General features: G+C 51.1%; 8 protein-coding genes and 2 long non-coding RNA genes across 15 annotated transcripts in view; 7 read left to right on the forward strand and 3 right to left on the reverse strand.

The window, feature by feature from the left end:
• XKR5 (XK related 5) overlaps nt 1–1079 on the reverse strand; it is a 6196-nt gene extending 5117 nt beyond the window's left edge. The window contains exons 1-3 of the mRNA XM_048079399.2: nt 930–1079; nt 354–537; nt 87–268 (exon numbers count right to left, since the gene is read on the reverse strand). Of these exons, the coding sequence (XP_047935356.2) occupies nt 87–268; nt 354–537; nt 930–987 (424 nt within the window). The 5' untranslated portion in view covers nt 988–1079. The remainder of the gene's footprint in view (nt 1–86; nt 269–353; nt 538–929) is intronic.
• A 189-nt stretch (nt 1080–1268) lies between these two features.
• On the forward strand, nt 1269–3827 carry DEFB1 (defensin beta 1). 4 transcript variants are annotated; one of them, XM_066995087.1, is made up of 4 exons: nt 1724–1862; nt 1989–2439; nt 2722–2832; nt 2974–3827. In XM_066995087.1, the coding sequence occupies exons 2-4, from the start codon at nt 2304–2306 to the stop codon at nt 3093–3095; spliced, it is 369 nt and encodes a 122-aa protein (XP_066851188.1). In that variant the 5' UTR covers nt 1724–1862; nt 1989–2303; the 3' UTR covers nt 3096–3827. The 4 variants fall into 4 exon arrangements, with proteins under 4 accessions (XP_066851186.1, XP_066851187.1, XP_066851189.1 ...); XM_066995085.1 differs by lacking the exon at nt 1989–2439 and having other exon boundaries at nt 1269–1862; XM_066995086.1 differs by having other exon boundaries at nt 1721–2439.
• Nucleotides 3828–15082: 11255 nt separating this feature from the next.
• Nucleotides 15083–18223, forward strand: LOC136790554 (gallinacin-4-like). Its single transcript, XM_066995091.1, has 4 exons — nt 15083–15312; nt 15711–15869; nt 16606–16692; nt 18093–18223. Exons 3-4 carry the CDS (start codon nt 16635–16637, stop codon nt 18221–18223), a joined length of 189 nt encoding a protein of 62 aa, XP_066851192.1. The 5' UTR covers nt 15083–15312; nt 15711–15869; nt 16606–16634.
• A 1806-nt stretch (nt 18224–20029) lies between these two features.
• On the forward strand, nt 20030–21833 carry LOC136790555 (gallinacin-5-like). The gene is made up of 4 exons (XM_066995094.1): nt 20030–20047; nt 20471–20951; nt 21035–21185; nt 21703–21833. The coding sequence occupies exons 3-4, from the start codon at nt 21128–21130 to the stop codon at nt 21831–21833; spliced, it is 189 nt and encodes a 62-aa protein (XP_066851195.1). The 5' UTR covers nt 20030–20047; nt 20471–20951; nt 21035–21127.
• Nucleotides 21834–23482: 1649 nt separating this feature from the next.
• LOC136790556 (uncharacterized) lies at nt 23483–24510 on the forward strand. Its single transcript, XR_010830695.1, has 3 exons — nt 23483–23605; nt 23778–23865; nt 24455–24510. It is a non-coding gene; the product is annotated as an uncharacterized lncRNA (long non-coding RNA).
• A 3276-nt stretch (nt 24511–27786) lies between these two features.
• Nucleotides 27787–32339, forward strand: LOC136790557 (uncharacterized). Of its 3 annotated transcripts, none has more exons than XR_010830697.1 (4): nt 27787–27808; nt 30894–30981; nt 31552–31660; nt 32185–32339. It is a non-coding gene; the product is annotated as an uncharacterized lncRNA (long non-coding RNA). The 3 variants fall into 3 exon arrangements; XR_010830696.1 differs by lacking the exon at nt 27787–27808 and adding an exon at nt 30003–30724; XR_010830698.1 differs by lacking the exon at nt 27787–27808 and adding an exon at nt 30709–30724 and having other exon boundaries at nt 30862–30981.
• A 13071-nt stretch (nt 32340–45410) lies between these two features.
• LOC136790552 (gallinacin-3-like) lies at nt 45411–47192 on the forward strand. Its single transcript, XM_066995084.1, has 4 exons — nt 45411–45589; nt 45759–45846; nt 46345–46452; nt 46977–47192. Exons 1-4 carry the CDS (start codon nt 45491–45493, stop codon nt 47048–47050), a joined length of 369 nt encoding a protein of 122 aa, XP_066851185.1. The 5' UTR covers nt 45411–45490; the 3' UTR covers nt 47051–47192.
• A 3986-nt stretch (nt 47193–51178) lies between these two features.
• On the forward strand, nt 51179–53018 carry LOC125184749 (ostricacin-2). Its single transcript, XM_048079372.2, has 3 exons — nt 51179–51216; nt 52552–52639; nt 52888–53018. Exons 2-3 carry the CDS (start codon nt 52582–52584, stop codon nt 53016–53018), a joined length of 189 nt encoding a protein of 62 aa, XP_047935329.2. The 5' UTR covers nt 51179–51216; nt 52552–52581.
• A 3711-nt stretch (nt 53019–56729) lies between these two features.
• Nucleotides 56730–60541, reverse strand: LOC106038139 (antimicrobial peptide THP2). The gene is made up of 4 exons (XM_048079282.2): nt 60487–60541; nt 59202–59280; nt 57667–57787; nt 56730–56958 (listed from the first exon to the last, which is right to left on the reverse strand). Exons 2-4 carry the CDS (start codon nt 59257–59259, stop codon nt 56943–56945), a joined length of 195 nt encoding a protein of 64 aa, XP_047935239.1. The 5' UTR covers nt 59260–59280; nt 60487–60541; the 3' UTR covers nt 56730–56942.
• Nucleotides 60542–64659: 4118 nt separating this feature from the next.
• The window catches only part of LOC125184756 (gallinacin-7), a 1630-nt gene continuing 785 nt past the window's right edge, over nt 64660–65504 (reverse strand). The window contains exons 2-4 of the mRNA XM_066995093.1: nt 65388–65473; nt 64897–65023; nt 64660–64782 (exon numbers count right to left, since the gene is read on the reverse strand). Coding sequence (XP_066851194.1) covers nt 64704–64782; nt 64897–65023; nt 65388–65445 — 264 coding nt within the window. The 5' untranslated portion in view covers nt 65446–65473 and the 3' untranslated portion in view covers nt 64660–64703. The remainder of the gene's footprint in view (nt 64783–64896; nt 65024–65387; nt 65474–65504) is intronic.

Below are 65504 nucleotides of genomic sequence, written 5' to 3' on the forward strand. Positions count from 1 at the left end.
CCCTGCCGGGTGGGAACACGTCACCCACCCAAACTCATCCCCCCCCTCCGCAACACGAAGCGTCCTCCGGGGAGGTCCCCGCTCACCGGGGACGACGCTGGTGGGCTCGACGGCCACGACGACGTACGCCTGCAGCAGGAGGTGAGGCAGGGTCTGCAGCAGGGCCTCCAGCAGCCGCAGCGCGCACACGTCCCCGAGCTGCAGCAGCACCTCCCCGGCACCGGCGCTGCCGCCCGCCTTCGCCTCCAGCCACAAAACATCCCAGTACCTGCAAGAGGCAGCCCAATGGGACGTCCACCACGGTTTTTGGCAGGCGCAGGGAGGCTGGGTGGGTCGTGGGGTGAGGATCTCACCGCTTCCAGAGGCCCAGCTGCAGGACGTGGAGGGCCAGGAGCCCGCGGCCGGGCGGCTGGCCGTCTGCCCTGAACCAGAGGATGCTGAGGAGCTGAGGCACGTAGCCGGGTGCCAGGCAGGCGACGGTGAGCCAAAAGCAGCCCAGCTGCCCCCGCGCCAGGTAGTGGATGATGGTGCTGAGCCCTGGAAAACAGCGGAGAGGGTGCTGGGGGATGCCAACCTAAAGATGCTACCCACAGCCTCCCCCAGGATCTGCAGCTTATCTCGGGCTTCCAGCTCCTGGGCTGCTTGTCAGCAGCAGCGCAGCCATCGCCGCCGAGGGGCTTGGCCGAAGGCGGGCTCAGATAAAGGGCGCCGGAATTCGAATTTAAAAAGAAACAAAACATCCAAAAAACTCCATTTAAAAAGAAAAAAAAAAAAAAAAAGGGAGAAAGCGGTGTCCGGATACAAAAAGCTTTTGTTTGGGGAACGGAGGGGGCGCAGCGCTCTCTCCCCTTTTTCTCCCCTTACTCCCACTTTATCCCCCCCGCGCATCCCCTGCGCGCCCCCTGCGCGCCCCCTGCGCGCCCACTCACTCGCAGCGCGCTCCGCAGCCAGCAGCGCCAGGGAGAGCCCCGGGAAGCCCCCGTGCATCCTGCGAGGAGGAGGAGGAGGAAGAGGAGGAGGAGGAAGAGGAGGAGGAAGGAGCCTCCGGGGCGCCTCCCCCCAGTGCCCCCCTCGCCCCCCCGGGGATGTGACGTCACGCTGCTGACGTCACGCGGGCTCTTTGGGGTGCAGCGCGGAGCATTGGGGGGTGTTTTGGGGCGATGGGGGGGGTTGAAGCATCCCGGTGTCCCCAAATCTCTGCGCCCTCGCGCAAAGCCCCCCCCGATATCCCCCGGCTGTCCCCGCGGGGCTGGGCGCTAGGTGGCGGCCGGGAGGTGCGAGGGGGAGCCGCAAATTAATTAGGATGTGTCCATGGGACGGTCGGCTGCTTAATTAAGTCCAAATATCACCGACGGCTTTGTTGGTGCCTCCGGGAAATCAAGCAGGAGGCTCCCGAAGCTCTGAGATCCCCTGGGCTGCCGGGGCGGTGAGGGCGTTTCGGGGCTTTCATCCATTTCCCAGTGCTTTGGGTTATTTTATTTTGTTTTTGGAAGCCGTACTGAGTTGCTTTGCCACCCTGGGAATTAAACCTGGACTCTGCTGTATTAAAAGGAGCAAAGTTTGTCACCCAGCTCCATTTCCAGGGTTCTCTGCAGGTCCCCAGCACTGCCCGTACCCTATAAGCTCCCCCCTTGACACGTGCGGGTGAGCGACGAACCAAAGCCCCTGCGTGTGCTCAGGGATGTGCCAGGGAGCCAAATCCCACTCCCGAGGGATCTGGGACCTTCCCAGGTCTCTGTTCTCTGATTTTTCCAGACGAACAAAATCTCCGCTCGCAAATCCAGCAGCGAGGGAGCTGCGGGGGCTCCCACGGGAGCGAGGAAGGCGAAAGGCACGAAGACGAGGCTTCTCCTGGAGAGCAGGTGGGGATTTCACGGTGAGAAACCGGCCAGAGAACATCACTTGGTGGCCTGCGAGCGCTGATCTTTGCTCGGCCCTGCAGAAAGCCGAGATGCTCCCAGGGCTGAGCGCCCTCCCTCGTTTCGCAGCCTACTCCCAGTTGCGCTGGCTGCCTTCCAGCCACTGGTTTGGCCGCGCTTTTCTCTGCCGGATTTCAGCGCCCGGGAGCCCGTACTGCTACAAAGCCCCGCGGGCCTCCAGCAGAGCTAAGAGCAGAGGACGGTGAAGCCCTCTCTCCACATTTTCTCCAGCGAGCCTAGCAAGAGAAGGTTCTCCAGCTCCTCTATGCAAAGCTGTTTCTCCAACCTTCAAATTATATATGTATTTTTTGATGGCTTGCTGCACTTTCTCATATTTTGACCCCTTTTGGAAATGGGAGCACGAGATGTGCCGAGACCTGCTGGATGTGCTGCTGGAGCTGCACCGAGAGGCAGAACAGCTTGGTGGGGCTGATTCTGGATTTGGTCTCCACGTGGCGTTGGGATTTTTTTTGGAACAAACGCTCCCTTCTGTTCAGAATCAGAACTTCTGGAGGCAAAGGTGCGTCTGATTGAGATTTGAGTACAAAGACCTCCAAGTGAGCCCGCCTGTGTGTGGTGTTGGCAGAGGAGATGGGGCTTTGGGTCAGGGCACGGGAGCCAGACGTCAGTGCTAAGAGGATAATTCCTCTCGGGGTGGGGGCCTCTAGTGCCATCCACACGGGAATTTGTAATTAGAGATTACAGCGGGCATCCTTTAAGTACTTTATTTATTCGATTGCTAAATCCCCGCAGATTGCATTAACCAAGGCCTTATAAACAGGTCCTTTCCTTCCTCTCGCAGTCTCTCTTGCTCTCAGCGGCTTTGGGGTGACACCCCCAATGCCAGCCCAAGCCATGAAGGTGATGCTCCTCCTGCTGCTTGTTCTCCTTGTGGCGTGCCAGGCTGCCACAGGTAAGTGCAAACGCAACCACCGGGCACTTTTTAGGTTGACTCGTGCTATCTGCACAAAGACCTGTTAACGTGGGGGCAATCTTTCTTCACGTGCGAATATTTAAAGAAAGGTGCTTACAGGCTCTTTTTTTGCAATTACAGTGCCAGACACTGTCATGTGTAGGAAGATCAAAGGCGAGTGCTCCTTCTTGCTGTGTTCCTTGTTCAAGACATCCATCGGTACCTGCTACAATGGCCTGGCGAAGTGCTGCATACCCTTGTGATGACCATCCGTGGTCCATGTCGGGGCTGGTGGCTTTGGTAGGGTCAGCAGCGGTGACACCCGCAGTGTAATGTTGTCCGGCTTTACCTGGCTGCTGTTTATGGTGCTGTCTGTCCCTGGAGCTGGTGGAAGTCACTTTTGCCACCTGGGTGTCCCGAAGGGAGAGCACAAGGTGGAGTTCTCACCTCTAAGAGGTTTATTTGGGAAGGGGGCCCCAGTTATGGCCCCGCTCCTTCACCTCGGTCAAGCCTGTGGAGGGGTGAGGTGCAGAGGGCTCGTGCCAGTCAAGCCTCAGAGGTCACAGTACAGCCCTGGGGAGCCTTCTCCAGCTCATGGACTTCCACCCTGCCCTTTTTACCAACCGATGTCGAAGAGCTGCAGGACGGGGACGCCTTTGGAGTCTCACTGCTCTCCTCCCACCTTGTCCCTGCCTGTGATTTGTCTCTCTGCCTTTGTCCTCACCAGCTGGCTCCTGCGTGGTGAGGTCTGATCCAGGCCCAGGTCCTCCTCTCCAGGTCTGGCCAACTCTCATTCGGTCTCTGTTGTGATACAGCAAGGGCTGGGCACTGAAGTCTTCTGCTGTCTTGCAGACACTTAAAAATATCACAGCCTTACAGCACGGGAGTGATTTGTGCTCCTTTTCTCTCCTCTAACATGTATTCACCACGTCCAAAGAGTCCGGTCTGCAAATTATCTGAGTTGTGTAAATATCTAATAAAGTGTGGGTATTAAGGCCAAGCTTCTTAAGCCATTAATTGGTGAGGAGTGTTTTGATCGCTCTGGTTCCTGAGGCCAAGGACCACACATTCTGTGGGCCTCGTGTCCAGCCACAGTTTATGGGCAGGCACCTACAAACCTGGGCAAGGTTTTCTAGGCCATCTAGACCTGGGTCTGAATCCAGAGGAGGTTTGGTCAACTCCACATTTGGGGAGCTCAGATTCATTCAGCCCAGAAAGACGGCTTAAACATCTCATGAGACATCTGTGCTGGTTTTGGAGTAGCAGCTTCTGCAGGCACAGCTAGTCCTGCCTCCATGCTGCAGTTGACGTTATTGCTTAGCACGTTGCCACCACCAAAGGAGTAATCATTAATAACAACCAAGCTCTCCAAGCCCAAAGGTGGTATTTGAACCTTAATCGCTCCTTCCATCTAGGGATTTGAAAGTCCTTTGTACTCGTGAACTGGGGCTTGCACCAGCCGTAGGAGGTAGCTGAGCAAACACAAGGTACCTGCTGTTCTGATTAAGCCGTGCTCTTCCACCTGGGTTAATTTTAGCTACTGCAGTTCAGGAAGAAGAAATAACAATAGCAAAAAAGCAGGTATTTGGTGGAATGCCAAAAAGTTGCAGTGACTCTCTCACGGGGCTGGCTTTCGGGAATAATGATAATTGAGACACCGTAGTGGTTGTATAATCATTGAAGTCAAGTGCTTTAAAGAGAATGCAAAAATCTCCACTCGTCTTGCACGGATGAAGAAACTGGGGCATGAACTGGGGAAGTGTCAGCAAGGCCTTTGTCTCCTGGTCTCCTGCCAGGAGGAGGAGGAAGATCTTGAGATGTCCTAAATTGTTCATTCCCTTCCAAAATAAGTGCAGGAACCACTGAGGAGCATACAAAATCATTCTTAATTGTGACCAACAAATGGAGACAACAAATCCTTTTGTGTAGAGCACAATCGCTGACCACATCCCAGAAATCTGAATTCCTTTGTCGTGGCTATGATAGGGCAGGTATGGAAAACCTCTTTTCCAGGAAGCTTCCCTCCACTGGAAAGAAGGATAAGGTAAGATTTGGGATTGTACAGAACTGGAAATGCCTTTATTGTTTGAAGGGGGTAATAATCTGAAGCTCAACAAGCTCAACAAGACGGGAGGGTTGAAGGCACCACTCAGCCAGTGAATGAGGGCAATGGGGAGCATCAAAGCCACCTGTGCAACCCCATACCCCATTTAGCACTGTCCCCATGCATAAGAAATTGGGAGGCAAAGGCAAAAGGAGTCTTGGCTTGCCTACAGATGAGATGTCACATGGACCTGGACGGCCCTCACGTGTTGAACCCTGTCTGTGTACTTGTTTCAACCAGTGTTTTGCTACACACCCGAGCTGCAAGTGTCTGTCAACACCTTGGAGATGGGTTTAAGCAATAGTCCCTCCCTGATGGGCCCGAAGAGCAGGTCACATCTTCCGCACGTAGTGCCCCTCCTCCAGATGATGCAGCTGAGCTGTCGTGAGGGGTGATTATATATATATATATATATTAGGAAAAGGCTCATTCTTAGAAAAATTGGTCCTGGCACCCACAAGAAAAGTTTCTTCTGGATTTGGTTGTGAGTGGTGCAAAGGGCCTAATTCAAAAGTTACTTGGAGGAGAGCTGCTCTGTAAAAATTTACCACAGTACAATTAGGTTTAACTGTGTTTTGGGACCAAATATATTTAACGTGCAAATATTCAATCTCAAAAAAGCAAAAATGAGTAGAGAAAAGCACCAAAAGGAGCAGCCCGGAGGAGCAAGAAGCCTGCAGGCAGCCTGTAAGCTGTTAAAAAGGCTGTGCTGGAAACCTCAGTAAAATATTTGCTTTGACTCAAAAAGAAAACAAAGAGGTCTAAGAAAAATCCCTGCAAGGCATGAAAGGCAGGTCAGGGGAGGCTCTCACAGGGTAGAGCTGTGGTGAACAGACGGCTGACAGAGAACAGCAGCTCCCATACAGCGTGGCCGGTCAGGTTCTGATAGGAGTCAAAGAGGGCTACAAAAGAAAGCAAAGATCCCTTTACAACAGATACCCGAAGGAATAGTAGAAATTTCTGTAAATGGCAGAAAGAAGGCGAAAAGAAACCAACATTCATATTTAACCCATGCTGACTCTGTGCCCTGGAGCAGGGCCTACTCCACGAGGCGTTGAGGCCTGGGAAGTCCAAGGGGTGGACTGGGAGAGTCAGGCACGGCCTCTGTGACCCTCACACCCCTTTTTAGTTGGGCAGGACGAAAGCTGAAAGGAGTTTCTCTGTCTCTTTGGGGGTTGTGCACTTAAGGGTTAGCAGAAGGCCGGGCTCGGCCTTGCACTGCAGGACTTTTGCCCCAGCAGGACGCGCCCGGCCCGGTGTGAGAGCTGAGTGTTACCACAAGGACTCGTCACTCTCACAGCCTGAACTACGGCTAAAAGAGCAAATGCGACCAGATTTTCCTACAGGATTTCCTACAGGAAAATCTGCCGCAGGTGTTTCTGTTAGCGTAGCAACCACATAACCACCAAGTGATTATATGAAGGTGCTTTATTCAGCGCTGGAAGCCGGGGCAGGTGCCCAAATCTGGCTTCAAGTCCCGTTACTTCCCAGCCGTTATTTATACATACAATATTGCGTCAGGTATACATATTCATTACAGGTTGCAACATCAGCCTCGCTTTTCATTCTAATTAGCTCCCCTCCCCTTTGCACATGCGTGGCGCACTCTGGTGGTCGTCCAGGTGGTCGTCCAGATGAAGTAAGGAGTCTTCCTCTCCGCTGAACTCTTTCACCTTTCTCACTCGACGTATGCTCCCTCCGCTCCTTGGTTCTGCTTCAACTCATTTCATCATCTCCAGGCCCTTATCCAAGGTCAGGTTGTACCTATTCCCTCCCAGGGTTCCCCTTCAACGATTCCTTTAAATGTTCAGTGTACTCCCTAGGTTTCCAGTATACATAGATTACTTGATAATGTAAGTACATTTAATAATATTTAATTATACCGTATGATCCATCACCTGAGAAACATTAATAGAACATCCATTCGATTCTCCCCAACACTAACATTTCCCCCCTTTGAAAATACTTCACTCATACCAAGAGCAAGTATTTTCATTACTATTAGGTTGAATCAGGTTAGTAGAAGTTAGTGAGTATAACTTGATATAGAGATTAGTAAGTATAATCTTAACGCATCTTCGTTAGTCTACTATCTTATTGATTCCTCTATGCCTGCTTGTTAACGCTAGTACTATAGGATGGGGGTGGAGTAAGTGGGATAGGGTGTTCTGGGTGATTCCCAGTAACCTACTAACCTCCTTAACCACATTGGCAATGAAATGTGGTCCCCTGTCTGAAGAAATACCCAATGGTACACCAAATCTAGGGATTATTTCCTGTAGTAACCATTTTACCGTTTCCTTTGCTTGGTTGGTGCGACAGGGAAGGGCCTCCGGCCATCCTGAAAAAGTATCAACCCCTACCAATAGGTATTTATAACCTCTTGCTTTAGGCAGTTCTACGAAGTCTATTTGCCAGTAATCTCCAGGCTCTATCCCAGCTCTAGTTCTTCCCATCTCAGCATGTTTCCTTGCTACCGGGTTATTCTTTAAGCAAAGCTCACATTTTGACATTACTGACTTTGCCATTGTTAACATGTGTACCGAGATGACACCTCGTTTCAAATAGGTCACCATTGCTCCTGCACCCCAGTGACATTCATTATGTTTTATTTGTAAGATTTCTCGCATTACTATAGGAGGCACTATAAGTTGTCCTGTCGCAGTCACATACCAGCCGTCAGGATTCTTCTGGGCCTTCATCAAATTTGCAAGTCTCTCATCTTCTGCTGAATACTTTGGGTCTTTAGGTAATTTAAAACAAGAGAGGCCTACCTTCGATGGAATTAGAGCCATTACTTTCCGTACTTCACGCGCGACCTTCCGGGCCGTCAAATCTGCCAATCTGTTACCTTCTGCAATCTCTGACATCCCTCCTTGATGAGCTTTACAATGCATTATGGCCACCTGTTGGGGTTTCTGTACAGCTGTTATTAATTTCAATATTTCTTCCTGATATTTTATATTAGTCCCTTATGAGGATAGCATTCCCCTTTCTTTCCATAATGCCCCATGTACGTGGACTACCCCGAATGCATATTTTGAATCTGTCCAAATATTCACATTCTTACCCTCGCTTAGTTCCAGGGCCCGCGTCAGGGCGACTATTTCTGCTCGTTGGGCTGAAGTCCCCGGAGGTAGGGAATTTGCCTCGATCACTACCTTTGATGTAGTTACTGCGTATCCTGCATAACGAGTCCCATTTTCCACGAAGCTGCTTCCATCTGTGAAAAGTTCCCAATCTGGTCTCTCCAGAGGCTGATCTTTTAAGTCTGTTCTGCTGGCATAGGTATGTTCGATGATCTCCACGCAATCATGACTGAGGTCTCCTTCCTCCGCAGTTGTTCCTAGAAACACTGCTGGGTTCAATAGGTTAGTAGTTCTTAAGATTCATTCGGCTGGGCGATAGCCAATGGCCCCCCTTTTGCCTGTATTAAAAGGACTGTGGCTGCCACGGCCCTTAAACACGAGGGCCATCCGGCGCTTACCGCATCCAATTGTTTAGAAAAATACCCCACAGGTCTTTTCCAGCTCCCAAGTCGCTGGGTCAGTACTCCTAATGCCAATCGTTGTCTCTCATGCACAAACAGCTGAAAGTCCTTTGATAAGTCCGGCAAGCCCAAGGCAGGCGCCTTTATCAGGGCTTCTTTTAATTTCTTAAAGGCCTCTTGTTGTGGCTTTCCCCAGGTAAATGTACAGGCCTTTTGGGTTTCATAGAGGGGCTTTGCTATGAGTCCATAGTCCATTACCCACAGTCTACACCACCCGGCCATACCTAGGAAAGCCCGTAGTTCGTGCAGATTTCGCGGCTCGGGGATTTCACAAATAGCTTGTATTCGGTTAACTCCCAATTTTCTTTGTCCTTGAGAAATTTCACATCCCAAATAAATTACTGTTGCGCACGCGATTTGTGCCTTTTGTTTAGAAACCTTGTACCCATTTAGTCCCAATTGATTCAAAATATCAATAGTTACCTGAATACATTCTGACTCTCCTTCGGTAGCTATTAATATATCGTCCACATATTGTAACAGCAGGTATCGATCCTTTGGTACCTGAATTTGTCCTTGGTTAATCCAGTCTTCTATTTCTTTAGCTAGTTGACTGCCGAAGAGGGTCGGGCTATTCTTGAATCCTTGAGGCAACCTTGTCCAGGTTAGTTGCATCTTTCGTCCGTTCCGTGGATTTTCCCATTCAAAAGCAAAAAGTTTTCTACTATCCTTGTCAATGGGTATGCAGAAGAAGGCATCTTTTAAATCAATTACAGTAAACCACTTATATTTCTCTTTTACAGATGTTAACAATGTATAAGGATTAGCCACCACTGGGTGAATATCTTTTGTTATTTCGTTTATTGCCCTAAGGTCCTGCACTAGCCTGTATTCCCCATTAGGTTTCTTTACCGGGAAAATTGGGGTATTATATTCAGATTTGCATTCCTCCAGAATGTGGTAGCTAAGAAATTTATCTATAATCTTTACTATCCCTAGCCTAGCTTCTAGCTTCAACGGGTACTGTTTAATCCGTACCGGTCGGGCCCCTTCCTTAAGTTCAATTTTTACTGGCTGGGCTAGTTTTGATTTTCCAGGCACGTCTGTTTCCCAGACAGCAGGCATTACTGCATTTTCTACCTCTTTTGGTATATGAGGAACAGCCTTCTCTTTAATCATTAATATTTGTCCCACTTTTGATTCCGGGATTTTCATAATCAATTCTCCATCTTCAAACATTATGGTAGCGTTTAGTTTAGTTAGCAAATCCCGTCCCAAAAGAGGAATAGGGCACTCAGGTACATATAAAAATTCATGCGTAATTTCTTTGCCTCCAAACCGTAAATCAAGGGGTTGTAAGAACGGCCGTATTTCCTCCTTCCCGGTGACACCTACAATAGTAGTCTTCTTTTCCCCTATTTTACCACTTAATCTATTGAGCACTGAATATGTGGCCCCTGTATCAATTAGAAATTTTACTTCCTTATTTCCTATTTGAATTTTTACCAAGGGCTCTTTAGTTTCTACTACCGGATCTCCTAGTCAGCTGCTATACTCCCCCAGAACCATCGCCCTAGCTGCCTCTTGGTTTCGGAACAAATTTCCCCCACCAATAGTTAGCTGTCCACGGAGAGGGCACTCGTTTTTCCAATGACCCTCCTCCTTACAATGGGCACATTGGTTAAAACCCAGCCGGTTTCCCCCTGAGCTCGGGTAGCCTCTCCTTGTTCCTCTACCTCGACCGTTAATATTTCCTCTTCCCCTATCCCTTAGATGTTCTCTCCCTTGAATTACTGCTAATAAATTCTGTTGTTGCCTATTTATTGTTTCCTTTTCTCTGTTATTATACACTTTCCAGGCTATTTCCAACAGCCTATCCAAATTTCTCAAATCTGCACCTTCTAACTTTTGCAATTTCTTCCTAATATCCTCTTGGGCTTGTCCCAAGAAAATGAGTGCTAATTGAGCTTTAGCTTGCTCAGTCTCTACGTCTAAATCTGTATATTTCTTAGCAGTTTCTTTCAATCTCTCTAGGAAGGCGGAAGGTGATTCCGCTTTTTCTTGCCTGACATTATACAATTTTGACCAATTTATGGTCCGGGGCATGGCATTCTGTACCCCGATTTGTACCCAATCTTGATATCTCTTCAGCCTCCTTATTCCATCCCCTGTGTTATAATCCCATTGGGGATCCTCGGTGGGGAAGTTTTGATCTAGATTTCCAAGCACTAATCCATTTCATATATCTTCTCGGGCTCTCTCTCTGGCTGCCCGCAATACCATGTCTTTTTCTGTCGAGTCCATCAAAGTATCCAGGATCACCTGGAGATCATCCCAATCGGGATTTTGGGTTTTAATTATCATTTTCATTACCCTGGCTACTTTATCTGGGTTTTCCCTGTAGGTGCCGGCTGCTTGTTTCCATATCATTAAGTCCCCAGCTGAAAAAGGCACCTTGACATATACCGGTCCTTCTGTCCCCACTCCTTGCCTGAGGAGAGCGATTATTTTCCCTCCCTGTTCGTTTATAGTTTCTCCTGCCCTTCGCTGTTGCCGGGTCCTATGTGACACGGGGAGACTAAAATCGGGGATTCTCCATCACTACTGCTATCTTCCTTTTCTCTTTTCCCTCCCTGTCCTGGCTCTTCCGGCGGAGCCGACGGCGCAACTTCCAGATCAATATTTCCATTATTATATTATTATATTGTATTATTATATTATTATATACATTATTATATTATTATATACATTATTATATTATTATATTATATTATTTCCCATAATACTTATTATTCTCTATTGCCTGATGCTGTATACAGCGTCCCTCCTTAGTACATGCACAACAACGTTCCTCAGTTTAAACTTCAAGCACCATTATTCCACAAGCATGCTGCCATTCAGGCTTTCGGCGCAAATAAAATAATAATTCCACATACGGCAGTTCATCATATTTTCCTTCCCACTTACAAAATAGCATTATTGTAAAATTGTATTATATTGCAATGTTCCATTCTCAGGCCAAGTTTCTTGGTCCTCTAGTTTATACTGTGGCCACCAAATATTACAATAATCAATCAGCTTTCCTTTCCGCATTTCTTGACCAAAACCTCCCTCTTTCCAGTGTGCTAGCAAACACCCCAGCGGGGATGTCCGCGGGATAGGTACATCTTTTCCCAGAATTTCTTTAATCTTTTTCATTTTGTGCTTATGATACGGACCCAAAAGCTGCCGGAGCAGCAACACACTCTCCCGAAAGCTGCCGGAGCAGCAACACACTCTCCCGAAAGCTGCCGGAGCAGCCACACACTCTCCCAAAAGCTGCCGGAGCAGCAACACACTCTCCCAAAAGCTGCCGGAGCAGCAACACACTCTCCCGAAAGCTGCCGGAGCAGCAACACACTCTCCCGAAAGCTGCCGGAGCAGCAACACACTCTCCCGAAAGCTGCCGGAGCAGCAACACGCTCTCTCGAAAGCTGCCGGAGCAGCAACACGCTCTCTCGAAAGCTGCCGGAGCAGCAACACACTCTCCCAAAAGCTGCCGGAGCAGCAACACACTCTCTCGAAAGCTGCCGGAGCAGCAACACGCTCTCCCAAAAGCTGCCGGAGCAGCAACACACTCTCTCGAAAGCTGCCGGAGCAGCAACACACTCTCTCGAAAGCTGCCGGAGCAGCAACACGCTCTCCCAAAAGCTGCCGGAGCAGCAACACACTCTCTCGAAAGCTGCCGGAGCAGCAACACGCTCTCCCAAAAGCTGCCGGAGCAGCAACACACTCTCTCGAAAGCTGCCGGAGCAGCAACACACTCTCTCGAAAGCTGCCGGAGCAGCAACACGCTCTCCCAAAAGCTGCCAGAGCAGCAACACACTCTCTCGAAAGCTGCCGGAGCAGCAACACGCTCTCCCAAAAGCTGCCGGAGCAGCAACACACTCTCCCGAAAGCTGCCGGAGCAGCAACACGCTCTCCCAAAAGCTGCCGGAGCAGCAACACACTCTCTCGAAAGCTGCCGGAGCAGCAACACACTCTCCCGAAAGCTGCCAGAGCAGCAACACACTCTCTCGAAAGCTGCTGCAACACACTCTCCCGAAAGCTGCCGGAGCAACAACACACTCTCCCGAAAGCTGCTGGAGCAACAACACACTCTCCTGAAAGCTGCAGCAACACACTCTCCCGAAAGCTGCCGGAGCAGCAACACACTCTCCCGAAAGCTGCCGGAGCAGCAACAGCACACTTTCCAGAAGCTGCCGGAGCAGCAGTGTGCTTTCCCAAAAGCTGCCGGAGCAGCAGCGTGCTTTTCGCAAAAAGCTGCCGGAGCAGCAGCAGCACGCTTTCTACATACCAATAATACCTGGTGCTGACCCTTCAGCACAAACCAATACAGTTACCAATGCCGAACCTGCAGAGCTTTCGCTCTGTCTAACGGACGGCGCCTAGGCTTACCCCGGGAGCTCCCTGCCCAACCGAGCGTGGCTTTCGCCGCGTCTGACCGGCAGGCTTTCCCAACCAAATCGGTACCGAATACCCAAAGTTGAAAGCACCTTTGCTTACCACTCCAGTGGTACGTCGTGAGCAGCGGAGGTCGGTCGTGGTCGACTGCTCCCCGAGAATCCCTCGGTGCCGGCTGGAGCGAAACCGAGACACGATCCGCCTCAGCAGTGCCCACGCTGTCCCATCTGGGTCGCCAAAATGTTAGCGTAGCAACCACATAACCACCAAGTGATTATATGAAGGTGCTTTATTCAGCGCTGGAAGCCGGGGCAGGTGCCCAAATCTGGCTTCAAGTCCCGTTACTTCCCAGCCGTTATTTATACATACAATATTGCGTCAGGTATACATATTCATTACAGGTTGCAACATCAGCCTCGCTTTTCATTCTAATTAGCTCCCCTCCCCTTTGCACATGCGTGGCGCACTCTGGTGGTCGTCCAGGTGGTCGTCCAGATGAAGTAAGGAGTCTTCCTCTCCGCTGAACTCTTTCACCTTTCTCACTCGACGTATGCTCCCTCCGCTCCTTGGTTCTGCTTCAACTCATTTCATCATCTCCAGGCCCTTATCCAAGGTCAGGTTGTACCTATTCCCTCCCAGGGTTCCCCTTCAACGATTCCTTTAAATGTTCAGTGTACTCCCTAGGTTTCCAGTATACATAGATTACTTGATAATGTAAGTACATTTAATAATATTTAATTATACCGTATGATCCATCACCTGAGAAACATTAATAGAACATCCATTCGATTCTCCCCAACACTAACATTTCGAGGCAGACCGTTTTCTCCTCAGCCCTGGCGATATCGCAGAGGCCCAGGAGGCTGTGCTGTAACAGCAGGGATGGATTTTTCCTGTCCTCCAGCAGAGGGTTGCACGACCTCTGTGTCTGCCTCTGAGCTGGCCTCCAAGGTCTCCCAGCGCAGAGGTCACTTGCACCACCACATCGGGCACAGATTTGGGGTTGCAGGAGGACCCGAAGCCACCTTTTGGCCCTCTGTGGTGACGCCACCCTGCTCGAGCACAGAAAATGGGCAGTGTTGCCTGGTCTCCCAAATTAATTGAGGAAAGCTGCCGTAGCCTTGCAGACGCTTCCAGGCGTATGGTATTGGGAGCATCCCAGCACGTGACAGTCCTTACTTCTAGTCTTTCAAACACAGAAGACAGCAGCTCCTGCTCAAGTATCTCCTTGAGAAGGCAGACCAAGAGAAGCTGCTGAAGGGTAAATGCAAACTTCTGCCCCTCTCTGACAACTTCACCCAGGGCTGGCTTCTTCTTCAAGCTGACCTGGGCTCATACCAAAGAGGAAGGTCCTAGAAAACCAGCATGAGGGGAAAACAACAACAGTAAAGATGTAAAACATCATGTTGGGGTGGTTCACGTAATGTTTTCCACAAATCAGTGGCTTAAAATACCTTGCGTACAGTGGAGGTAATACGTACTGAAAATATTTTAGTGCAGAAGTTATATAAACAAAAAAGTAAAATAAAAACAACCAGAGCTTTCCCTTTTTTCTTTTTATTACTCATAACTATTAGATTTCTGTTTTACTTCCTCACTCCCCCCCACCTTTTCCTATTGCAGATCTTTTTAATTTCTGTTAATCAAGGTAGTGTTAATCAAACCTGTCAAAATTTTCCCTTCTGACAGCAGAAATGATGTAATATTAACAACAGCTCATTAATCCTGTTTCTGGATTTTCACAGAAGTGCTAACTTCCCATTTAACACAGCTATTTTTAACCTAATTCCGGCTGATTATTATTTTTCTTTCTGCGGTGACCTATTTTTTACCTTTGTAAAGAATTCATAGGGAAGCACTGAAAATAAATGGAGTCCATGGTTCCTCATTAATGAGTTGTGGGTATTTAGGGAGAAATTCTTGCCGGGATTTATTTGGTAGATGAATTAACTGCCCAGATCATTGATAGCACTCCGATGCACATGACTGCCCCCATCAAAACCCAAAGCACAATGCTGCAGAAGGCAAAATTAATACTTAGAGCTGGAAATCTTCGCATATCCCTCAAACAGCTGGATGACAATATATTAAGAACTACTTTTTTTTTTTTTTTTTTGAAGCTACAAGAGCAAAGGCAAGCTTAGGCCCAACACCTTACCATTATTTAGCCATCGGCTCCTAACGTACCTACCATATAGCTCTGGCGGTGAATCAAAAAGGGCAGGACCTGGGCGTTGGAGCACAAACATTTTTACTGTGTAATCCTCAGAGCTCCCCGGGCACAAGTCTGGCTCTTGCATTCTTCCAGCGATTTCCAGATACGGTCTCAAAGCTGGCAGAGACCGGGGACCATTCCCAGCAGGAAATTAAATGCAGTCACTCCATGGCGGAGGCTGAGATTAGAAGTGCTCTGCGTTTTCACCTGGGGACAAATCTGATGCAGGTAAGCAAAGATATGATCATCAAGTAGAATATACTTCTGTGCTCATCGAGCAGTTAAATTGAGTAACGCTAAATGGCGTTGCTCACACTAACCACAAAGCCTACCTAAACAGCAGCTTTAAGATAGCTTCAGGATTATGATTTCCTTCCATGTCATGGGGATGTGAATGAAAGGCATGCCTTTGAAAGACATCTGGTCTGTGGCCACCTGAGTGGACACGTGCTGGTTAAATCCCACCAGATATTTGATCTGGAGGTGGCCCAACGTGGCTTGCAAGAAGCTCAGTGTATTTCTCAAGGCAATACTGCAATATTTTGAAAGCAATACCTCCGTTCCTCACAGGAGGACGCTAACGGAGAGGGTTTGTTGGACTGCCTTGATTCTCCCCAAAACTGCAGGGATCTTCTGATTGGCCCCTGGATGGTTGTGAACAGCAAGCATCCTTCACCAGCCTCCAGAAACCGCATAAAGCCAAGCTCTGCTACTTCATCTTAACGTGTCTGGGTGGCTGACACTGATCCACGGGACTGTTCCAACCTAGAGCCTCCTCTTACCTGGTAACAACCAAAATCTTCTCGTTATTCAGCCTCTCTTCTAACCTTCTATCCTTCTGAAAATTGGTAGAGATTTCACATCTTTCATGTGTTACATGCGTTACACTGTTATAACCTTACCTGTGCAGTAACTCTGGTCTATCAAGTGCTAGTTCAAGCAGTTCTAGAAATTTAAAGTATCGATAAGAAATAAGAGTTTTTGTTGGCTGCAGATAGAGATTTAAGAGGAAATTTTGCTGGAAATCAAGTAGCTCTTGAGTTGAATGAAAAGCAACAGCCTCTAAGCAAGAAAGTGGAGAATTTTAAACTAACCTTGAAGAAGCTTTCTCCACTTTTTTTTTAGAAAAGCTTGAGAACATGCTTTGTGTTGCTTTGTATAAATACATAAAAATTGTCTTAGTTTGCTTTCTGAATGAACAACTTTAACTTCTGTAAAGCAAATTGAACTTATTGCAATGCGTTGCAAAGAATCAAGTGACCTAGGATAAACACTGGTTAATTAATACAATAATTAAAAGGAGGATTTTAAATTGTATTTTTTTCTGCACAGAAGCTTCTTCCTGTGCCATGGTCCTGTGTATGCTCCAGGGAACACTTAAGGCCATGGACATTGTTATAGAGAAAGTGTGTTCTAGATGACTCTTGGTCTCGAAGAGCATTTTTGTATTTCTCTCCTCAGCCCACGATGCCTGTGGAGGGACAAACCGCTTATTAATGTCTTGGTGTCATTTCTCCCTAGTGACGGCACCTCCCAGCCCGCCTTCTGCCATGAAAATCCTTTGCTTGCTCTTGGCACTCCTCTTTGTGGCATTTCATGGAGCTGCAGGTATGGTGTAAATGATAAAAGCAGATACTGATGTCTCATAAAGGTCTCTGGTCCCCTTTGGGAAGCGGCCAAGCTGCCTCCTGCAAAGTAACTTCACTCATATCATCAAACCTCGCTGGCAGATCACAGCTGATGCATGAAATTAGCAGGCAACCGCTCTGACCAGCAGTTCAGTGCCTTTGCTACTCCTCCAAAAATCCAGTCTGAGTTGAAAGCACGATGGACAGCCCCCTAATTCCCCTTCAGTTCCTGCATTTCCCCCATTAAAGCTTGCCAACTCTTGGAGCACTTTCATCGTCTCTGGCTCACCCTACAACAAACCACCCCTAATCAAATATTCTTAAGCCACACAGAAAAAAAAAAAAAAGACATTGGGTCCCGTGTTTTCCAAATATGCTTGAGGACCTTGTACATGGGTTGGGGAGGCAAAAGATCACGAGTCAAGGTCAAAATGCTGCTGGTACCCTCTGCTTGGTGGGGAATCCTATGCAACCACAAGTGTTTTAGGAAGGATTAGGGCTTGTTGGGGGGACCCACAGGGTGCTGGAACCCCAAACTCACGTTACTGTCCAGCAAAAGGAGCTGTTTTTAAACAGCATCCTTGAAAATGGCAAAATTACAGTGCAGGGCACTGTGAGCACAAGTGTCAGTAAAGTTTTGGGGTTGATCAATGTGGGAATAGGATGGTAAATGTTCTCTGGGGTTTAAGGATGGGAAAAGACCAGGCAGGCCCAGGGAACATGCTGTATTAATTGGCAGTCTGCTCCCTGGGGCAATTTTTCACCCCTGACAACTAACACTGTCACTGATAAAACCCAGACATCCTTCTGGGAATAGTACAAACCATTCCCAAAAGCAGTCTGAATGGGGATATCGTGTTTTATGTGGGAAGAAAGTGTAGCCATGCGGACAAGAGCAATGCTGGGCTGCTTGGCCCAAGACTTAGAGGGCAATGCCCGGCATAGAAGCGGTCATTTTGCATGTGCTGATGGGTTTATCTGTACACAGTGGCCATCTGTACGGACCTCTAGACACCAGGACCTGCTGGGAGACCTGGGTGAAACCTACAGCGAGGACAATAGGCCAGATCTGTGGAAATCCAGGCACACAAAAATAAATCCTCGTCATTCTGCCCCAAGAAGTGGCAGCTTCCCAGCTGAGCTGGTGCAGCTCTCCTGGATTGCAACCAAGTCCTAAGCAATGTTTTCTATCCCGTCTCTGCTGTCTGTTCCTGAAATCTGAGTTTCTAAGGGAGTCCTGGGCTTGGGGATACAATTCTTGTATTTGAAGAAGGAATTAGAGCATGTGTTTGCTTGTACTACCCATAGCCCTCCTCTGGACATTGCATTAGGACTGTAATGGCTCTGGGTACTTTTTTTTTTTTTTTTTGTATGGTACAGGCTTTTCCCGTCCTCCAAAGAGTCTTATGCGATGTGGCTATCGTGGGACCTTCTGCACCCCTGGGAAATGCCCTCGTGGGAATGGTTATCTGGGGCTGTGCCGTGCTGGGCATTCTTGCTGTAGATGGTAAGTTTAAGATTGGGCTGGGGCAAAGCTGACTTTCCGAATTTTCATTTAACTTCTGTATGGTGGGATTTTCCCCATCAATTGAAGCCTGAAAACCTTGAAATGTTCTTTCCTTTGTGTAGGTTGTAGTGTGACCAGTTGCCCAGGATCTCCAGGGATCTGGGAATGATCTCTTCTTGCATCGCTGGATTCAGGGAACCGTTGTACTGGTTATTCTTTCAATAAAGATTGGTCATTCTTTCAATAAAAGCAGTATCCAGGGAGATTGTATGGCTGTGAGGTGTGTTGTCATCATTTGTTTCTTTAGAAATATTACTCATCTTTAGAAATTTGAACAAGAAATCTGAAAACAGGTTACACCTACCAGGAATGTTTGCCAAAATAATTTTTCCTCCTGCTGGGATCAAAGCTGGAGTCAGCCATCACTTCCGCAGGGAGTATGAGGAGTCACTTCTCCAGTGTGATTCTTCCGAGCACCTCTGTTCTGAAAATCTGGGGTTCCCCCTCCTAGCCCACAGCTTTCAGAGCCGAGAACAGCAGTTGTTACGGGAACTGAGGAGGAGACATAAGAACAAGAGGAGGCAGGTAACCTCATTTTAAGATTCAAAGCCTGGTTTTACCCTTGGTTGTTTTGGGCTATATAAATTTGGAGTCAATCTGCAAAATTCATGTCAGGTGCAGTAGCAAGTCAGGTGAGCAGAATTAAACCCACAGCATTTCTTTACAATTAAACAACCCGTATGAAAGGCCAATACCCCTGCTATTCAACCGCTCCTCTTGCAAGAGGTTTCTCCTGCCCCACCCTGAACCCTAACAGAAAACTCAGAAGGTGCAGGTTGCTCTGTGAGCACTTCTTCCTCCACAGTTGACCTGCCATGGTCAACAGCATCCTTGTGCAGATAAATTGGCCTTGAGCCCAGCACTCAGAGGCTACAGCCCGTGAATAACTTTCTGTTTGGAGCCCAGCTGGCCCGGCAGAGCACATGCATGTAGAGCCACGCTCAGCCTCCAAAGCAAAGCAACCTCAGTTAAACGCCTGTTCGCAACCAACAGGTTCCGGCTGTCTCCTGAGTCCTGCCCAGGTGAGCCATGGGTTGAGCCCAGGCAAATGAGCACTGTGCCAGAATAACCCTAACCCCAGCTCCCCCACAGCTCAGGGATGCCCAGCACTGATGGTTGGCTTTTAAGGGAAGCAACTCGAGAGCCTACAAGGGACTGACTGTAAGCCCAGAGCCTGCCGTTTGTCGCAGAGCACCTGGCCCCCCTGCAGAACCAGATATTGCCGCAAGTGATTCAGTGCCACCAGTGAAACCACAGCCTTGTGAAGGGCAGGAAACTGGGCCAACGGCCACCTCGCAGGGATTCCCCTGGATGGAGACCTCAGGAAGTTGCCGCGTGGAACCAAACCAGCAATTTGCAGTTTATGTCCTAAGAAGCTTTGCACAACCCACAGCAGCCGAGTGCTTCTTTCACAAACTGGAATGGCACAAGATGTTTTGCACAAAGACCGAGGGCTTTGTGGAGAAGGGTCGGCTTTCATGGCACAAAGGTTCGTGGCACAAAGGTGTACAGGGCAGGAGATCTGCTCGCCCCAGGGCCCCAGCAGCCCTCCCTGCACACAAAGTTCTCTTTATAGACCATGGGAGAGACGCAGGATTTTTTCAGGTGGGATTTGTCAGGATGATTTGGGACATCACCACGAGGAGGACATGATCTGTGAGGGGCAGGAGGTGAGGAGCTCAGCCCAACAGCTTCATCACTGCAAAAATCTGCCCGTGGCCAGGAGAGTCCTGCCCATGGCAGCTCCTTAAAGAGCTTCATTAAGATGGTAATTAGCTACATCCCTGTGTTGTTCCTCTTCAACAAACGTCCTAGTTCAGTTTTGGGATGGGGGAGAGGAGAGAAAGGGCCCTGCTCCTGAGCAGCATGGCTGTGTCCCCCTGGAGGCACAGCTCCAAATGCCTGGTGCAGCTTCCCTCAGCGGGGAGAGAAACTCAGGCAGGAAAGAGCAAAGAAATATGATGAGGGGTTGGGATGCAAGGTATACGGATGTAACCACTCGGAACATACATTATGTATGAGTACATTTTTATGCATATATATATATTTATACACACGCACACATATATACACGATTGATGAATCTGAAACGGGGTTATAAAAGTACACCACCGATCTGCTGAGAACCAGCAAGAGATTATGTACAGCAATCTCTTACGTGGCAGAGTCATAATTGAAGCTTGTCTTTCAGAGCACTGCCAGCTGAGCGGAGATGTCATCCCGCGTGGCGTCTTCCCAGCAATTTTCAAGCGAAGCATGGAGAGAGCACGCTTCACTTGAGGAGAGGAATACAGAGCTCCTTTGTGTTGCGAAAGCACATTGCTTGCCAAGGCCTAACAAACAGGGACGCAGTGTGTGTGTCCCAAGACGTGTCCAGCAAACCACAGCAGAAAACGCCTCTTTCGCAAGGTGGGATGACACAAGACCCGGGGCTGAAGGCCTGGGAATCCTTCTCAGAGCTGTCAGAGGAGGAAGGCGATTCCTTGTCCTCTCTGACAGGGGGAGAAGAGGAAAAAAATGCTTCTTGGCCAGGCATCCTGAGGTGTCAGCGGTCCCAAGGGACGCTGCCTGCGTGGCAGAAGCTTTGCAGGAGAGGCTGAGGAAGCCGCTGGCCTTTGCCACGTGGTGGGAGCAGCTGGGATCAAAGTGCTGCTGCCGCTGGAAGCAGAGAGGTGAGGAGGCTCCTCCAGCCAGCACCCAGCAGCATCTCCTCCCGGATGGGCTGCCCGTGATCCTCAGTCCTGTCCCTTTGCAGGTGCTGCGTGACCCACGGGCGGGGGCTCTCCTCTTCCTCTCTGCCCTGCTTCCTCTTCTCCCAGGGCTGTGACCCTCTGGGCATCTCCCGGCCATGCGGATCCTGCCTCTCCTCCTTGCTGTCCTCCTCCTGATGCTCCAGGCAGCAGCAGGTAAGATATGCATGAAAAGGGGCGTGGAGGATTTGTCCTTTGTAAATATTTTGTGGGGGGAAATGGAGAATTTGATGATCACAAATCATGTGTCTTCCGTTACTGCGGAACCCCGCCGGGGTCCCTCACACCCCAGATCTTTAAGGAAAGGCTCCTGTTGCAGGTCCCGAAGCAGGGACCTTGCAACAAAGCTCTCACGCTCCTGGGATGAGGCTTCACCACCTTCTCCATACCCCCAGGGCACAGCAGCACTCCTGGAGAGGAGAAGAAAGGAAGCAGGTCCTGCTTCTCCCCGTGATGTCCTCCCTTGTGCCAGGAGGGAGCCAGCTCACATGTTGGAGACCCTCTCCCAGAGGCTGCTGTGGGATGGTGGCGAGCGTCTCCCATCCACGTGCCAGGAACATCGCCCTGTTTCCATCTGCCTGGGACTTCAGGGCAGGGGACAGTTGTGGTGGGCAAACGTTGGACATGCAGGGGGCAGGACTGTGCTGAGATGCTCTCTTCCTGCTCCCTGTAGGGCTGTCCCTTCCTCGAGGATCGCCCCAGGACTGTGAGCGCCGCGGGGGCTTCTGCTCCCAGAGGTCGTGTCCTCCAGGGATCGGTCGCATTGGCATCTGCTCCAAGGAGGTCTTCTGCTGTCGGAGGTGAGGTCAGGGCTGCCTGGTGGAGGCTGCTTGCTGGGGTTAGAGGTGATGATGTTGGAGAAAGGGGGGAATACACAGCCCAAGGGCATGGGGATGTCCCTGGGTCTCAGCCTGGGAGATGCTGCTGGGGCTGCAGAGACCTGGTGTCCTCCAGAACTTCCCACCAGCACAGCCTGGCCACCACCCACGGAGAGTGTGGGGGCCCTTCCCATGCTGCCACCAGCCCCAGAATCACTGTTCAGAAACAACCCCCAAGGGAGATGGGCATTTCCCCTGAGAAATCCCCACAGAGCTGGGATGGACACTGCCAGACTTTTCCTCCTGCAGGCGATGGTATCCCTGACGGCCTCGGGTTCCTCACGCTCATCTCCACGCGGCACATCAAAGCCACCATGTACCTTCGCAGTGCACCGGAGGCACTGGTGACCCTTGACAGCCAAACCATGGCCCCACGAGCACTTCTCTGTCCCCAATAAAAGGTGATAGTCTGTATTCCCACTGCTGAGGAGTCTGTGTGTCCTGGGGAATGGTGTGCTGGTGTGTGTCTCTTTTCTTCATCTCCTTCCTCCCTGGGGGCACAACACCACTGAGTCAGAGCTGGTCACCCCCAGGGCATCTGAAGCCCCAGAAAGAATGAGAGGAAAAGGATAGTGGAGGAGCTGTCCCTCTCCCTTGTGGCTGTTTTGCATTGTTCCTTTGAAGCTATTTCAAGGGACGTGCCACTCTGAGGGTTGAGGTGGCCTTGGTCCATCCCCAGCTGTGGAGCCTGTATTTGTGCCACCAAGGAGATGCTGTGGGGTGTGGGGGGAAATCATCCTGCCCCAGAGGAAATAAGGACGGGTGGCCAGGCCAGGGGGGTCACTCGGGAGCTTGGGGCCAGGCTGTGGGGCAGCACTGTGGGCAAGGCTTGGGGCAGACCAACAGCGTTCATCTCAAGGGAGACATGGGGGTGGCCACTGCACTGCCATGGGGCTGTCCCCATGGGAGCTGGTGGGGCAGAGGACATCCCTGTCCTGGGCCAGGGAGCAGGGCAGGGCAGGGAGGGGCTGGGGCCCAACCTCAAGACCCTTCGTCTCTTCAGGATGAATGTCCCAAAGCATTTCTACATCAGAGCACTGGGACAGCCCTCTTGGAACTCAGCTCCACAGGAGAGCTGTGGACTCACCCAGTTGGTGTTCCTCTGCTCACTACCTGTTAATCACAGCAGCCATCAGAAAGACAGCGTCCTATTTGTCACATCTTGGCCTGCCAAACACAAAACTGTACCTGTAACGTTAACGGTAGAGAAAAGAAAAATATTATACGTGATCCTGCATGTCATGCACAAGTTGATTACTAAGTAAACTGAGAGGAGAGGGAGAGACAAATATTTTATCCTTTTAAGGGACTGTTTGCTGCTGGGATCTCCCCTAGCCCATCTGCTTTGCCCTTGGCGGGCGGTTCATGCCCAGGCACCGCAGGCTGCGTGCCCGCTGTGCCCCCGGGTGTCACAAGCTGTGTTGCGTGAGGATAACGGTGACGATTGCAACAGCCCCAGCAGGCACCTCAGCAGCCAGGAGGGACGAGGAGCAACCCCACCATGCCCATGCCCATGGGTCTCTGACTGATTGGCCAAGGGCAGAGGCGGCAGCAGGAAGAAGCCCAGCTCCCACCCACCAGCAATGGCATAAAACCCTCACGTTTAGGGCAAAGCAGCACTCCCTGGCCGCAGGGGCACCTGGACACGAGGGATTCCTGTTGGGTCTCTTTGTGCCTGAGCACCAAGACCTTCATCAGGTAGGTGCACACCTCACAACTCTTCTGAAGAGAAAGGCTGAGGAAAAATCTTTTTCTTGTAGGCGCAGCTAGGCCCTATTTGGGTTCCCCAAAGCTGTGCCCAGGCTCCTGCAGCACCACCCGGGGTTCTCCCCCAGGTCCTCGTCACCACGGTTTGTCTTTTCTGCAGCAGCCCTGTGAAGACCAGCTCCGGGCATCAGCCATGAAGATCCTGTTCCTGCTCTTCCCCTTCTTCCTCCTCTTTCTCCAGGGCGCTGCAGGTGAGAGGGGAAGGAGGGAGATGGGCTGAGGTGTGGACAGCAGTGTCCTTCAGAGGGACCTTTTGGCCTGTGCAGGGATGGGAGAGAGCCCAAGGGGGATGTTGGCTTGGTGAAATGGCTGGCACACAAAGTGTTTTTGTTTTGACCTCCAGCACAGCGTCCCAAAGCCCCCTTCCCTCAAGCCACGATTCCTTTGAGGGCTGGGTAGGGACTTTCCATCAGAGCTCCCTCAGACTCACGGTGCAGCTGGGACTGGGCTGTGGGCTGTGATGAGTGCCCCACTTGACAGCTCTGCTGGTCCAGGCAGGGCTGGACACGCAGCTGGGCAGCCAGCACGCTTCTCCCTTGGTCTTCCCACTGGTCTTCCTCCCTCTCTGCTCTTGTGTGCACCTGTAGGGGTGTGAAAGAGCCCTTCTGGGTGAGACACCTTGCTTTGGAAGACCTACATACCCCAAGCGTGAAGATGATGTGCCCAGATGTTGGCCTCGAATGCATTGAGGGTGTCAGTGCACACACTCTGCAAGCACTCACAACTCACCCAAATCATCACCTCAACTGTTTTTGTGTCTATGATTTCCCATGGCTCCAGGAAGCTCCCATGCATGCAGACTAAGAGGGGGAATCTGTACCTTTGGGAGATGCCGCTTCCCTTCCAGACCCATTGGGAGATGTTCATCTCTAGTTCCCTGCTGCAGAAGGTAAGGTCTGGATTCCTGGCTGAGGAAAGGAATTCCTCCTTTATCCACTGAAATGGTTGTTACAGAACTCTTTCCAGTCAATGCCTGGTAAATACTCTGCTGCATTTATGCTCTGTGGGAGAGTCCCAGGAAGGGAGGGAAGAGTCCTCATAAATTTTGAACTACCTTTTTGGAGGTTGAAACAGTTCCAACTCTCAAGACCAATGTGTCACTGGTCCTATGACACTTTTAATGTCTTTGCAGAGGGCATATCCCTGCTGCACAACAGTCAAGGTTTTCCCTGGGAGAAGGGCCAAGGTCACAACCCTGTTCTCGATGACAATGCAAAGACTTGGAGGCAGGGCTACCACCCCTAAGCATAACATGTCAGTGCTGTCTGCAGAAAGGGCTGCTGTTTACCTCCATGGAGGCTGAGTCTTTTGCACCATGTATTTGGCTTTCATACCAGAGGAGGTGGGAGCAACTGGGAGCATGGGAGAAGGAAGTTGCAAGCTGGTGACATGCTTTCTGTTTCCTTCTTACAGCACATGGGTTTGATGCCCTGAATTCTGTGAGCAGGATGTCCCCCTCGCTTCTCGCTCCTGGAAACAGCTCCTGACACCCTCTCCCCTTCCCGCCCCTGCAGTCTCCCCGTGCAGTGCCCGTGGGAGTGGAAGCACTGCTCCTGCTGGGTGCGAGGGCACCCGTGTGCTGGAGACATCCTGCCCCAGGCCTGCTGCTGTTTGGCCAGAGGCTGCTTTTCCCCGCTCGAATAAAGGCGTGCAGTTTGGCATTGCAGCTGGTGGGAAGCGTGAGCGTGTCCTTGTGCCAGAGGGTGCCCAGGGGTGCTGTTCCCCACCAGCGCCGTGGGGACGCCGGGGCTGGCAGTCCCTGTGGGGCCAGGCTGTTTGCTGCGGGTGAGGAAGGCGCTGTGCAGGCGCTGCCTGCTGGGGAGGGCGCGCAGGAGCCCTGTGCTGGTGCTGCCGGGCACGGGCGTCTCTTGTCCCGGGCAGCCACAGGTGACAGCAGCGCTGGCTGCATGCAGAGGGCTGTGCCTTGCTGGGCATGGCCAGGGCTGCCCACCCAATCTGTTCTGATGTCCCCATGTTCCTCCTTGTCCTTCCCCAGCATGCTGGAGCCCTGCCCGCTACGGGCTGTGCTGGGAGCTTGGCTGTACTCTCCCAATGCTGTGAGTTAGAGCTCTTCTGACACTGTACAAATGAGAAAAAAAATGAAGAATATTGGTCATGATCATAGAGTCACAGAATCCCTGAATATCCTGAGTACAAAATGACCCACAAGGACCATCGAGTCCAAATCCTGGCTCCACAGAGCACCACCCAAAACCAATCCCTATGTCTGAGAGTGTTGTCCCAACACTTCTTGGACTCCAGCAGGCTTGGACACCAGCAGGATCCTGTCCAGGTGCCCAACCACCCCTGGGTGCAGAACCTTTCCCTCACACCCAGCCTGACCCTCCCCTGTCCCAGCTCCATGCCGTTCCCTCGGGTCCTGTCGCTGTCCCCAGAGAGCAGAGCTCAGCGCCTGCCCCTCCGCTCCCCTCGTGAGGGAGCTGCAGGCCGCCATGAGGCCTCCCCTCGGCCTGCTCTGCTCTGGGCTGAACAAACCCAGGCACCTCAGCCGCTCCTCACACGCCTTCCCCTCCAGACCCTCCACCACCTTCGTAGCCCTCCTTTGGACATTCCTCAGTAGATTGATGCCCTTCTGACACTGTGGCACCCAATACCACCCCCAGTGCTTGAGGTGAGGCAGCAGCAGGCAGAGCAGGGTGGGACAATCCTTTCCCTCGCCCAGCTGCAGTGCCAGGCCTCATGTACCCCAAGTTATTCGGAGCACAAGTCCTGTGAGGAGCGGCTGAGGGCACTGGGGGTGTTTAGTTTGGAGAAGAGGAGGCTCAGGGGAAGCCTTATTGCTCTCTGCAACTGCCTGACAGGAAGGTGTGGGGAGCTGGGGGTCAGCCCCTTCTCACAGGTAACCAGTGATAGGACTAGAGGGAATGGCCTCAAGTTGTGCCAGGGGAGGTTCAGGTTGGAAGTGAGGAGACATTTCTTCTCAGAAGGAGCAGCCAGGCGTTGGGACGGGTTGCCCAGGGAGGTGGTGGAGTCACCGTCCCTGGGATTGTTGAAGGAAAGTTTGGACGTGGTGCTTAGGGACATGGTTTAGGATGTGACACTGGTAGTCGGGGGATGGTTGGACCAGATGATCTTGGAGGGATTCTCCAACCTTAATGATCCTGTGATTTCTGGCCCTCCTGGCTGCCAGAGCACGCTGCTGCCTCAGATCCAACCTGCTGTCAGCCAAAACCCCCAGCTCCATTTCCACAGGCTGCTCTCAAGCTTCTCCTCCCCCACGCTCTACATCTAGCTGGGGCTGCCCCGGCCCAGCTGCAGAATCCCAGCTTTGCTCTTGGTGAACTTCATGCCCTTGGTGACGGCCCAGCCCACTACTCTGTCAGGATCTCTCTATAAGGCCTCTCACCCCTTGGGGGAATCCACAGCTCCTCCCTGTTTAGGCTCATCTGCAAACATAGAATGCGTTTGAGTCCTGCATCCAAACCAGTTAAAAAAACACTGATGAGATCTGGCTCTAAAATGGAGCCCTGGGCATCCCAATGGGGACTGTCTGCCAGCTTAATGGAACCCCTTTTACTATAACCCCTTGACCCCGACCCCTCAGCCACTTGTTTGCCTATGGTCTTTTGTTCTTGCCTAGCTTGATGCGTGGCATTTTCTCCAGAAGGACACTGTGAATGCCAGTGTTAGAAGCTGTACTGATATCAATGATCCTGCACATTGCATGCTAGCTGACAATTTCAAAAAATTGCGAGGATGCCTGAGGGAAGCCTTCTTCTCCTTGCAGGGTGCCCGTGCTGCCATTGCCTGCCCCAGCCCATCTGCTTTGTCCATGGCGGGCGGTTCATGCCCAGGCACCGCAGGCTGCGTGCCAGCTGTGCCCCCGGGTGTCACAAGCTGTGTTGCGTGAGGATAACGGTGACGATTGCAACAGCCCCAGCAGGCACCTCAGCAGCCAGGAGGGACGAGGAGCAACCCCACCATGAACATGTCCATGGGTCTCTGACTGATTGGCCAAGGGCGGCAGCAGGAAGAAGCCCAGCTCCCACCCACCAGCAATGGCATAAAACCCTCACGTTTAGGGCAAAGCAGCACTCCCTGGCCGCAGGGGCACGTGGACACGAGGGATTCCTGTTGGGTCTCTTTGTGCCTGAGCACCAAGACCTTCATCAGGTAGGTGCACACCTCACAACTCTTCTGAAGAGAAAGGCTGGGAAACATCTTTTTCTTGTAGGCACAGCTAGCTCCGATTTGGGTTCCCCAAAGCTGTGCCCAGGCTCCTGCAGCACCACCTGGGGTTCTCCCCCAGGTCCTCGTCACCACGGTTTGTCTTTTCTGCAGCAGCCCTGTGAAGACCAGCTCCGGGCATCAGCCATGAAGATCCTGTTCCTGCTCTTCCCATTCTTCCTCCTCTTTCTCCAGGGCGCTGCAGGTGAGAGGGGAAGGAGGGAGATGGGCTGAGGTGTGGACAGCAGTGTCCTTCAGAGGGACCTTTTGGCCTGTGCAGGGATGGGAGAGAGCCCAAGGGGGATGTTGGCTTGGTGGAATGGCTGGCACACAAAGTGTTTTTGTTTTGACCCCCAGCACAATTTTCCAAAGCCACCTTGTCTCGAGCCTCTCCGTGTGACTTTTGAAAATCTCTCAGCAAGTTGACTCTAGAATCTCTCTGGGCAAGATGTGCAGTGCTCTGACCCATGTTGCAATTATCTTTACAATGGCTTCTCTGTGCATGTCTTTCTATTGCAACAGGAAATTCTGTCCTCTGCAGAATAAGAGGGGGAAATTGTCGTGTGCGGGGCTGCCAGTTCACTGAAAGACGTATTGGGAGATGTTCAGGTTTCATACCCTGTTGCAGCAGGTAAGGTCCTGGCTGAGGAAAGGGATTCCTCCTTTGTCCACTTAAATAATTGTTACAGAACTCTTCCTAGTCCACACCTAACCACCAGCATCTGAAGAATATGCTCCACAGGAGAGGCCTGGAAAGGAAGGGGATTGTGGGTTCGGACGTGTGGGTTCAGTTCTGTGTGGTGCTGAAGGACCCTAAGCTTAGCCAGTACCTCCCCATTCTGCTCAGCCCCACAAGGCTTGCCCAGCCTTTGCAGAGGACTATGCCATGCTGGCAAAGGGTTGTGGTTACCTTTTGGAGATGGTCAAGGACACGGTCCTGTTCTTGATGCTTCTGCAAAGACTTGGAGTCAGGGCTACCAGCACTAAGGAGGGCACAGTTCTAAGCCCTCAGCAGTAAGGCCATGAGTTCACCTCTGGGCATTTGACTCATGTCTCAAGACTCGTTTGTCCTTGGAGAGGAGGTGGGAGAGAGTTGGAGAGAGACAAAAGGGAGAAGTTTCAAGCAGGTGCCATGCTTGTCTGCTTTCTCTGTACAGGACATGGGGTTGATGCCCTGGATTCTGTGAGCAGGATGTCCCCCTCACTTCTCACTCCTGGAACCAGCTCCTGATGTCCTGTTCCACGGGCCTACAATTGTTTGGCCAGAGGCTGCTTTTCTCCACTCGAATAAAGGCGTGCAGTTTGGCATTACAGCTGATGGGAAGCGTGAGCGTGTCCTTGTGACAGAGGGTGCCCAGGGGTGCTGTTCCCCACTAGCGCCTTGGGGTCGTCGGGATGGCAGTTCTTGCGGGGCCAGGCTGTTTGCTGTGGGTGAGGAAGGCGCTGTGCAGGCGCTGACTGCTGAGGAGGGTGAGCGGGAGCCCTGTGCTGGTGCTGCTGGGCATGGGAGGCCATTGTCCCGGGGAGTCCTGGGTGCTAGCACAAAGGTACAAAGGGACCCACAAGGACCACTGAGTCCAAATCCTGGCTCCACAAAGCACCACCCAAAACCAATCCGTATGCCTGAGGGAATTGTCCCAACACTTCTTGGACTCCAGCAGGCTTGGAAACCAGCAAGATCCTATCCAGGTGCCCAACCACCCCTGGGTGCAGAACCTTTCCCTCACACCCAGCCTGACCCTCCCCTGTCCCAGCTCCATGCCGTTCCCTCGGGTCCTGTCGCTGTCCCCAGAGAGCAGAGCTCAGCGCCTGCCCCTCCGCTCCCCTCGTGAGGGAGCTGCAGGCCGCCATGAGGCCTCCCCTCGGCCTGCTCTGCTCTGGGCTGAACAAACCCAGGCACCTCAGCTGCTCCTCACACACCTTCCCCTCCAGACCCTTCACCATCTTTGTAGCCCTCCTTGGACACTCTCTGGTAGTTTTATGCCCTTCTGACACTGTGGTGCCCAAAACCACCCACAGTGCTCGAGGTGAGGCGGCAGCAGGCAGAGCAGAGTGGAACAATCCCTTCTCTTGACCAGCTGCAGTGCTGGGCCTGATGCCCCCCAGACTGGAGCAGACGTCCTGTGAGGAGCGGCTGAGGGCACTGGGGGTGTTTAGTTTGGAGAAGATGAGGCACAGGGGAGACCTTATTGCTCTCTGCAACTCCCTGAAAGGAAGGTGTAGGGAGCTGGGGGTCGGCCTCTTGTCACAGGTAACCAGTGATAGGACCAGAGGGAATGGCCTCACATTGTGCCAGGGAAGGTTTAGGTTAGAAAGTAGGAGACATTTCTTCTCAGAAAGAGCAGTCAGGCATTGGGACGGGTTGCCCAGGGAGGTGGTGGAGTCACCGTCACTGGTGACAACCAGTACTGGAAGCTGTACTGAAATCAATGATCTTGCCCATCGCATGCTAGTTGTCCATTTCAAAAAATATGAGAGGACACCTGAGGGAAGCCTTCTTCTCCACCCAAGGTGCCTGTGCTGCCATTGCCCTCCAGGCACCGCAGGCTGCGTGCCAGCTGTGCCCCCGGGTGTCACAAGCTGTGTTGCGTGAGGATAACGGTGACGATTGCAACAGCCCCAGCAGGCACCTCAGCAGCCAGGAGGGACGAGGAGCAACCCCACCATGCCCATGCCCATGGGTCTCTGACTGATTGGCCAAGGGCAGAGGCGGCAGCAGGAAGAAGCCCAGCTCCCACCCACCAGCAATGGCATAAAACCCTCACGTTTAGGGCAAAGCAGCACTCCCTGGCCACAGGGGCACCTGGACACGAGGGATATCTGTTGGGTCTCTTTGTGCCTGAGCACCAAGACCTTCATCAGGTAGGTGCACACCTCACAACTCTTCTGAAGAGAAAGGCTGAGGAAAAATCTTTTTCCTGTATGTGCAGGCAGCCCCTGTCTGAGTTCCTGAAAGCTGTGCCCAGGCTCCTGCAGCACCACCTGGGGTTCTCCCCCAGGTCCTTATCACCTTGGTTTGTCTTCACTGCAGCTGTGTGAAGACCTGTTCCAGGCATCAGCCATGAAGATCCTGTTCCTGCTCTTCTCCTTCTTCCTCCTCTTTCTCCAGGGCACTGCAGGTGAGAGGGGAAGGAGGGAGATGGGCTGAGGTTTGGACCTGTGGTAGTGTGGTCCTCCATGTCCAGGGAAGCAATGCCAGTTGTTGGAGTGATTCAAAGGTTAGGAGGGACTGTTGATAAGAAGCCTTCTGAGTGGTCTTTGCAAGAGGACATGGAATTGGGGTGTAGAAAGAGTTGAGAACAAAAGGCCTGGCTTCCTGTGGGGTCAGGAAGAGGTTTGGCTGCAGGTTGCAAGCCTGTGTCCAGCTGCTCCTCTGCTCTTGCCTCTGAAAAAGCTCCCGTCAGCAAGGCTGAGGTTAGCACAGCAGCGTCTTTCAGAGGGATCTTTTGGCCTTTGGGAGAGAGCCCAAGGGGGATGTTGGGTTGGTGGCTGGCACTAAGACTGGTTTCGTTTTGACCCTCAGCACTGCGTCCCAAAGCCTCTTTGTCTCGAGCCTCTCCGTGTGACTTTTGATGATCTCTAAGTAGGCTGTCTCCAGAACCTCTCTTGACAAGCGGTCCCAGTGCTCTGACCCATGCTGCAATTATCTTTACAATGGCTTCTCTGTGCATGACTTTCTCTTGCAACAGGAAATTTTATCCAATGCAGAATTGGAGGGGGAATTTGTCGTTTTGGGGGCTGCCAGTTCGCTGAAACACAGATTGGGAAATGTTTCGGTTTCGTACCCTGTTGCAGCAGGTAAGGTCCTGGCTGCAGAAAGGGATTCCTCCTTTGTCCTTTGAAATGATTGTTACAGTACTCTTCCTATTCCACACCTAACCATCAGCATCAGAATGCGCTCCGCAGGAGAGGCCTGGAAAGGAAGGGGATTGTGGGCTTGGATGTGCGGATTCAGCCCTGTATGGTGCTGAAGGACCCTAAGCTTAGCCAGCACCTCCCCATTCTGCTCAGCCCCACAAGGCTTGCCCAGCCTTTGCGGAGGACTCTCCCATGCTGGCAAAGGGTTGTGGTTACCTTTTGGAGATGGTCAAGGACACGGTCCTGTTCTTGACGCTTCTGCAAAGACTTGGAGTCAGGGCTACCAGCACTAAGGAGGGCACAGTTCTAAGCCCTCAGCAGTAAGGCCATGAGTTCACCTCTGGGCATTTGACTCTTATGTCTTAAGATTCGTTAGTCCTTGGAGAGGAGGTGGGAGAGAGTGGGAGAGAGACAAAAGGGAGAAGTTTCAAGGAGGTGATAAGTTTTCTGCTTTCTCTGTACAGGATATGGGGCTGATGCCCTGGATTCTGTGAGCAGGATGTCCCCCTCGCTTCTCGCTCCTGGAAACAGCTCCTGATGTCCTGTTCCACGGGCCTACTTTTTTTTGGCAGAGGCTGCTTTTTCCCACTCGAATAAAGGCGTGCAGATTGGCATTGCAGCTGGTGGGAAGCGTGAGCATGTCCTTGTGCCAGAGGGTGCCCAGGGGTGCTGTTCCCCACCAGCACCGTGGGGACGCCGGGGCTGGCAGTCCCTGTGGGGCCAGGCTGTTTGCTGCGGGTGAGGAAGGTGCTGTGCAGGCGCTGCCTGCTGAGGAGGGCGAGCGGGAGCCCTGTGCTCGTGCTGCCAGGCACGGGCGGCCATTGTCCCGGGGAGTCCCGGGTGCCAGCACAAAGGTACAAGGGACCCACAAGGACCACTGAGTCCAAATCCTGGCTCCACAAAGCACCACTGAAAACCAATCCCTATGTCTGAGAGAATTGTCCCAACACTTCTTGGACTCCAGCAGGCTTAGAAACCAGCAAGATCCTATCCAGGTGCCCAACCACCCCTGGGTGCAGAACCTTTCCCTCACACCCAGCCTGACCCTCCCCTGTCCCAGCTCCATGCCGTTCCCTCGGGTCCTGTCGCTGTCCCCAGAGAGCAGAGCTCAGCGCCTGCCCCTCCGCTCCCCTCGTGAGGGAGCTGCAGGCCGCCATGAGGCCTCCCTCGGCCTGCTCTGCTCTGGGCTGAACAAACCCAGGCACCTCAGCCTCTCCTCACACGCCTTCCCCTCCAGACCCTTCACCACCTTCATGGCCCTCCCTTGGACACTCTCTGGTAGAAACAATGCCAGTTGTTGGAGTGAATCAAGGTTTTGGAGGGACTGTTGAAAAGAAGCCTTCTGAGTGGTCTTTGCAAGAGGACATGGAATTGGGGTGTAGAAAAGGCTGAAGAAGAAAGGCCTGACTTCTTGTGGGGTCAGGAAGGGGTTTGGCTGCAGGCTGTAGCCTGTGTCCAGCTGATCCTCTGCTCTTGTCTCTGCAAGAGCACCCATCAGCAATGCTGAGGTTAGCACAGCAGTGTCCTTCAGAGGGATCTTTTGGCCTGTGCAGGGATGGCAGAGAGCCCAAGCGGGATGTTGACTTGGTAGTATGGCTGGCACACAAAGCGGTCCTATTTTGAGACCTGGTGTTTCAGCACAGTGTCCCAAAGCCCCCTTCTCCCGAGCCATGATCCATGTGAGGGCTGGGTAAGGGCTTTCCTTCGGAGTTCCCTCAAACTCACAGAGCAGCTTGGACAGGGCTGTGGGCTGTGATGAGTGCCCCACTTAACAGCTCTGCTGGTCCAGGCAGGGCTGGACACGCAGCTGGGCAGCCAGCACGCTTCTCCCTTGGTCTTCCCACTGGCCTTCCTCCCTCTCTGCTCTTGTGTGCACCTGTAGGGGTGTGAAAGAGCCCTTCTGGGTGAGACACCTTGCGTTGGAAGACCCACATATGGCAAGCATGAAGATGAGCCTACATGTTGGTCTGGAACGCATGGATAGTGTCTTTGCTTCTTCAAGCACTCACAACTCACCCAAATCATCACCTCAACTGTTTTTGTGTCTATGATTCTCCATAGCTCCAGGAAATGGCATAGAATGTGGACGATATGGGGGATTCTGTACCTTTGGGAGATGTCCCTTCCCTGCCACGGCTATTGGGAAATGTGCAGATTTCGTTCCCTGCTGCAGAAGGTAAGGTCTGTGAGAAATACCTCAATAATGTTCTCAGGGAGGGTCTTGTGTGAAGCTATTTTACTCGCGATTGCAATGGTGGGCATCCTGCAAGCAGGAACACCCAGCAAACGTATATCATAACCTTATATTCCCTATTACCCTGCATTTGATTCCTACTGCTTCCTCACTAGCTTAGTAGTACAGGTTCACAAACTATTTGATGCTTATTACTGTATCATATATGTACAATTTTATTTGACCAACCTTTAATTTCTCCTCTTCCTTTTCCTCCCTTCTTCTGTCGTGACTAGAGGCCCGCAATTTTCTGTTTTTAATGATTTTGCACTGTTGGCCTTGTTTTTCTTACCTATCCTCCTTATTCTGGGACAGTGAGACCTTCCCCTTATCTGCTTAACATACTCCCCACTGCTATGCTACTGTCGTGCCTGCACAATCACTTTTGAATATGCAAGGTTAATGGAATTTTCCACTGCAAAACCACGTTCTACTGCAAAAACACAGCTTTGTATCTCACAGGTCTAGCATCCTGGATGTGGAAAGGAATTCCTCCTTTATCCATTGAAATGGTCGTTACGGAACTCTTTCCAGTCAATGCCTGGTAAATACTCTGCTGTATTTATGCTTTGTGGGAGAGTCCCAGGAAACGAGGGAAGAGTCCTCGTGGATTCGGAAGTGCCCTTTTTGGGGCTGAAACAGCTCAAAATCCCAAGACAAACTTTACCATGCAGTCCCGTGATACCTTTGCAGCTTTGCAAAGGGCATATCCCTGCTGCACAACAGTCAAGGTTTTCCCTGGGAGAAGGGCCAAGGTCACAACCCTGTTCTCGATGACAATGCAAAGACTTGGAGGCAGGGCTACCACCCCTAAGCATAACATGTCAGTGCTGTCTGCAGAAAGGGCTGCTGTTTACCTCCATGGAGGCTGATTCTTTTGCACCATGTATTTGGCTTTCATACCAGAGGAGGTGGGAGCAACTGGGAGCATGGGAGAAGGAAGTTGCAAGCTGGTGACATGCTTTCTGCTTCCTTCTTACAGCACATGGGTTTGATGCCCTGAATTCTGTGAGCAGGATGTCCCCCTCGCTTCTCGCTCCTGGAAACAGCTCCTGACGTCCTCTCCCCTTCCCGCCCCTGCAGTCTCCCCGTGGAGTGCCCGTGGGAGTGGAAGCACTGCTCCTGCTGGGTGCGAGGGCACCCGTGTGCTGGAGACATCCTGCCCCAGGCCTGCTGCTGTTTGGCCAGAGGCTGCTTTTCCGCGCTCGAATAAAGGCGTGCAGTTTGGCATTGCAGCTGGTGGGAAGCGTGAGCGTGTCCTTGTGCCAGAGGGTGCCCAGGGGTGCTGTTCCCCACCAGCGCTGTGGGGGTGCCGGGGCTGGCAGTCCCTGTGGGGCCAGGCTGTTTGCTGCGGGTGAGGAAGGTGCTGTGTGTCCCGGGCAGCCACGGGAGCCAGCACAAAGGTACGAAGAGACCCACAAGGACCACTGAGTCCAAATCCTGGCTCTACAAAGCACCACCCAAAACCAATCCCTATGCCTGAGAGCGTTGTCCCAACACTTCTTGGGCTCCAGCAGGCTTGGAAACCAGCAAAATCCTGTCCAGGTGTCCGACCACCCCTGGGTGCAGAACCTTTCCCTCACACCCAGCCTGACCCTCCCCTGTCCCAGCTCCATGCCGTTCCCTCGGGTCCTGTCGCTGTCCCCAGAGAGCAGAGCTCAGCGCCTGCCCCTCCGCTCCCCTCGTGAGGGAGCTGCAGGCCGCCATGAGGCCTCCCCTCGGCCTGCTCTGCTCTGCGCTGAACAAACCCAGGCACCTCAGCCACTCCTCACACACCTTCCCCTCCAGACCCTCCACCACCTTCATGGCCCTCCCTTGGACACTCTCTGGTAGTTTTATGCCCTTCTGACACTGAGGTGCCCAAAACCACCCCCAGTGCTCGAGGTGAGACAGCAGCAGGCGGAGCAGAGCAGGACAATCCCTTCTCTTGACTGGCTGCAGTGCCAGGCCTCATGTCCCCCAAGCTATTTGGAGCACAAGTCCTGTGAGGAGCAGCTGAGGGCACTGGGGGTGTTTAGTCTAGAGCAGAGGAGGCTCAGGGGAGACCTTATTGTTCTCTGCAACTGCCTGAAAGGAAGGTGTGGGGAGCTGGGGGTCGGCCTCTTCTCACAGGTAACCAGTGATAGGACTAGAGGGAATGGCCTCAAGTTCTACCAAGGGAAGTTCAGGTTGTAAATGAGAAGACATTTCTGCTCAGAAAGAGCAGCCAGGCATTGGGATGGGTTGCCCAGGGAGGTGGTGGCGTCACCGTCCCTGGAGGTGTTGAAGGAAAGGTTGGACGTGGTGCTTAGGGATGTGGTTTTGTGGGTGACATTGGTGGTAGGGGGATGGTTGGACCAGATGATCTTGAAGGTCTTGGCCAACCTTAACCATTCTATGATTCTATGGTTTAATGGTGGACTTGGCAGTGCTCGCTTCTGGGTTGGACTTGGTGATCTCAGAGTTTTTTTCCACCTAAATGATTCCTTGATTCCATGTTAGGACAGAGGCACAACCAGTGTCGCTCATTAGCTCAGCTTTGGCCACCAACAGGTCCCTTTTGGAGTGGGCTGGACCTGGCTCTTGTCTGACATGGGGCAGCTGTGGGGCTCTTCTCTCAGAGGCCACCCCCGCACCCCCCTGGCTTCCAAACCCTCTCCAAGGAGTCCCAAGATGTCGTATCATTAACAATATGCGAGGACGCCTGAGGGAAGCCTTCTTCTCCTTGCAGGGTGCCCGTGCTGCCATTGCCTGCCCCAGCCCATCTGCTTTGTCCATGGCGGGCTGTTCATGCCCAGGCACCGCAGGCTGCGTGCCAGCTGTGCCCCCGGGTTTCACAAGCTGTGTTGCGCGAGGATAACGGTGACGATTGCAACAGCCCCAGCAGGCACCTCAGCAGCCAGGAGGGACGAGGAGCAACCCCACCATGCCCCATGCCCATGGGTCTCTGACTGATTGGCCAAGGGCAGAGGCGGCAGCAGGAAGAAGCCCAGCTCCCACCCACCAGCAATGGCATAAAACCCTCATGTTTAGGGCAAAGCAGCACTCCCTGGCCACAGGGGCACCTGGACACGAGGGATATCTGTTGGGTCTCTTTGTGCCTGAGCACCAAGACCTTCATCAGGTAGGTGCACACCTCACAACTCTTCTGAAGAGAAAGGCTGAGGAAAAATCTTTTTCTCGTAGGTGCAGCTAGCCCCTATTTGGGTTCCTGAAAGTTGTGCCCAGGCTCCTGCAGCACCACCTGGGCTTCTCCCCCATGTCCTTGTCACCTTGGTTTGTCTTCACTGCAGGAGCCCAGTGAAGACCTCCCCCAGGCTTCAGCCATGAAGATCCTGTTCCTGCTCTTCCCCTTCTTCCTCCTCTTTCTCCAGGGTGCTGCAGGTGAGAGGGGAAGGAGGGAGATGGGCTGAGGTGTGGACCCATGGCAGTGTGGTCCTCCATGTCCAGGGAAGCAATGTGATTTGTTGGAGTGATGCAAAGGTTAGGAGGGACTGATGAAAAGAAGCTTTCTGAGTGTCTTTGTAAGAGGTCATGGAAGTGGGGTGCAGAAAAATCGTTGGAAAAAAGTCCTGTCTTCTTGTGGGGTCAGGAAGAGGTATGGCCACAGGCTGCAGCCTGTGTTCAGCTGCTCCTCTGTGCTTCTCTCTTCAAGAGCTCCCATCAGCAAGGCTGAGGTTACCACAGCAGCGTCTTTCAGAGGGATCTTTTGGCCTTTGGGAGAGAGCCCAAGGGGGATGTTGGGTTGGGGGAATGGCTGGCCCTCAAAGTGGTTTTGTTTCGACCCCCAGCACCGTGTCCCAAAGCCTCCTTGTCTCGAGCCTCTCCGTGTAACTTTTGAAAATCTCTCAGCAAGTTGACTCGAGAACCTCTCTGGGCAAGGTTTGCCAGTGTTCTGACCCATGTTGCAATTATCTTTACAATGGCTTCTCTGTGCATGTCTTTCTATTGCAACAGGAAATTCTATCCAATGCAGAATAAGAGGGGGAAATTGTCGTTTTGGGGGATGCCAGTTCGCTGAAACACAGATTGGGAAATGTTTCGGTTTCGTACCCTGTTGCAGCAGGTAAGGTCCTGGCTGCAGAAAGGGATTCCTCCTTTGTCCTTTGAAATGATTGTTACAGTACTCTTCCTATTCCACACCTAACCATCAGCATCAGAATGCGCTCCGCAGGAGAGGCCTGGAAAGGAAGGGGATTGTGGGCTTGGATGTGCGCATTCAGCCCTGTATGGTGCTGAAGGACCCTAAGCTTAGCCAGCACCTCCCCATTCTCCTCAGCCCCACAAGGCTTGCCCAGCCTTTGCAGAGGACTCTGCCATGCTGGCAAAGGGTTGTGGTTACCTTTTGGAGATGGTCAAGGACACGGTCCTGTTCTTGATGCTTCTGCAAAGACTTGGAGTCAGGGCTACCAGCACTAAGGAGGGCACAGTTCTAAGCCCTCAGCAGTAAGGCCATGAGTTCACCTCTGGGCATTTGACTCTTATGTCTTAAGATTCGTTAGTCCTTGGAGAGGAGGTGGGAGAGAGTGGGAGAGAGACAAAAGGGAGAAGTTTCAAGGAGGTGATAAGTTTTCTGCTTTCTCTGTACAGGATATGGGGCTGATGCCCTGGATTCTGTGAGCAGGATGTCCCCCTCGCTTCTCGCTCCTGGAAACAGCTCCTGATGTCCTGTTCCACGGGCCTACAATTGTTTGGCCAGAGGCTGCTTTTCCCCGCTCGAATAAAGGCGTGCAGTTTGGCATTGCAGCTGGTGGGAAGTGTGAGCGTGTCCTTGTGCCAGAGGGTGCCCAGGGGTGCTGTTCCCCACCAGTGCCGTGGGGATGCCGGGGCTGGCAGTCCCTGTGGGGCCAGGCTGTTTGCTGCAGGTGAGGAAGGCGCTGTGCAGGCGCTGCCTGCTGAGGAGGGCGAGCGGGAGCCCTGTGCTCGTGCTGCTGGGCACAGGCGGCCATTGTCCCGGGGAGTCCTGGGTGCCAGCACAAAGGTACAAGGGACCTACAAGGACCATTGAGTCCAAATCCTGGCTCCACAAAGCACCACCCAAAACCAATCCCTATGTCTGAGAGAATTGTCCCAACACTTCTTGGACTCCAGCAGGCTTGGAAACCAGCAAAATCCTGTCCAGGTGCCCAACCACCTCTGGGTGCAGAACCTTTCCCTCACACCCAGCCTGACCCTCCCCTGTCCCAGCTCCATGCCGTTCCCTCGGGTCCTGTCGCTGTCCCCAGAGAGCAGAGCTCAGCGCCTGCCCCTCCGCTCCCCTCGTGAGGGAGCTGCAGGCCGCCATGAGGCCTCCCCTCGGCCTGCTCTGCTCTGGGCTGAACAAACCCAGGCGCCTCAGCCGCTCCTCACACGCCTTCCCCTCCAGACCCTCCACCACCTTCACAGCCCTCCTTTGGACATGCTCCATTAGTTTTATGCCCTTCTGACACTGTGGCGCCCAAAACCACCCCCAGTGCTTGAGGTGAGGCGGCAGCAGGCAGAGCAGAGCGAGACAATCCCTTCCCTTGACTGGCTGCAGTGCCAGGCCTCATGTACCCTGAGTTATTTGGAACACAAGTCCTGTGAGGAGTGGCTGAGGGCACCGGGGGTGTTTGGTCTGGAGAAGAGGAGGCTCAGGGGGACCTTATTGTTCTCTGCAACTGCCTGAAAGGAAGGTGTGGGGAGCTGGGGGTGGGCCTCTTCTCACAGGTAACTAGTGATAGGACTAGAGGGAATGGCCTCAAGTTGCACCAGTTAAGGTTCAGGTTAGAAAGTAGGAGACATTTCTTCTCAGAAAGAGCAGTCAGGCATTGGGACGGGTTGCCCAGGGACGTGGTTGAGTCACCGTCCCTGGGGGTGTTCAGGGAAAGGTTGGACGTGGTGCTTAGGGACATGGTACGGTGGGTGACATTGGTGGTAGGGGGATGGTTGGACCAGGTGATCTTGAAGGTCTTGGCCAACCTTAATGATTCTATGATTATAGGATTAAATGGTGGACTCGGCAGGGCTCGTTTCTGGGTTGGACTTGATGATCTCAGAGGTCTTTTCCATCCTAAATGATTCAATGATTCCATGTTATGACAGAGGCACAACCAGTGTCGCTCATTAGCTCAGCTTTGGCCACCAACAGGTCCCTTTTGGAGTGGGCTGGACCTGGCTCTTGTCTGACATGGGGCAGCTGCGGGGCTCTTCTCTCAGAGGCCACCCCCGCACCCCCCTGGCTTCCAAACCCTCTCCAAGGAGTCCCAAGATGTCGTATCATTAACAATATGCGAGGACGCCTGAGGGAAGCCTTCTTCTCCTTGCAGGGTGCCCGTGCTGCCATTGCCTGCCCCAGCCCATCTGCTTTGTCCATGGCGGGCGGTTCATGCCCAGGCACCGCAGGCTGCGTGCCAGCTGTGCCCCCGGGTGTCACAAGCTGTGTTGCGCGAGGATAACGGTGACGATTGCAACAGCCCCAGCAGGCACCTCAGCAGCCAGGAGGGACGAGGAGCAACCCCACCATGCCCCATGCCCATGGGTCTCTGACTGATTGGCCAAGGGCAGAGGCGGCAGCAGGAAGAAGCCCAGCTCCAACCCACCAGCAGTGGCATAAAACCCTCACATTTAGGGCAAAGCAGCACTCCTTGGCTGCAGGGGCACGTGGACACCAAGGATTCCTGTTGGCTTTCTTTGCACCTGAGCACCAAGACCTTCATAAGGTAGGGACCTGCAGGGCCCTGTCTCTTCTGGTACAGCTGCTCAGCTCAAGTCCATCATCCTCGACTCCTCGCAAGGACCAACTGTTAGATCCTCCCTGTACTCTTGCTCCCCTCTGGGGAGGGGCTGCTCAGGGCTATGGCAGTAAGTGTGGGGCCAGGGAGGTTCCTTGCTGCTGCAGAGCTGGCAGTTACCTTGGGTTGTTGGTGGGGATGCCCAAGCCCATCTGGGAGGTCTGTCCTGAGCCTGGGGAACACAAGGTGATTGGGCAGGGTGGTTTCACTGGCCACCTTAGGGCTGTCTGGGGTGGTTGTCAGCACTGATGAATCCTTCATGCAGTATAGTAGCCTCAGGCCCTTCTTTTCCATGACTTGCAGAACCTGGATCCTTTCTTGACCCTAACCTTATGAGAGGCTTTGCAGTGAGACTTGTCACGAGCATGTCCTGTTGTCTGTAAGCCTGTCTTCTTTCAACCCTTGATTGGGATCAGCTCTAGGGACAGCCAGTTGTGAGGCCATAGAAATCGAACCCCTCTGGGGAACCCTTGTGATTTGTGTCTTTCTGTCCATCCGGGAGTCTCATTTCTTTTAATTATTGGGACACCCTGAAATGCTCCCAGCGCACGCAGGGTGGTGCACACCTGAGAACTGTTCTGAAGAGAAAGGTCAAGAAAACATCTTTTTCCTGTAGTAGGAGGCAGTCCATTTTTGGATTCCTGAAAGCTGTGCCCCGGCTCCTGCAGCACCACCTGGGGTTCTCCCCCATGTCCTTGTCACCTTGGTTTGTCTTCACTGCAGCAGCCCCGTGAAGACCTGCTCCGGGCATCAGCCATGAAGATCCTGTTCCTGCTCTTCCCCTTCTTCCTCCTCTTTCTCCAGGGCGCTGCAGGTGAGAGGGGGAGGAGGGAGATGGGCTGAGGTGTGGACAGCAGTGTCCTTCAGAGGGACCTTTTGGCCTGTGCAGGGATGGGAGAGAGCCCAAGGGGGATGTTGACTTGGTGGAAAGGCCGGCACACAAAGCGGCCCCATTTTGAGGCCTGGTGTCTCAGCACACCGTCCCAAAGCCCTCTTCCCTCAAGCCACAATTCCTGTGAGGGCTGGGTAAGGACTTTCCATCAGAGCTCCCTCAGACTCACGGAGCAGCTTGGACAGGGCTGTGGGCTGTGATGAGTGCCCCACTTGACAGCTCTGCTGGTCCAGGCAGGGCTGGACACGCAGCTGGGCAGCCAGCACGCCTCTGCCTTGGTCTTCCCACTGGTCTTCCTCCCTCTCTGCTCTTGTGTGCACCTGTAGGGGTGTGAAAGAGCCCTTCTGGGTGAGACACCTTGCGTTGGAAGACCCACATAGAATCATAGAATCATTAAGGTTGGAAGAGACGTCCAAGATCATCTGGTCCACCCATCCCCCTACCACCAATGTCACCACTAAACCATGTCCCTAAGCACCACGTCCAACCTCTCTTTGAACACCCCCAGGGACGGTGACTCCACCACCTCCCTGGGCAACCCGTCCCAATGCCTGACTGCTCTTTCTGAGAAGAAATGTCTCCTAATTTCCAACCTGAACCTCCCCTGGCACAACTTGAGGCCATTCCCTCTAGTCCTATCACTGGTTACCTGTGAGAAGAGGCCGACCCCCAGCTCCCCACACCTTCCTTTCAGGCAGTTGCAGAGAGCAATAAGGTCTCCCCTGAGCCTCCTCTTCTCCAGATCAAACACCCCCGGTGCCCTCAGCCGCTGCTCACAGGACTTGTGCTCCAGGCCCTTCCCCTTTGTAGTCCCAGCTTCCAGCTTTGTAGCCCTGCTCTGGGCACACTCCAGGTCCTCGATGTCCTTCTTGTAGTGAGGGGCCCAAAGCTGAACACAGCACTTGAGGTGCGGCCTCACTAGAGCAGAGTACAGGGGGACGATCACCTCCCTGGGCCTGCTGGCCACACAATTCCTGATACAAGCCAGGATGCTGTTGGCCTTCTTGGCCACCTGGGCACACTGCTGGCTCACGTTGAGGTGAACATCAATGAGCTCCCCCAGATCCTTTTCCTCTGCTCAGCTTTTCAGCCACTCTGCCCCAAGTCTATAGAGCGCTTCATGGGATTGTTGTGGCCAAACTGCACAACCCGGCACAGCCGTGTTGAACCTCATCCCATTGGCGTTTGCCCATTGACCCATCCTGTCCAGGTCCCTCTGCAGGGCCTTCCTACCCTCTGGCAGATTGACAGTTAGCCCAGTTTGGTGTCACCTGCAAACTTACTGAGGGTGCACTCAATTCCCTCACCCAAATCATCAATAAAGATATTAAGGAGGGTGGGCCCCAACACCAAGCCCTTGGGGAACACCAGTGGTGACCAGTCACCAGCTGGATTTCACTCTGTTCAAAACCACTCTCTGGGCCCAGCCGACCAGCACAGAGCAAGCTTGAACATGATGAGCCCAGATGTTGGCCTGGAATGCATGGAGAGCGTCAGTGTTTCTGCAAGCGCACACAGCTCACCAAATTATCGCTTCCACTGTTTTTGTTTCTATGATTCTCCATGGCTTCAGGAAATGCCATTCACTGTGCACAAAGAGGGGGAATCTGTAGCTTAGGGACATGCCTCTACCCAGCCAAAGCGATTGGGAGATGTTCAGTCTTCATTCCCTGCTGCAAAAGGTAAGGTCTTGGATTCTTGGAATTCTTGAATTCCTTTATTCCAATGAATAAAGGAATTCCTCCTTTATTCATTGAAATGGTTGTTACAGAACTCTTTCTAGTCGATGCCTCGTAAATACTCTGCTGCATTTATGCTTTGTGGGAGAGTCCCAGGAAACGAGGGAAGAGTCCTCGTGGATTCGGAAGTGCCCTTTTTGGGGCTGAAACAGCTCAAACTCCCAAAACCAACGATACCACGCAGTCCCGTGATACCTTTGCAGCTTTGCAGAGGGCATATCCCTGCTGCACAACAGTCAAGGTTTACCCTGGGAGAAGGGTCAATGCCACAGCCCTGTTCTCGATGACAATGCAAAGACTTGGAGGCAGGGCTACCACCCCTAAGCATAACGTGTCAGTGGTGTCTGCAGAAAGGACTGCTGTTTACATCCATGGAGGCTGATTCTTTTGCACCATGTATTGCATTTTTTTTTTTTTTGCACCATGTATTGTATTTGCATATGCTTTCATACCAGAGGAGGTGGGAGCAACTGGGAGCAAGGAAGAAATAAGTTGCAAGCTGGTGACATGCTTTCTGTTATCTCTGTACAGGACACGGGGTTGATGCCCTGAATTCTGTGAGCAGGATGTCCCCCTCGCTTCTCGCTCCTGGAAACAGCTCCTGACGTCCTCTCCCCTTCCCGCCCCTGCAGTCTCCCCGTGGAGTGCCCGTGGGAGTGGAAGCACTGCTCCTGCTGGGTGCGAGGGCACCCGTGTGATGGAGACATCCTGCCCCAGGCCTGCTGCCATTAGGCCAGAGGCTGCTTTTCCCCGCTCAAATAAAGGCGTGCAGTTTGGCATTGCAGCTGGTGGGAAGCGTGAGCGTGTCCTTGTGCCAGAGGGTGCCCAGGGGTGCTGTTCCCCACCAGCGCTGTGGGGATGCCGGGGCTGGCAGTCCCTGTGGGGCCAGGCTGTTTGCTGCGGGTGAGGAAGGTGCTGTGTGTCCCGGGCAGCCATGGGAGCCAGCACGAAGGTACGAAGAGACCCACAAGGACCATTGAGTCCAAATCCTGGCTCTACAAAGCACCACCCAAAACCAAACCCTATGCCTGAGAGCGTTGTCCCAACACTTCTTGGACTCCAGCAGGCTTGGACACCAGCAAGATCCTGTCCAGGTGCCCAACCACCCCTGGGTGCAGAACCTTTCCCTCACACCCAGCCTGACCCTCCCCTGTCCCAGCTCCATGCCGTTCCCTCGGGTCCTGTCGCTGTCCCCAGAGAGCAGAGCTCAGCGCCTGCCCCTCCGCTCCCCTCGTGAGGGAGCTGCAGGCCACCATGAGGCCTCCCCTCGGCCTGCTCTGCTCTGGGCTGAACAAACCCAGGCACCTCAGCCGCTCCTCACACGCCTTCCCCTCCAGACCCTCCACCACCTTTGTAGCCCTCCTTGGACACTCTCTGGTAGTTTTATGCCCTTCTGACACTGAGGTGCCCAAAACCGCCCGCAGTGTTCCAGGTGAGGTGGCAGCAGGCAGAGCAGAGCAGGACAATCCCTTCCCTTGACCAGCTGCAGTGCTGGGCCTGATGCCCCCCAGGCTATTTGGAGCACAAGTCCTGTGAGGAGCGGCTGAGGGCACTGGGGGTGTTTTGCCTGGAGAAGAAGAGGAGGCTGCGGGCAGACCTTATTGTTCTCTGCAACTGCCTGAAAGGAAGGTGTGGGGAGCTGGGGTTCGGCCTCTTCTCACAGGTAACCAGTGATAGGACTAGAGGGAATGGCCTCACATTGTGCCAGGGAAGGTTTAGGTTAGAACGTAGGAGACATTTCTTCTCAGAAAGAGCAGTCAGGCATTGGGACGGGTTGCCCAGGGAGGTGGTGGAGTCACCGTCACTGGTGACAACCAGTACTAGAAGCTGTACTGAAACCAGTGATCTTGCCCATCACATGCTAGCTGTCAATTTCAAAAACAATGAGAGGACATCTGAGGGAAGCCTTCTTCTCTGTCCAGGGTACCTGTGTAGCCATTGCCCTCCAGGCACCGCAGGCTGCATGCCAGCTGTGCCCCCGGGTGTCACAAGCTGTGTTGCATGAGGATAACGGTGACGATTGCAACAGCCCCAGCAGGCACCTCAGCAGCCAGGAGGGACGAGGAGCAACCCCACCATGCCCATGCCCATGGGTCTCTGACTGATTGGCCAAGGGCAGAGGCGGCAGCAGGAAGAAGCCCAGCTCCAACCCACCAGCAGTGGCATAAAACCCTCATGTTTAGGGCAAAGCAGCACTCCCTGGCCACAGGGGCACGTGGACACGAGGGATTCCTGTTGGGTCTCTTTGTGCCTGAGCACCAAGACCTTCATCAGGTAGGTGCACACCTCACAACTCTTCTGAAGAGAAAGGCTGAGGAAAAATCTTTTTCCTGTATGTGCAGGCAGCCCCTGTCTGAGTTCCTGAAAGCTGTGCCCAGGCTCCTGCAGCACCACCTGGGGTTCTCCCCCAGGTCCTTGTCACCTTGGTTTGTCTTCACTGCAGCTGTGTGAAGACCTGTTCCGGGCATCAGCCATGAAGATCCTGTTCCTGCTCTTCCCCTTCTTCCTCCTCTTTCTCCAGGGTGCTGCAGGTGAGAGGGGAAGGAGGGAGATGGGCTGAGGTGTGGACAGCAGTGTGGTCCTCCATGTCCAGGGAAGCAATGTGATTTGTTGGAGTGATGCAAAGGTTAGGAGGGACTGATGAAAAGAAGCTTTCTGAGTGTCATTGCAAGAGGTTTGGCTGCAGGCTACAAGCCTGTGTCCAGCTGTTCCTCTGCTCTTGTCTCTGCAAGAGCACCCATCAGCAAGGCCTTCAGAGGGACCTTTTGGTCTGTGCAGGGATGGGAGAGAGCCCAAGGGGGATGTTGGCTTGGTGGAATGGCTGGCACACAAAACTGTCCCATGTTCAGGCCTGGTGTCTCAGCTTAGTTTCCCAAAATCTCCTTTTCTTGAGACTCTCCAGGTGGCTTTTGAAGGTTTCCAAGCATTTGGACTCCATAACCTCTTGGGCAAGGTGTGCCAGTGCTATGACCCATGATGCAATTATCTTTACAATGGCTTCTCTGTGCATGTCTTTCTATTGCAACAAGAAATTATGGCCCCTGTGGAATCAGAGGTGGAGTTTGTCGTCCAGGGGGCTGCCGGTTCCCTGAAAGGCGTAATGGGAGATGTTCACTTATCGTTCCTTGCTGCAGCAGGTAAGATCCTGGCTGCAGAAAGGGATTCCTCCTTTGTCCATTGAAATGATTGTTACGGTACTCTTCCTATTCCACACCTAACCATCAGCATCAGAATGCGCTCCGCAGGAGAGGCCCAGAAAGGAAGGGGATTGTGGGTTCGGATGTGTGGGTTCAGCCCTGTGTGGGGCTGAAGGACCCTAAGCTTAGCCAGCACCTCCCCATTCTGCTCAGCCACACAAGGCTTGCCCAGCCTTTGTGGAGGACTCTCCCATGCTGGCAAAGGGTTGTGGTTACCTTTTGGAGATGGTCAGGGACACGGTCCTGTTCTTGATGCTTCTGCAAAGACTTGGAGTCAGGGCTACCAGCACTAAGGAGGGCACAGTTCTAAGCCCTCAGCAGTAAGGCCATGAGTTCACCTCTGGGCATTTGACTCTTATGTCTCAAGACTCGTTTGTCCTTGGGGAGGAGGTGGGAGAGAGTGGGAGAGAGACAAAAGGGAGAAGTTTCAAGGAGGTGATAAGGTTTCTGTTTTCTCTGTACAGGACATGGTTTTGATGCCCTGAATTCTGTGAGCAGGATGTCCCCCTCGCTTCTCGCTCCTGGAAACAGCTCCTGACGTCCTCTCCCCATCCCACCTCTGTAGTCTCCCCGTGGAGTGCCCGTGGGAGTGGAAGCACTGCTCCTGCTGGGTGCGAGGGCACCCGTGTGCTGGAGCTGCTTTTCCCCGCTCGAATAAAAGCGTGCAGATTGGCATTGCAGCTGGTGGGAAGCGTGAGCGTGTCCTTGTGCCAGAGGGTGCCCAGGGATGCTGTTCCCCACCAGCGCTGTGGGGACGCCGGGGCTGGCAGTCCCTGTGGGGCCAGGCTGTTTGCTGCGGGTGAGGAAGGCGCTGTGCAGGTGCTGACTGCTGGGGAGGGCGAGCGGGAGCCCTGTGCTGGTGCTGCCGGGCACGGGCGGCCATTGTCCCGGGCAGCCACGGGCCCAGCAGCGCTGGCTGTGTGTAGAGCGCTGTGCTGGGCAGTGTACTTCCACGTCAATCTCTTTCTGTTGTGTGTAGCAGTCTCTTCATTGGATGAGTGCTCAACCCATGTTTCCACGAGTGCCGAGGACTTACTGTCCTGCTTCTTGGTGGGAAAGAAGTGATCTTGTATGCTATGGTGTTGCTGTCTGTGCCAAAGGGGACGTGGACTGTGCTCTAAGAGGAGGGATCAGACTGCACATTGGTGTTTGCCCATGTGTGTGTGAGCTCTGAAAATTCACCCTCAACCTTATTGGTGCTGTTTTGGAGGCTTCCACCACCCTTTCAGTAGCCTCTTCTCATCCCCAAGGGCTTGATGAGTTCCTGCAGTTCCAAGGGTCCCGTTCCCAGGGTCCTAGGGAAAGAATGAGGCTGGCATGAGAACAGATAGTGCTGCTGCACAGTATAGACAGTGGCTGGGCTGTCAGCAGCAATGGTGCGAGATTTTTGAGGACATCAGCTTGCTGCCGCTCCAGCATCAGCTCCCAGGCTGAGCGGTGCAGCACTGGGGACCCAGGGGTGTTCCTGTGCCCTTGGGCTGCCTGTCCTCCCCTTTCTTCAACAGCCACGGGAAATTTTCCAATGGGAATCTGGGTGAGGTTTATGGCACTTGGATGGGAGATGCCCACTACCATCCCACAGCAGCCTGCGGGAGAAGCTGCTGACACCTCAGGATATCTGGCCAAGAAACATTTTTTCCTGTCCTCCCCCTGTCAGAGAGGACAAGGAATCGCTTTCCTCCTCTGACAGCTCTGAGAAGGATTCCCAGGCCTTCAGCCCTGGGTCTTGTGTCATCCCACCTTGCAAAAGAGATGTTTGCTGCTGTGGTTTGCTGGACGCATCTCGGGACACACACACTGCGTCCTTTGTCTTTGGAAACTGGCACCAAACTGCTGCCATACCACAAAAAGGAACTACTCTTTAAGAAGCTGTCCTAGCAAAACTGTTTCTTCTGGGTCTTCTGATGGACATGGCCCCTCTGTCCATCCAGAACCTGCCTAGACACCTAATCTGCTTCACAGGTAATCTATTCACCCGCTTAAAGTTTGCTGGTGAGCACACCCTGCACCCCCCCACACCTGTTGTGGGGCACACGCAGACACTCAGTGACCACAGACCCTGCTCCAGCTGCCAGTGTGGAGCCCGCCCTCGCCTCCCTCACGCCGGTCCCCCAGCAGCTGGTTTGGGGGCACACACCGCTCCTGCCCCATGGCGGGGGGTAGCAGGCCCTGCTGGATCCAGGACCTGATGGCAGGACCCCTCTGACTCCAGCAGCTGGCACCGCAGTAACCACGGGGCCTGCACCCGCGGCCTGACTCCGGCAGCCGGCCCTAAATTCACTCACGCACACCCCCAGGTCTCACCGGTCCTGGCAGGCACACACACGGGAGAGAGAGTGCAAATAAGCAGACAGAGTTAAGAAAAGATTTAATGAGGAAATATAAGAAGATTGGATAGAGTGCAGTCATCAGGCACAGGGCTCGGTCAGAGAAGCGTACTGACCGGCCCCATTTTACACACAACCGGCCCTTTTATACCCTTTTCTCCCCATCCCCCATTTTTATCTCCTACTTCCCCTTCCCCTGCACACCCCACGGCTTTGCAGAGCTCTGCAGCTTCTGCACTGGAGGCCCTGGAACTTTAAAGGCCCTGGGGCGTGCCCAGAGCAGGGCTACGAAGCTGGTGAAGGGCCTGGAGCACAAGTCCTGTGAGGAGCGGCTGAGGGCACCAGGGGTGTTTGGTCTGGAGAAGAGGAGGCTCAGGGGAAACCTTATTGCTCTCTGCAACTGCCTGAAAGGTGTGGGGAGCTGGGGGTCGGCCTCTTCTCACAGGTAACTAGTGATAGGACTAGAGGGAATGGCCTCAAGTTGTGCCAGGGGAGGTTCAGGTTGGAAGTGAGGAGACATTTCTTCTCAGAAGGAGCAGTCAGGCATTGGGATGGGTTGCCCAGGGAGGTGGTGGAGTCACCATCCCTGGGGGTGTTCAGGGAAAGGTTGGACGTGGTGCTTGGGGACATGGTTCAGTGGGTGACATTGGTGGTAGGGGGATGGTTGGACCAGATGATCTTGGAGGTCTCTTCCAAACTTAATGATTCTGTGAATCTACACTCTCCCTTGCCCAGGGACCCTTGGCTCACACCTTATCAGCAGTAAGGTTCAGCCTTTCTGGAAGCGGTGCCTGTAGCTCATTAGCCCACCAATTAGTGCAGCTGGGAGGGTTGTTTCTGGTGATTACCCCTCAGATTAGAAGTCCTCCATCAGATAACCCTACTGGAATGAACGTTGCCACATTCTCAGCACCAGAGAGACCTAGGAATAACAAAAAGTGTTCAATGGACGACCACCAAGGTGCTGCCAGGCCCGGAGCCCCCGTGCTGTGAGGAGAGGCTGCGAGAGCTGGGGCTGCTCGGCCTGGAGCAGAGGAGGCTCCGGGGGAGCTCCCCCATGGCCGTCAGGACCCGCAGGGAGGTGCGGAGAGGCCGGAGCCGGGCTGTGCTCGGCGGTGCCCAGGGCCGGGCCCAGAGGCCCCGGGCCCAGCCCGGAGCCCCGGCGGCTCCCCCTGCCCCTCAGGCAGCACCGCTGGGCCGGGCGGGTGCCGGAGCCCTGGCACAGGCTGCCCCGAGAGGGGCCGGGGGCTGCTCCTTGGAGAGCTCCCCGAGCCCAGGGATGTGGGGCTGGGCACCCTGCTGGGGGGGGCCCTGCTTTAGCAGAAAGGAACCTCCAGAGGTTTCTTCCAACCTCAACCGCAACTGTAACCAACTGCCTCCCTTTCTTATTGTCCGTTGTTGCATTGGAAAAGGCCTTGATGATTACCCATAGAGGAACTGACACTCTCCTCTATACACCCTTTGCAGTTATCTTGCCTTTATGACTTGACATCTCTGTGGTGTGCAAAGAGACCAACCTCTACTACCAAAACTCCCAATAGGTATACCCTTGGAGTCAGGGGACCAGAAAAGCTCTTCCAAACACCTTGAGAGGCAATCACTGAGTTGGATGTGCAGCACAGCTCCCTCCTTCCATACAAGGGCTGCCCCTTGTCCCAAGGTATGGCTGCAGAAGCCATGATTATATTAGTGGTTTATTTATTTACCTGGAATGGGTTGGGAGCAGATGCAGACGGACTGGGTTGGTTGGTTTACTGACCTTAACATGTATCCTGGTGCTACTCTCTATTTGAATAGTCACTAGACAGAAACTGTCATGTTTATCACCTTTGGCATGTCAGGTGCACAGACATCTTGCCACAGGTGAAAGTGTTCTTTCAATGCGTACAGGTGAGAGGGTTTTCAATATTCTGCATGTTCTTGCACATCACATATGAACTGACTGTTTAATCACATGGGAGAACGCAAAGAAGGCAAAGAAGAATTCTTTTTTTTTTTTTTTTTTTTTTTTCTGAGATCAGACTGCTGCTTGCTGTCTGCACCAACCAATTGCTTTGTACATCCTGAAAAAATTTCAACAAGCCGCTACAGCCCATGTGTCCGCTGTGCACCAGAGTGTCACAAGACGTGTTGCATGAGGATAACGGTGAAGACTGCTGTTGCAATGTTGATCGCCCCCAGCAGGCACCTCAACAGCAGGGAGGGATGAGGAGCAACCCCACCATGCCCATGCCGATGGGTCACTGGCTGATTGGCCAAGGGCAGAGGTAGCAGCACGAAGAAGCCCAGCTCCCACCTGCTATAAAACCAGGGTGTCTGGGCCAAAACAGTACTCCCTGGATGCACATAATTCCTGGTGAACCAAACCCATCATCAGGTAAGTAATTCCAGGGCCTCTTTCAGGAAAGATGCCGTTCAGTCTCTCTGCAAATCCATCTTCCTGGAACCATCTAAATTGCAAACTGTTGGAAGAATCTGTGAATATAAACAAGAACTAGAGGAGGCTGGGAAAGAAAATAAACATTCATATGAGTATTGGAGCCCAGAGCGTTTGGAAGCTGGAGTTGGGGTTTCCTAACTGCAGGGGAGACTGGTAAGGTGCCTTGATGCTGGAGGAGACACCCAACGTCTTCTGTTCTGGGGGGAGCAGGGACTTTACGGGGCAAAGTTCAGGTAGCAAAATATATTTTCCATCTTTTCAGGCTTCAGTCAACTCAAAAGGTTGAATTGTGTTACTGTTTCTGGTCACCAAGAATTTCCTGCCTTCTTGCTCCTCCCCGGGGCTCGGCTGCATGGAGCGCTGGCAGTAAATGTGAGGCTGGGGAGTTTTCTTATTGCTGAGAAACCTGGGAATTAACGTGAGTTGAGGTGGTACAGTCCCTAACTGAGCCAGGATGACCTTCCTGAGCCTGGGGAAGCAGAGGTGATGGGGCAGGGTGGTTTCAGTGGCCAGCTGTGGACCACCTGAGGTGTATAGCACCAACTAGCCCTTCATATAGTGTGGCATCTCCAGGTGCAAACATTTCTCTGACTTCCAGAGCCTGGATCTTGTATTGACCTAACTATTGGAATTGCACTGACTATTGACACAAGCATCTCCTGATGTGTAAACCATCTCTGCTTTGGCATTTGATTAAGAAGAGACAGAAGTGAGAGAACAAATGCACTAGTGGTACTTCTGACCTGCTGACTGTGCTAGAAAGTATATCTCGTGTTACCCCTTGATTCTGTATCGCAGGAAAATTATTTAATTCTGCTCAGGAGACAAACATGCCCTGTGAAAGTCCTGAGGGACTATAAATATTAAAAGTAATTTTTCTTTCCTTATAATCTGAGTTTCAGTAGATGCTGTCCTGAATAAACATGAGTCTTCTAGTCTGTGTTTTGGGGAAAACACCAGGAAGAACTGCGAGGAATCATTGAATCATAGAATAGGTTGGAAGGGACCTTAAAGATCATCTAATTCCAAGCCCCCTGCCATGGGCAGGGACACCTTCCACTAGACCTGATTGCTCAAAGACAGTGAAAAACACTCTAGTTTGTCCAACAGGCTGGTACTTCCCCAAATGCTTCAAGAATATCCATGAACTTGTAATGCTGAGTCCTTATTACCTCCTTTTGTTGGTGATGGTGCTTCTGCCGTTTGGCATGCCATGTGTGCCCAGCCTTCTCCATGCCCTTTCTTTGTTGCCTTGCTGTCTCCCCTCTGCAGCTCCGTGAAGACCTGGGACAGGCGCAAACCATGCGGATCCTGTACCTGCTCTTCCCCTTCATCCTCCTCTTGGTCCAGGGTGCTGCAGGTGAGAAGAGGGCAGTTGGGGTGAGGTGTGAACCCCCACGAGTGGGGTTCTTCATGTTCTGGGAAGTGATTTGCCAGAGATGGGTAACGATTAGGAGGTGTTGGTTCTGATGAACGGCTGGGCTTTTGGGTTTGATGCTTTGTGCACATGGTTGGCTGAGATCCATGGGCAGTATCAGCCCCTCTAGACCCACACACGATTTTTATAGGTATCCCATACTCATGTTCTTTAACTTTTGCTCTGTGCAGGATCCTCCTTGGTTCCAGGAAACAAGCAGCAATGTCATCGAGAAAAGGGCTTCTGTGGATTTCTGAACTGCCCTTTCCCCTTTGGCATCTCAGGGAAATGTTCAAGATTTTTCTTTTGCTGCAAAAAGTAAGCTTTGGGATTGGAGATGAAGTTGGGCTGCGACTGTGATAGCAGAAATAGCTGCTGTTGTGTTTAAGCCCCAAGCCTCGCTACTGGCTTTGTGCTATACATGCTCCAGGGCAGAAACCAGGGGAGGTGGAAGGATCTAGGAAAGGAGAAGGTGCCCTGTGAGGGGCAGGTGGAGCCATAAGTCAGACAGCACCTTCCCCGTTCCCCTCAGCTCCATGGGGCTGCCTGACCTGGGGGCTTTCAGAAATCCTTCCCTGGGCTAGAAAAGAATGAAGGCTGTCCTGTAGGTAGTGTGAAGCTGAGGAACCACTCCCTCCTCTGCAAATCCTTGGAAACAAGGTTGCAAACAAGCCATCTGCAATACAAACTGATTATCTGCATTGGGATTAGTCTTAATATGTCATTGCCATTGTTATCCAGGAGAAGTGATATGCACAGGGAGATAAAAAAAGAAGGGAAACAGAATAAAAGCAGATGACTTCAAAGCATGCTTTCTTTCTGCAGATTATTCGGTTGAACAGCTGGACTTTCAAAGCAGGATGTCCCCCTCGCTTCTCGCTCCTGGAAACAGCTCCTGACGTCCTCTCCCCTTCCCGCCCCTGCAGTCTCCCCGTGCAGTGCCCGTGGGAGTGGAAGCACTGCTCCTGCTGGGTGCGAGGGCACCCGTGTGCTGGAGACATCCTGCCCCAGGCCTGCTGCCATTTGGCCAGAGGCTGCTTTTCCGCGCTCGAATAAAGGCGTGCAGTTTGGCATTGCAGCTGGTGGGAAGTGTGAGCGTGTCCTTGTGCCAGAGGGTGCCCAGGGGTGCTGTTCCCCACCAGCACCGTGGGGATGCCGGGGCTGGCAGTCCCTGTGGGGCCAGGCTGTTTGCTGCGGGTGAGGAAGGCGCTGTGTGGGCGCTGCCTGTTGGGGAGGGTGAGCACGGGCATCCCTTATCCCAGGCAGCCACAAGTGCCAGCAGCGTGAAGAGGGCTGTGCCTTGCTGGGCACGGCCAGGGCTGCCCATCTGACCCCATCTGTTGGCCCTACAGGTCCCACCACACAGCGGGATGGGACCCACATCTCCCTCATCAGCTGCCAGCCCCACAGAACCCAGCCTTCTCTCAGCCCCACATCCCTTCTGGAGGGGTCTGATCCCCCAGGCGGCACACAAGGAGTCCTTTATAGTTCTTGGAGGGAATATCATACAATCCTAGAATGGCTCAGGTTGGAAGGGATCTTAAAGATCACCCAGTTCCAACCCCCTGCCATCAGCAGGGATGCCACCCACTAGATCAGGTTGCTCACAGCCTCATCCAACCTGGCCTTGAACACCTCCAGGGATGGGGCATCCACAACCTCTCTGAGCAACCTGTTTTGGTGCCTCACCATCCTCTGAGTGAAGGATTTCCTCCTCACCTCTAATGAAAATCTCCCCTCAAGCAAGGGCCAAGGCAAAGGGCTCGAGCTTAAAAGAAGTCCTCCAATGATGTTTGGGAGGGTCCTGCTTATCACAGCTGTTTCTCATGCAGCACTGTGATTCAACGCCATGTAGCAGCTCCACGTGAATCCTGGCTTTGAAAACAGGCAGCTGAACCTCGTAAAGGGGTGGGATGAGCACATACCATTCCCTGTGTCTCTCCTGAGATGGCAACCCTGTACCTGGGGGCCCCAGGGCTTGGTACTTTCCCTAGGAGGGACTTTCAGTCTTGTCAAGATGGGAAGGAAGTGCTTCTCTATGTTGTACTTGATGATATGTATGAGTCTGCTTTCCTACTGTATTCAAAAAGCAGACTTGTCTCAAGATAAAGGTTGAAGCTCAAAAAATCACCAAAAAGAAGTTTCTGCTTGAATTGAACTCTAGGGAAACCTTGACAGCTGGTGCCTGGCTGCCCACCAACTCCTCCTGCGTTGTGAAATAACCACGATTCTTGTCCTTCATGTTCATGGTGTGTGCTTTGTCCGCAGACCTAACCATGGAAGGTTACCTTGTGGAGCAGTGCTGCTCAAGAGAATATAAGCACTTTGGACAAGCTTATGTAGTTCAGGCAGAACTGCAGGGGGGAAGAAAGAAGTCAAGCCAAGAAGAAATATTTCGATACCAAATATGATGTGATCTGTGCAGTACGTACTGCTTGAACACCTACATTTCTAGTGCCATCTGATATTGCTCTTGGACTCCGTGTGCTGTTGTAGAAGAGTGAAGGTCTCTTGCAAGTCCTGTCCGTTGCACACCTGTAATTCTAAATGTTGTAAGTAAGGTTTAAGGATCTTATCTGTGCGGTGTGTTAACTGCGTTGAACGCTCTTTAGCGTAGGAAGTTGTAGCAGAAACAGCAAGCTAGATGTTGCTTTTTCATATTGTATTTGGTCTAATAATGAATACAGCATAATTATCCTGCTTATCTGCTGGTTAAATAGTAAAAACTGTTTTTTTATAAGACAATTCCTTTCCACTGTTGCATTTCTCAGCACCTGTTATGGTGACTACTGAAATCACCCTGATGCTTTCAGACAGTTTCACAGCTTTGTTTCTGTTCTGGTGTCTTTTTTTCCCCGTTAATACAGAGCACTGGGCTTGCTTTCATCCACAGCAGCGTGGCCATCAGGGCAAGGGAGGGGATTTTCCCCCTCTCCTCTGTTTGTTTGTTTGTTTTGGGGGGGGGGGGGTTATTGCAAGACAAAGAGAATTTTTTGCTTCTTTTCATTTCCCATACGTGCTTCCTAGCACGTGTTACAAGGCCAATGGGGGGAAAAGGAGAAAGGAATCCTTGTCCTATTTAAGGGTTGCCCTAGTCACCATGCTACCCGAATTTGGCATGACAGTCCCTGCCTTTGGCTACGATACGGAAATGATGGGAAAAAAAATCAGGATATGAATTTTTATATCACTACATAAGAAATTGTGCTACAGAGGATTAGAAGTCAGATGGGACACCTGAGGATAAGATTGTTCCCACCTAAGAAGTGCAAAGAAAGTCACGGGACGTGTAAGTGCTGTGTTTTTGGCGCACAAACAAAATCACCTCCTGAGCAGCGTTTCAGAAATGTATGTATCCCAGTTAAGAACTGGAGGCAGCGTGTCATGGGGTGGCAGAGGAACTAATGAAGAGAGACAGGCATAAGCTATAATTCTCCAGCTATTGGCTTTTATGCATCTTCTCAGAGGGACAGGTGAAAAATAAAAGGCAAAACTTGCACCTTTTGCTGTGAAACTGCAGGACAAACAACTTCTGGAGAGCAAAGAAGTGGCTGAACCTGTTGCACTGTTAAAAAAAAAAAAAAATAAGGAAATAGGCCTACATCTTTCCAGGGATGCTCACAGGCAGCTTCCAGCAGCCACAGCATTGAGTCCCACGTGCTGATGTTTTAACAGATTGTGGGTCTCTCTTTTTTCAGTTATTTCTATTCCTCTTTCCCAAAAGAAAAGAAAGGGTTTCTGCATATCTTTGTTCGTTTGTTTGTTTGTTTTGCTTTTTCTGTTTGTTTTGAAGAATTTTGGCATCTGAGTACCTTCCCATAAAGGGAAGCTGAGTTCTTCCAGCCGGTTCTTCCAGCCAGTAAGGTATTCAGTCCATGTCTATCTATCCCTTGACAGCTACATATCTCAGAAAAACCCAAATTAAGGAGCGGTTGGCACACTGTAAATTGATAACCTTTCGAGTTTACGTATCAAACCGCAGGTACAGTCGTCACCCTCAGCCCATGCAACGGACACCCACGTTTCAGCAATGTGAATGCTACGCAATGGCAATTTATTCAAAAGGAGGGAAGGCAATGCAGAATACCTTTGGATTTACTCTATATCATAAAGCTTTTTGCATTAAAAACAAGAGGTGCTTGAGACTTTGTTGTAGCAGGATCCAGTGGTTGTAGCAGGAAGGGGATTCAAAGAAAGTTCCTGGAAGAAATTTTCGTAGCTCTTGAATGGACAGTCCACGAAGTTTTTATACATCCCATGGCCTGCACAAAGAGAAAAAAAGAAATGTATTTGCATTCCTTCCCTACTTACTCGCAGTCCATGCATATTTTCCTCCTGGATATATACATTCCCAAATACCTAATGTCAGGTGCAAGTCAGGCTGGGGCAGCCTTGTGCACTCACACCTGTGAGTGGGAAGGGTGCTTTCCGACTGCCCCAGGAAAAGCAGGGAATTAAATTGCTGTTCCTTGATATTGGGGTGAGTGTGTTCATTCCCGAGTGAAAATAGAATAGGTTATCTTTGGTATGAGAGTTTCTTTTTATGACATAGTTGCATTTTTTTTTTTACACACATCCGATAACACTCAGATCTCTGTTCACCCTGCAGTCAAAACTGAATTCCCATTTGTTCCCCACACACCACAGCAACCCAGCTCTGAAAATATTACACTCTGATGTTTTGCTCCATCAGAGGAGTTCTAAAGTGGTCAAAGAGACCTGGGGCAGCACACGCCTGACATCTCTGACTATACTTTGCCCTTCTTGCTGAGGCACATCATGGAGCACATCTCAGGAGAAAGAGCACCATGGAGCTCTGCTAGCAACCTACTTCAAGACCAGACTGTCCTCATGACATATTATTTTTTTTCTTATGTCCAGTCCGAACATTCAAAAATTCACTTTGGGGTTAAGGACATAGGCGATATATTTGTCTGCTATGGATGAACCTCAGTGAATGGCAAACTCACGATTTGCAGCAGGAGCGGAACCCAAAGCAGCTTCCAACTCTGACCAGGTGGATGGGACATCTTCCGAAGTGGCAGGACCCTTTCCTACAGAGAAACATGTCCCGCTGGGGCGAAGACAATCCTGCAACAAGAAGAACAAAGTTACTTCCCTCCAATTCTGCAGGGCAGGGTGAATGCAGTCTCAGTGCCAGCAGGATTTCCCATCCGTTGAGCTGCCTTCACCAATAACTGTTCTTAAGGTCTGTTGCTGTTGCCCAGATTTGGCCACGTGGAAAGGACAGGTAAGAGCAGAGCTCACAAAGCAGATTTACAAATCCTTCCCTGCGTTATCCTCCCACGTATCAATTTTTACATGGACTCTTCTGCATTCCAGTGTGTCCTGGTTTCAATTAGGACAGAGTTAATTTTCCTCCTAGTAGCTGGTAGGGTGCTGTGTTTTGGATTAGGATGAGAAGAGCGCTGATAACATGCTGATGTTTTAATTGTTGCAGAGCAGTGTTTACACCAGGCCAAGGACTTTTCAGCTTCTCGCTCTGTCCTGCGAGCAGGCTGGGGGTGCAGCAGGAGCTGGGAGGGGACAGACCCAGGACAGCTGACCCAAACTGGCCAAAGGGGTATTCCATACCATCTGACGTCATGCTAAACAATATATAGGGGTGGCTGGCCTGGGTGGGGGGGGCGGGCTGCTCGGGGGTAGGCTGGGCATCGGTCAGCGGGTGGTGAGCAATTGCATTGTGCATCACTTGTTTTCTTACACATTATTATTAGTAGTACTATTATCATTATTATTATTATTATTATTATTGTTATTATTATTTTCCTGTCTTAATAAACTGTCTTTATCTCAACTCACAGGCTTCACTTTCCCGTTTCTCTCCCCTATCCCAGAGAGGGAGGGGGGAGGGTGAGCGAACGGCTGTGTGGTGTTTAGCTGCCGGCCGGGTTCAACCACAACACGGGGACAGCATTTTCAGGGAGAAGGTCAGACTGATAAATGCCTATGTGGCATTGCTGAACACTTAGGGGTAGGTCTCCCAAAGTCCCAGCCCTGTATCTTGGTCATGGAGGCAGAATATCTAGCATTAAAGCACAGGTTAGGAAAGATACAGACCTCCTGGCTCTTTGTCCTTTACCTTATGGAACAGAGACATGCCTCAGAGGCTTCACTACTGGTTCCTATCCAAAAATAGTTGGCCAATCTTCATTTTTGCCCACATATGCACCACTTTGTTGTTTGAAAACCATGGCCAGCACAGGCAGAGTCTCGGGTGTCTAACTCCAGAACATTTAGCATGAACATTTTAGGAAGACACCAGCAAAGAGGATTTTTTTTTTTTTTTTAGCAGTCATCATTTCTACAACTTTGAAAGAGTTTTCCAGGAGACGTGGACAGCACAGGCACCAAGCTGAGTATTTGATTAACTCCTGTTTGGTTTCTATTCATTTTAACTAATAGTGCTTAAAATGCGCCAGGGAGCTTGCTTCAGGTGCACAAAAATCCCTTCCTAGCATCCTTTCGTTTCTTTTCATCTTACCTGGAGAAACCTGGAGCGCCAGGAAGAGGAGAGAAAAGAGCAGGTAAAGGATCCTCATGGCTGCAGGTCTGCTGAGCCACTACAGGGAAGAGGACCAAGAAAGGTGTGACAGACAGCCCTCAAACTTACTGTCTTCTGAACTGTACAGACATTGTATTAATCAAAATGGCACTTATGTTACTTTTTGTTCAAACTTTCAATAAACCCAGTAATGCCTATGTGACCTCATGACTGCTGTGTGAGCATTTCTGGGAAAAGGAAAGACATATGGGGCAACATGCTTTCGGGATATGTGATTATTAAATTATTTTAGCTCAGATTTCCTCTCACATTTTGCAAATAGCCCTTAGCCAAAATGCAGACATGACCTTAGGTTTGGTTAAATGTTTTCCCTTAGCCAAAATGCAGACATGACCTTAGGTTTGGTTAAATGTTTTATCTAATAAATAAACAACACTAAGCAGAAAGAGGTGATCCTACAGACAAGCTTACAAACTACAAGAAGAAACGTTCATTTTGCAACTTTAAAACTTATCAAGAAATAGCAGCTAAAAGCTACTTGCTCAAAATGATCAGTTTTATTCTAGAATGATTGAAATTTCAAAAAAACAAACGTGCAATGACTTCATTAAAGCAGTCAATGATTAATGCGACTAATGTTTGTAAAATGGGATAAGTTAGCCTAGAGGGGGCTTCTGGATAGAAAGGAGGTATTTAATCATATATCTTGACATTCTGATCCATCACAAATTATTTTCTCTTAAGCAATGCAGGGAAACGAGGTTGTGATGGAATACTGTATTTCTGCAAATAGAACGGCAGAGAGTAGCCCAAAGGGGATTTGCAATTAGTATCAGAAGTCCGCTCCAAATTCTACATATTTGAAAGTATCAGGGGAAATAAATAAACAAAGTTAACTTAATTCTGAAAATTAAATAAAGTTCTTAACATAGATACCGAATATATTCTGGTTTCTGCCTAAGAAGCCAGCAGCTTCTCTGGACCACAGACCTCTTTAAAACAACCTGACCCAGACCCATTTTTTCCTAGGAGTTAATAAGCAGAGTATCTTTATCAAAGCCTACTACGCATTAGCTCTTATTTGAACTGCTTACTCAACCTGTGTAACTGTGTAGATTAACATTTTTAGTAACATAAAAATTTAGGTTAATAATGCAGAGGTTTTTTTGTTTGTAAAAAAAAAAAAAAAGAGAAAAAAAAAAGAAAAAAAATACGTAACAGGAGAAGATATTAAAAGAAAGACTGAAAAGAACCGAGAAGTTACCAGGTACTAGATGAGCTCAAAGGTCAGACGAACTCTTCTTGGTCCTTTCCTTCCACGGGGCTTTAGTTGTGAGATGAAAGCGTCTTTTATAACATCTTTGCTATGGGTAGTGACGATTGCTTTCTCTTTTCACCAAGTATACATTGAGCCAATCAAAATGGGACTCATCTTTTTGGTGACTTCTAATCCAACCAGAATCGAGTTGCTTCTCACTTCCCAGTCAAAAAGCAGGGTTTGCCTCAGCCTACTGAAGATTTGCTCCTGGAAAATCCCAGGTTCTCCATGCAATACCTCTTGTGACACTCCGGTTTGTGTAAGATGCGTTAAACCGCAGTGGTATGTGTCAAACATCTTGGGACATATGTCAAACCATTCCTGGTTGGGAGCAACAGAAGGCACTGCAATACAGAGCGTCTGTGTGCTCTCCCCGTTAGTTTATTTTCTGTTCCATGAATGCAGAATATAAGAACACAGAGCCTTTGGGAATAGTCTAGCTACAATCACATGCAATAACCAAAATGTGTCTTGGATTTGTATAGTGCTTAATTGCGTTTATTCTTTTGTTTCCACATCTTCATTTATATATTTTTTTCAGTTCCTAACATCTGTCTTGCCTGTTTGTTCATAGGTAAACACTGACGTTCCTAGAGAAGCACCCACAATGAAATTTTCAATTGCATTAGCATAGTTTTGAAGTAATACCCTCGTGGTCTTCATGCTGATTCAGGTTGCGCAGGGGTTTTCATGCATGCAAACTATATTCCCTAGGAGGAAAGTGAACAAGACGTTTTACTTTTAAGGTGCTCCAAAGGTGCTCTGAAGGTATTGCAGTGCCTAGTGTGGGCTATACCACCACCAGGTCCTGTAGTGTGCATCCAATATTTCTTTCTCTTTTAAACCTGGAGAATTTGTACATGAGGATCAGCAATATGAGGAGGGGCTGAGGGACCCATCTTTGTTCAGCTTGGAGAAAAAGATAGTTAAAGGGGAATCTAATTACTGTTCATAATCACCCAATAGTAGCCATGACGAAGATGGAGCCACACTCCTGTCTGAGGCTCACAGTGATGAGAGGTAACAAACAGAAACTTTAGCTGGGGAAATTCCAATTAGATGTAAAGTTAAAAACCTCTCACAATGAGGGTTGTCAAACACTTGAACAGGGTCCCAGCAAATTTGTAGTATCTTGATACCTGTGGATATTCAAACTCAGTAGACAAGGCCATAAGCAATCCCGTCTATCTTTGAAATTGGCTCTATTCTGAAGGCACAGCTGTGCCTCCAAACACCCACTCAACTTTACTTGGCTTTATGGCTCTATTCAAAAGCAAAATCCAATCCAAACTCAATCTGTAAATCCATACAACAAAGATTTGAGGAGCATCAGCAGTCTCTAAGGTCTGTGGATCGTTTCTTATTTACTAAACTTCCATCGCACCAAGTCACTTGTTAAGTTTGGTGTACCCAGCAGCTATCCAAAGACACCAATACTGAATATTCTTTCATATCATATTTTAATTTACACCTCCCTTCAGTCAACAAAGCATTGTTTATGTATCATTTTCATATAACACTCAAATTATATCATAATAGGTTATGATGCATTTGCTATTTTCAATGACAGGTGTATTTAACAGACCAAAATCCATCTTCAAATGGCACCATGGCTCAGAGATCATTTATTCTCAAAACTAAACTGAAATATTTAATTTCTTATTGAGTCCTCAATTTAGTTATTAGTATGGTAATTTTTTTAATACTTTGATATCAATTTCATAAGTGTACATACATATACGTATGTGCATACATGCACAGGCACACACACACAGAGAGAGATATATAGAGACACATATGAAAATATGCCTACAAATGATTTCCCTGAAATTCATATCCTGATATGAATGAGGTAGCTTTTTATTTTCTACATATTTTTGAAAATGAACAGGTTTCTTTGCAGTATAAAAAACTGATAGTTCAATTCCTGGTGTGTCTATGAATTTCTGACCATAAAGCAAGAAAATGGAGGGAAAGAAAATGGCATAACATGTAGTTGCTTCACAACTTGCCAAGAGTTTGTGGTTAACTTGCCTACCAACCGTAATTGTTACTCAACCTGAGGCAGTTAGGAGCAAAATGAAGGGATAATTCCAAACTTTGCTCCTAATAGTTTTCTGGTCAAAAAAAAAAAAAAAAAAAAAAGTAGAAAATATTAAGAAGGTCTTTTATAGTATCATTTTCATTGAATTATTTAATTATTAATAAATTATTTAATAAAATTGCTATTAAAGATATCAAATTATTTAATAAATCTCTTATTTAAAATGCTACTACACCAATACCTGACTGCTGTTCCACCCCTCACCTCCAGAGGACAGTTTGTTCATTGCAATGAAGGCTTCAGGCATCTCCAGGTCATTGTATTCAGACACAGCCAGGACGCTGTTCCTCATTTGTGTGATAATGGCACCCCTTAACCTCCCTCATGTGTGTTGAACTGAATTCTTGCCATAAGGCATAACCATTGCATAGGAGGCGAATGCATTTTAATGCAATTGTGGAGTGTACAGTATAAAGAAATTCAGATTCCTCTAGATTCACTGCAAAAGCTGTTACCAGCTGTTGTACTACCAAACTAAATCCACCCGAAGTAGGATAGCTGGTATTTAGGTGGTGTTCTATATTTGTAAGTGCATCTGTAATGGATGTACTTCATGAAAGCTAACAGACAAAGCTTCAAGACAAGTTTAGATCATCTCAATTAGTAACAAATATATATACGTGGTTATACACTTTGATCAGTGTACTAAAACTATCTAACCAAGGTGATGAATTTAATGATCATGCAGTAATCTTGATTAACCAAGGAGAAATCATAATATGAGGTTAAAATCTCCATGGACAGATCCCACTCCATCTTCTCTTTGATTTGACAGCTAAAGGTATCAAGCTAGGAGCAGAGTCCAGCCCTTTGGTGCTGCTGTGCCAGCAGTAAGGTCCACACAGTGGGAATGTGTTTGCTGGTGTCCTCGTCCCCTCTTTGTACCTCTTTTCTAATTTGTGTCCTGTCAGGGGTCCAATGTCATCCAAAATATTGCTGTATTTCACTTTCATGAGGTCCCCTCAGGAGCGAAATGTCTCAAATGCCTCCAGGCCCACTGAAGGAAGTGGCTGGAGATACCTTGGCATTTTCTACACTGCTAGGCAACGATGACAGAGAAAAAGAGACAGAAAGCATGAAATCTGTCTCTGACATCTCAGTCCAAAATAGTGAAATGCCTTGGAAAAGCAGCTTTGAAGCTACAGGAACATGTACCTGTTGTACAATAGCACCCATCACAGAGAGAAACTACGTTTCATTCCTGACCATGGTCACTGCAAGAGTCTTCCAGGAACGTGGCCATTGAGGATCAAATGACCTCCCTTTTCCCTGGGGTTGCAGCAGGACACAAGTGTTAGATCATAGAATCATAGAATCATTTACGTTGGAAAAGACCCTAAATACCTCCAAGTCCAACCATCACCTAACACCACCAGGTCCACCGCTAAAGCATGTTCCTAAGCACTACATCCCCATATCTCTTAAATACCTCCAGGGATGGGGACACCACCACTTTCCTGGGAAGCCTGTTCCAATGCCTAAACTCTCTCTTCTGTGAAGAATTTCTTCCTGATATCTAATCCAAACCTCCCCTGGCACAATTTGAGGCAGATTTCCTCATGCCCTTGTCACCCACCTCGCTACAGCCTCCTTTCATGTAATTGTAGAGAATGATGTTTCCCCTCAGCTTCTTTTTCTCCAGACTCTACAAGCCACCAGCCCACCTGTGTGTTACTGGTGAGAGTATTCCTAGGAAAAATCCCCTCCTTCCCCACCAAACACAGCCAAAGTTCAACCATATGAATGCCATCAGAAGTAATTTTATTAAAGGGAGGAAAGAAATGGTTTCTGTGGTGAGGCCTGGTCCAAATTTATGTTTTCACAGATGCTGTTGTTTGCTTCAGCGCAAAGGAAACTTGTGAGAGCAAGATCTGGTGCCACCAGGAGTGATGGGGTCAGGGTGATTGAGAGGCCACTAGGTAGATGCAGAAAGGATTTCCAAGGAGAATCCAGGGAGTCATCAGTGCCTCCACCCCCTGCATGGTGAAAAAGAGACACTCTCAGCTTACGCACCAGGAGGTTTTCTGCAGTGATGTTATTCTGGGGGGATCTCTCTGCTTTATGTCACGGCACCACAAGATAAGCTGCCATGGAACGTGAATGCCCCCTGAGGACCCTCCGTACCAGCAAAGCTGGTGCTGGGGAAGTGAGAGAAGATGTTGTCAGCAGCTGTGCCTCTCAGATGTTACTCAGGAGAAAATACCAAGAGGATCTCAGTCACTGCTGAGGTGATGCCTTGCACTTTCACATACCTCGCACAGCAGGAACCTCCATTACGACACGTTCCAACCCAGTAATATGGCCGCCGACATATCCCCGGGAAGCAGATTCCATTTTGGAGTACACAAGGGTCGACTGGCCTAGGGAAGACGTGCTGACCTGCACGGCGAAAAAAAAAGAATAGTTGTTTACCACACAAGTGAGCAGAAGTGGATGCACCTTCTCTCTCCTCTCTAATTCCTCTTCACATCTCAGAATCACAGAATCGCAGCATGGGGGCACCCCTGGGTGCCCCTGTCCCCCCCCTACCCCTGTAGGGTGCCCAGCCCCATGTCCTGGCAGCTCTGGGAGCTCTCCAAGGAGGCCCCCCAGGTCCATTTCTGCAGAGCTGCTTTCTATCTGGGTGCCCTTGACCTGTCCTGGTGCTGGGCCTGTTCCTCCCCAGGACTTTGGGCTTCTCCTTGGTGAACCTCTTGACACTCCTGTAGGCCCACCTCTCCAGCCTGCCATGGTCACAGCTTACCTGCCACTCCTTGGAGCACCATGAAGAGGACAGCCAGGAGCTGGTAAAGGATCCTCATGGCCACTGCTGAGCTGTGAAGTCCTTATCTGCAAGGAACAGAGACTACAAGACCAAAAT

The sequence above is a fragment of the Anser cygnoides genome, chromosome 3 (assembly GCF_040182565.1).
Source record: "Anser cygnoides isolate HZ-2024a breed goose chromosome 3, Taihu_goose_T2T_genome, whole genome shotgun sequence".
Classification (NCBI taxonomy): Eukaryota; Metazoa; Chordata; class Aves; order Anseriformes; family Anatidae; genus Anser; species Anser cygnoides.

Excerpts from the sequence above, each read along its gene's own strand:
- LOC125184749 (XM_048079372.2), top strand. The coding sequence starts at position 52,582 with ATGCGGATCCTGTACCTGCTCTTCCCCTTCATCCTCCTCTTGGTCCAG. Across the intron at positions 52,640-52,887 it reads CTTGGTCCAGGGTGCTGCAG|GATCCTCCTTGGTTCCAGGA; the intron begins GTGAGAAGAGGG and ends TGCTCTGTGCAG.
- LOC136790554 (XM_066995091.1), top strand. The coding sequence starts at position 16,635 with ATGAAAATCCTTTGCTTGCTCTTGGCACTCCTCTTTGTGGCATTTCAT. Across the intron at positions 16,693-18,092 it reads GGCATTTCATGGAGCTGCAG|GCTTTTCCCGTCCTCCAAAG; the intron begins GTATGGTGTAAA and ends TGTATGGTACAG.
- LOC106038139 (XM_048079282.2), bottom strand. The coding sequence starts at position 59,259 with ATGAGGATCCTTTACCTGCTCTTTTCTCTCCTCTTCCTGGCGCTCCAG. Across the intron at positions 57,788-59,201 it reads GGCGCTCCAGGTTTCTCCAG|GATTGTCTTCGCCCCAGCGG; the intron begins GTAAGATGAAAA and ends TTCTTGTTGCAG.
- LOC136790552 (XM_066995084.1), top strand. The coding sequence starts at position 45,491 with ATGTTTAGGGCAAAGCAGCACTCCCTGGCCACAGGGGCACGTGGACAC. Across the intron at positions 45,590-45,758 it reads AGCACCAAGACCTTCATCAG|CTGTGTGAAGACCTGTTCCG; the intron begins GTAGGTGCACAC and ends TCTTCACTGCAG. Across the intron at positions 46,453-46,976 it reads ATCGTTCCTTGCTGCAGCAG|GACATGGTTTTGATGCCCTG; the intron begins GTAAGATCCTGG and ends TTCTCTGTACAG.
- DEFB1 (XM_066995085.1), top strand. The coding sequence starts at position 1,682 with ATGTGCCAGGGAGCCAAATCCCACTCCCGAGGGATCTGGGACCTTCCC. Across the intron at positions 1,863-2,721 it reads AGGCTTCTCCTGGAGAGCAG|TCTCTCTTGCTCTCAGCGGC; the intron begins GTGGGGATTTCA and ends TTCCTCTCGCAG. Across the intron at positions 2,833-2,973 it reads GGCGTGCCAGGCTGCCACAG|TGCCAGACACTGTCATGTGT; the intron begins GTAAGTGCAAAC and ends TTGCAATTACAG.
- LOC136790555 (XM_066995094.1), top strand. The coding sequence starts at position 21,128 with ATGCGGATCCTGCCTCTCCTCCTTGCTGTCCTCCTCCTGATGCTCCAG. Across the intron at positions 21,186-21,702 it reads GATGCTCCAGGCAGCAGCAG|GGCTGTCCCTTCCTCGAGGA; the intron begins GTAAGATATGCA and ends TGCTCCCTGTAG.